This window comes from Lathamus discolor, chromosome 6, assembly GCF_037157495.1.
Source record: "Lathamus discolor isolate bLatDis1 chromosome 6, bLatDis1.hap1, whole genome shotgun sequence".
In the NCBI taxonomy this organism is placed as follows: Eukaryota; Metazoa; Chordata; class Aves; order Psittaciformes; family Psittacidae; genus Lathamus; species Lathamus discolor.
Genome location: NC_088889.1, coordinates 86,594,022 through 86,649,776, shown reverse-complemented (window position 1 = coordinate 86,649,776; position 55,755 = coordinate 86,594,022). Strand labels below are relative to the sequence as shown.

The 55,755-nt window shown below is 50.5% G+C and overlaps 1 protein-coding gene and 2 long non-coding RNA genes across 7 annotated transcripts; all 3 read left to right on the top strand.

Annotated features, from left to right (window-relative positions):
* The first annotated feature begins 674 nt into the window (after positions 1-674).
* MICALL2 (MICAL like 2) lies at positions 675-25,462 on the top strand. Of its 3 annotated transcripts, XM_065684477.1 has the most exons (17): positions 675-934; positions 7,388-7,436; positions 10,964-11,105; positions 13,979-14,139; positions 14,768-14,889; positions 15,255-15,923; positions 16,131-16,309; positions 16,798-16,873; positions 17,189-17,304; positions 17,805-17,954; positions 20,690-20,745; positions 21,142-21,265; positions 21,850-21,940; positions 22,315-22,388; positions 22,721-22,835; positions 23,788-23,834; positions 23,932-25,462. In XM_065684477.1, exons 1-17 carry the CDS (start codon positions 792-794, stop codon positions 24,024-24,026), a joined length of 2,409 nt encoding a protein of 802 aa, XP_065540549.1. In that variant the 5' UTR covers positions 675-791; the 3' UTR covers positions 24,027-25,462. The 3 variants fall into 3 exon arrangements, with proteins under 3 accessions (XP_065540549.1, XP_065540550.1, XP_065540551.1); XM_065684478.1 differs by lacking the exon at positions 22,721-22,835 and having other exon boundaries at positions 23,932-24,020; XM_065684479.1 differs by lacking the exons at positions 675-934; positions 7,388-7,436; positions 14,768-14,889 and having other exon boundaries at positions 10,971-11,105.
* A 9,911-nt stretch (positions 25,463-35,373) lies between these two features.
* Positions 35,374-40,200, top strand: LOC136016811 (uncharacterized). The gene is made up of 3 exons (XR_010613717.1): positions 35,374-37,097; positions 39,110-39,268; positions 39,398-40,200. It is a non-coding gene; the product is annotated as an uncharacterized LOC136016811 (long non-coding RNA).
* Positions 40,201-44,090: 3,890 nt separating this feature from the next.
* On the top strand, positions 44,091-51,519 carry LOC136016810 (uncharacterized). 3 transcript variants are annotated; one of them, XR_010613716.1, is made up of 5 exons: positions 44,091-46,783; positions 47,603-48,315; positions 48,413-48,466; positions 48,862-49,012; positions 49,570-51,519. It is a non-coding gene; the product is annotated as an uncharacterized LOC136016810 (long non-coding RNA). The 3 variants fall into 3 exon arrangements; XR_010613715.1 differs by having other exon boundaries at positions 44,091-48,155; positions 48,264-48,315; XR_010613714.1 differs by having other exon boundaries at positions 44,091-48,315.
* The last annotated feature ends 4,236 nt before the right edge of the window (positions 51,520-55,755 follow it).

Genomic DNA, 55,755 nt, shown 5'->3' with positions numbered 1-55,755 from the left:
AAATGGGAGCACACTGAATTATTTGTGAGGTATTTATATATTAATGTATATTATCCATATCATGTCATAGAAACACCATTAATATATGTATTATTAATTATTTTAACCTAATTTATAGGCAGCTCTTCAAGCGTTATCTTGTCTCTTCTGCCGTTTTGTCAGCCGCATGAGGCCGGGTGAGTTACGGTGTGTGATGTGCATGTCATGGGGCAGCCGTTGTGTGTTGCTGATGGTGATGCTGGCCATGGCCAGGACAGCACCAAGGCAGGTGGTTGCCTCACCCACCATCCCCATCCATCCCCTTCTGCAGGGACAGGGGCTGAAGGTGGCCGCAGGTGAGGGTAACAGCCCCTGGCCGGCTCCCCTCCTTCCTTAGCCACGACGAGAAGGGCAGCCGTGCTTCATCCTCCCTCCTCCTCCTCCTCACACCTCCCTGACGGACACTTGGTTCGCTGTGTGTGGCTGTGGAGAAACCCTCCATTGTCCTCACGGCAGACGCCCAACGTGCGGGACCCCCGTGTCGCGACAGGACCCCCCGTGTCGCGACGGGACCCCCGCGTCGGGGGCTGCGGCCGCACTACCGCTCTCCGCCGCTTCTCCCCCGGCTCCGCAAGCTCGGCCCCGCGGCGAGGCCCTGCGGGGCCGCCGCTGCCCGCCCCTCGCCCGCCCCTTCCCCGCCTCCTGCGCGGCGCGGCGCGGCCGGGCGCCGCTCACCGTCGGGCTGCGGGCGGGCTGGGCACGGCGAGGGGCTCCCTGAGCGCTGCCGCCGGCTCCCCCGGCCCGTCGAGGCCATGGCGGCCATCCAGAACCTGCAGCTGTGGTGCAAGCAGCAGTGCGAGGGCTACCGCGATGTGAGCATCACCAACATGACCACCTCCTTCCGCGACGGCCTCGCCTTCTGCGCCATCCTCCACCGGCACCGGCCCGACCTCATGTGAGTACCCGCGATGAGCATCGAGGACAAGGCCTGGGCTGCCGGCTCGCCGGGGCTGGGACCCTCGATGGGCTGCCGTCGAGCCGCGGACCAGAGCCCACCGTGGGCCCTCGCCTTCCCTCAGCGCAGCCGAGATGCCAGCTCCTCATGGGCAGATGCTGTGGGCTGGCGGCTGGCGCCAGGAGCTCTGCTACAGCACCCACGCTGAGGCTCTCCCAAGTGGAGAGCCGTGCGCTCACTACCCACACGCATTCCTCCCCTCCCCAGGATTTTCCCCTTTTCCTTCCCTCCGTGGCTGGATTATGCGTGCTTTAAAAGCGTCTTTTTCCATTGCAAAACAAGTTCAGGCATTGGTTTTGGGGGAAGCGTTTCCTCCTTTGCTGTTGGTGTTTGCTTAGGCTGGGCTTTCCTCGCGCAACCCGGTGGCAAGCTCAGCTGTGAGTGGGGAGGCGAGGGCTATTTAACCAAAATACAGTGGAAAGGCATGGCTCAGATTCCTGCACATCACTCCATTTTCCCCTCTGTTGCTCCGTCTGTGGGAGGCAAAATGTTTTCCTCCCCTTGCCGGTGCCATTGCTGGCGCCCTGCGGGTTTTGACCTGTTGCTGCCTAGGTGTTAACATCTGGGAAGGTGAAGAGCCAAAGGGAGATGTAGATCCTGCTTCCTGGTTGGTTTGGGTTTGGTTTGTTTTGTTACTTCTGGGCTCTTTGGACTTTGAGTTGGGGGAGCTGAGAGGGGAGGTCAAGGCAAGGGAGCTGCACAAAGATTGCCCAGGATTATCGATTTCAGCTCAGGTCTCTCCCACAAGGCAGAGGACCACATTGGGTTGTCTGTCCTGCGGTTTTCCTCCTATTCCTTGAATTCCACCTTTTTCCTTGTGCTCCCGGAACAGCCAGACAGGTGAGTTAGTGTGTAGAGATCTCTTACAGGTCTGTTGCTTCTGGTGGACTCCCAAGAAGAACATCTCCTCTTGCTCTTCTCTCCTCTTGAAACTTGGAAGTGGCACTTAAGGCACACCTTCTGTAGTCCCAGTGCTTGGGCAGTCACCATGGTGTCGCTGTGTATGGCTTCCTGCCATGCCGTCATGTCCACATGACTCCAGATATTTCCTTTCCTTCCTTTGATTCACAGTCCCAAAGATACAGAACACCAGAGCAGAAAGGTTGGTGTGACCAGGAGGTGCTCCTAGAGGGATGGTGACAGCTTCCTGGCCAACTCTGCAGCTGGTCTATCCGGAGCAGGGGCTCAGCAGCTGAAGAGCTGGAGTAATCCTGTTGATCAGTTTAGTGCGTTGTTTATAATCCTTGCACTGTGGATACACATATCTTAAATAAACCCTCCTGTGCTGAAGAGGGGAGATGTTCCTTGTGGCGTCTTCCTGTTCCCATTCATTTTCTTTTACAATGGCAGTTCTGCCTGGCTTCATTCAGGACCTTACAGAAGCGCTTCTGACTCGGGCCAGCTCAGCAAAGGCTGCCTGGAGGTTAAAGTAAGAGAAGCTTTTATCAGCGGCCTCCCTCATCAGTGTCAGTGGCGTAATGCAGGAAAACACCCGGTGTATCCTTGGCTGGGCAAAGTCCTGCTGGAAGGAAATCATGCTTTCAAGTGGCTGGGGCCGCCGGTGTCATGTGTTGGATCCTGGGACTGGATACTTGTGCCATTCTCCGTCTAGCTGTAAAGGCTTCTCAGTGTCGATAGTAGAGGAGCCACAGGCAGAGAAGTGCAGCTGGGTGCACATGTGGCTGTGACCCCCGCTTCCTAAGGGCTTCCTGAGCTTCTCCCCTTTGCTTCTAGTAAAGATCCTGGTTGAAGATTGAAAGCATTGTACTGCAAATAAAACTAGGAAAGGATAAGCTGGTGTTTGCAGCAGCTCTGCTGTATTAATCACTTGCAGGACATGATTCGGTCACGGCAGCAGAGTTTTGCAACAGTGCGTTTTCCGTCGTGGTTTACACAAATGCCATTCGTGAGCTGAGGAGCGCAGGGGATTTCTCCTTGCAGAAATTCCCAGGAAAACTTCGAGCAATTACAAAACGTGGTCATAATCACAGGCTTCTCTTGTGCGGTATGGGGCTGCTGGGGGTCTCTCCTCCCCCTCCCTGTTTTCTTGCTGGAAAACACATGGAAAATATGCTAACTTCCCTCAGGCTTGCCTGATGTTGGTTTGTATGCTACCAGTGAGCAGGGCAGGCTGTGTAAAATCAGCAATGCATTTCCCACTCTCTTCCCACTCACCTAAGGATGCTGTGGGGGAGTGAAGATGAACGTTGAATTGCCATGGAAATTCATTTCTCTTTTGTCCCAGCTAAAGAGCGCTCCAGAGCCAGCCCCAGCCGGGCCCGCACGTGTGTCAGGCAGGTCCCAGCCCATTCGCTGGGGTGACTGCAGAGCCCTGAGGCTCCTCTCATCAGAGGGACGTGCAGCCTCGCAGCGGCGTGGTGGGAGGCTGAGATCAGAGCATGTGATGGCTGTGGCTGTGCGAGTTGTAGTGGCCTTGGCTGATCCGTGGGTTGGAAGCAGCTGGGGAGCTGTGCGCCCTCACGCCAGTATTAATGCCAGATGTCAAGGAAAGGTTTCGATTAAGCTGCTTCTCCCTGGGATCTTGCTCTTTCCCAGCCTGGGGGCTGGTGTTCAGCTCCACGTTCTGGGAATGGACTGGTTGTGAAATCCCCCTTGGCAGCTCAGCAGCCGGGGGTGCTTATTCCAGCAGCGGTTCCTGGGCTGCTGTCAGCTCAGCGGGGCAGGATGAGGCTGGCAGTCATCAATACAGACAGGAAGGGCCCTGGCTGTGCTGGGTTGCACTCTCCATCCCCTTAGGAAAAGGCTGGGGTGGAGCAGAGGTGCTTGGCCTCCATGGGGTTGTGGGTTGTGTGACGGGCATAGATGAGAGGAGGATGGAGCTGGGGTCGGTTGTTAGTTACCCCCAGCAGCACACTGAACAGACCAGAGCAGTGCGGAGCAGGCGCTGCTGAGAGGAGGATGAGCGCCCTGGGGCATGTTCCCATTGGGATTCCCGGCTCTGTCCTCTCTGCACAGGTTGTTTGCGCCTCCAGGAAGAGCGTAGCTGAAAGGTCCTATTCCCAGCAGAACACTCTGGGTTTGAACCCTCTGTTCCAGAACTGGGAGCTGGCAAAGGGTGTTTCACTCTTTCTCAGTGAAATATCTTCTTATTTAGAGAGAAGATAATACAAAAGTGCAGAAGCTTTTGGTACCATCACGGCTCTGGAATTTCCATAACCCCCCCCCCCCCAGGTCTGCTCCAAGGCCAAGTTTACAACCAAGTTAGTACATGCAGTAGCAGCAGCGATTCCTCCTGTGGAAGCACATGTGCTTTGTGAGCACGGGGTCTCTGCAGCTGGAGCTGTGGGTGGTCAAGGAGATTTGTGGTCATGAGAAGCACTGGACCACTTCTTTTTGCTAAGAGGAGGGTTATTTTGGGAGCTAAAAGCTTCACTTGTATTTCTTTGCTGGTGAACTCCACTCTGATTTGTTTCCAGCACTGGAGGCCCTCTCTTGGGTCAGATTATATTTCTCACCTCTTCCAATTAATTCAGTTGCCTGTGTTTTCTCAGCGGAGAACTCCTTCTCCGTTTGTATTATCTTTGCTTTCTTAGGATTACATTGGTCCAGAGAGCTTTGATATTCCAAGATAGGAGTTGCACCAGCAAGATCAATTTCCAAGAGATATTATATGCAAGCAGTTCACCTGACTAGCCAGGGAAGAAGGGATGCTGAGCGGGCAGGAGGCTCTTGAAATGACCAAGTAACCTGGTTGTTTGCACTCTCCTTTGGGGTTTTAGACATTCACCATCAAGAGGTTCGGGTTTTAGGTCTCTTGCATGCCGTGCAGTGTGAAGCTGCATGCGCACCAGCAGAGCAAACAGCATTCAGCGTGGCTGAAGGCCACTGACCAACAGTGAGTAGTATATTATGTCTTAAGTGTCAGCATGACCGAGTGACCTGGAGCTCCCCTTTGCTCTTGTAGGTGTTTTCCTGCGTATCCCTGCTACAGAGATTATTTGGGAGCAGAACCAGGAGTGAGGCCGAGTGCTGCAATCATTCAGCTGGCTCTTAAAGAAAGCTGATTTTCTTCTCTGACACAACCAGGATGATTGTATTGTACCACTGAAACTTTCTGTGATTGTTTCTGTTGCTCTTTTTTATCCATTGTCCCAGGGAAGGGAAATATCCGGGCAGGAGCACTGCTTGAAGGAAAAGCTCTGCAAGTCCCATTGATTTTGCACAGGAAAGAGTATATGGTTTAGAAGTGGGATGTGCCTTGTCTTTATGTGCTTCTCGGGGGAGTTTGACCTTTGGGTCTTATCTGTCATTCATTCTCTCCTTATCCCACATAGCAATTCCAGATGCAGGAAGCAGGGAGGAGGCACAGGCTGTGGTGTGATGGACAAACCTGGTTGAAGGCGCCTCTCTTATGTATAATGTAATGCTCCACTTTCTGTAGTAAGTAGATAAAGGACCTGGCTTGCTCCTTGCTGATACAAGTCATGGAAAAAGTTCCCCTGCTGTGCTCCAGATCATGTGTTTGTCTCATGAATAGGTTGCTGTGGGCCAGCTTTGCCCTGGCTTTCACACTGTTATCCTGGCTCCTCTTAGAGCTGAGGGGCTGGCTAACAAGGGTAGGTCCACGTGGGTTATAAAGGTGCTACATTCGAAAATGCAAAGTTGGTCTCTAGCCTTTCTGCTTATCAGTGAGAATTTCCTCTCTGATACCAGCTCCGTGCTAGTAGGTACAAGGATTGTAAAGTGAAACTGGGTTATCAGAAAGGAATTGACCCTGCCTGCTTGCCTGGGCAGAAGGAAGCGGTGTTGGAGAGCAGGGCTGGCAGCCAACAGGCAGTTTTGTATTCCCAATTTAGCAAGTGGCAGTCACTTTAAAACAAAGCTGACGGTGGCTGTTTCCTAGGCGAGGGACATGCTCTGCTATGGGTGGGAAAGCACATTGTGTTGTGGCTCTACTTCCAATAGCACAAACTCATTCTTCCCAGTGCTTTCTTGCCTATCTTGCCAGGTACTCACTTTAGAATCATAGAATCATAGAACAGTTAGGGTTGGAAAGGACCTTAAGATCATCCAGTTCCAACCCCCCTGCCATGGGCAGGGACACCTCACAGTAAACCATGCCACCCAAGGCTCTGTCCAGCCTGGCCTTGAACACTGCCAGGGATGGAGCACTCACAACCTCCCTGGGCAACCCATTCCAGTGCCTCACCACCCTAACAGGAAAGAATTTCCTCCTTATATCCAATCTAAACTTCCCCTGTTTAAGTTTTAACCCATTACCCCTTGTCCTGTCACTGCAGTCCCTGATGAAGAGTCCCTCCCCAGCATCCCTATAGGCCCCCTTCAGGTACTGGAAGGCTGCTATGAGGTCTCCTCACAGCCTTCTCTTCTCCAGGCTGAACAGCCCCAACTTCCTCATCCTGTCTTCATATGGGAGGTGCTCCAGTCCCCTCATCATCCTCGTGGCCTCCTCTGGACTTGTTCCAGCAGTTCCATGTCCTTTTTATGCTGAGGACACCAGAACTGCACACAATGCTCCAGGTTTCTGAGTTCCCAGCACAGCGCAGAGAGAGGTGGCATCTGGGTTGGACCAGAGAGGGAGAGAGCAAATCTGTGACAGGGGAGGAGGGAGGTGATGTCCAGGGACAGCAGAAAGGAAGAAGGACTGTTGACTTTGGCTTGTAACTTGCCAACAGTAATTGTCTCTTCCTTTTCAGTTACTGGCTCTGATTACAAATCAAAGGAGACAGCCCTAGGGAAAGAAGAATAACATTTCTACAGGCAATTTTGGTGTTATCAGCCCACGGTGTTGTGCTGTGGGCTGAGGTATTTCCCAGGCATGTTCCTAGTGCTGGTTTTGTGGAGCTCTGCCAGAGGACAAAAGAGGATTTGAAACCAGAACTTAGAGCTCTCCGTCTATGGAGACGACTTGCAAGATGGGAAAAGAGCATGGATGTGACGGTTTGGAAAGTATTTCCGGGGAGATAGTGTTGCAAATCTGGCTGGCAGGCACTAGTGTACCTTTTTGAGGTGGGAGAGGAGCTAGGCTTTCCATGAGTTAGAGGTTGCTCCTGTCTGTCTCAGCAAAAGCTCTGAATTTGCATGGGATGTCTTGGCATCAGCACGTCCTGACTGCGGGAGGCAGCCCTGCAAGGGTAGATGTGCCAGAAATGTGTTGTGCTGCCTGTGGGCAGATGGCTGTGCCTGCTGAGTCTCTTGCACCTCTCTGTCCTGGGAGGTGCAGCGGGTCTGTGAGTGTCTTGGACGGGATCTGACACACTGCTCCCTCCAGAGCATCTCTGAGAAGGCAGGGTGGGAGGAGGTGCTCTGTCCCCTGGACCAGTGAGGCTCGGAGAGGCTTGAGAAGCTGGAAGCGAAGCAGCTTGCTCTGCATCACCACCCTGAGATTTTTCTCTTGTTCCTGTATTTCAGAAACTTCGACTCCCTCAGTAAAGAAAATGTGTATGAGAACAACAAGTTGGTAAGTGACTTTTAATATTTTACTTGTGGTCTAGTCCATGACCTGCACCTTGCTTATGTGCTTTAGCAGATGCAGTGTGCTGAGTGTGCTAGACTCAAATCCTTTGCCTTATTCTGCATGTTTACAGCCTTCTGATTTAGATGGCAATGTCTAGGCTTGCTGGCTGCTTGGAAGCACCGTGAGACCGTTCACACTTCTTCTTCACTGGCCTCACAGTGATTCCTGTGTCCGGTGTGTCCTGTGATAGCAGGGACGCAGAAATTCTGGAGCACACGATGCTCCTGAGGGATGAAGCAGGAGCTGGGAGGTAGCTGGTGTGAGAGGGGAAGTGCCAGGAGTCTTCTGTCACTTCTCATTGCCAGTGCAGGGGATGAAAGCTGCTAGAAGGTGGAGACATCCTAAAACCTCATCCTTCTTGGATGCTTCACTCCAGGATGGGATTTGAGTTTCTCTTGTTCTCTTCACAAAGAAAGTAGCAGTTGAGCAGGCCAACCCCTCTCCTGCACTGGATGCAAGCATGGGCTTAGTGCTCCGAGGAAGGATTTTTTTCCTCCCTCTCTCCCTCACAAAGAGAAAGGCAGTGCAGTAAAATGCTTGTCTTCCCTTGGCATTGCTCCACACAGCTTCGTGGCTGCTTGGCAGGAGCTTGGGATGTGAATGAACCACGGCAGCTTACTCTTGTCTGGACTGGAGGAATGACATCCTCTGACGCAGTGAACTGTCTGAGGTGGTCCTTGCCTCTGGGAGAGCTAAACTCACCCTCCACATTCCTTAGCTTCCACTCCCCTTCAGCCCCAGCCATGCTCACGGTGCCTGTGGCAGACCCCTCTCTCCGCAGCCTGGGGCTGCAGGCTGTGAGCAGTTATTCGCACCCTCTGGGGTTCAGCCCTTTGTGTTCCTCTCCTCTAGGTGAGAGTCAGACCACGCGTTTTTGCCCTTGAGGTTTGGTATTCGGCAGGCATCGGGGCCTCTTTGCCATGGATGGTCATCCCGGCCAGAGTGCTGTGGAGCCCGGAGTGTTCCTCCTTCCCCAGCTGGGCTGATGGTGTCTCCTCTGCTGGCAGCTTCGCTTGTCTCTGGGAAATGAGCTGTATGAGCTGCCTCCAGTGCTTTTATTAATGAAAAGCTGCTTTGTGCCTCTCGTATAAAGAGTTGCCGCCTCCTTTGTTGCAGCCTGTGTTTCCCTCACCCCTTCATTTCTTAGTTTTTTCTATGTCCTTTATTTTGCTCTCTCTTATTCCCCCTGCTTTAAGATGACTTGTCTGTGTTACCCTGTCACTGCTGATAATCCTGCTAGCTTGGCTTTTGCCCCTCCATCTCCCTGTGGGCTCCTGGGCTGGTCTTCTCTCTCAGACTCATCTCCATCCTAGCTCTTACACTTGCTCTGGCTGCTCTTGGGATATGACTGGGTCTGGTTTCTCCCAGTGCTATTCCTCTGCTATTGTTCAGGCCCTCCTTGATGCCTCACTATTCAATAACTTCTTAGAAGCTGCATTATTCAACTGAAAACTCTTGTTTGAGCTGCAGTTTGCCATATAAGGTCTTCTGCTGAGGAGGAATTCGTCACTTCTTGAGTGCCAAAAAACCAACCCACAAGCCCTAGAAAACTTGCAGTTGGTGGCATTTTCTTGCCTACGATTTCAAATACGTATAAAGAGGAGAAAGGCTTCTAGCAGCCTTAGGTCCAGTTTTTTCAGTGCTAATGGGTGGTGGCATGGTGCAGCAGAGACAGTGGTGATCTGTGTCAGAGGATGCTGTGCCTGGCAGACTCAAATGGCCTCGAGCGTATCACTTTGCCTCCCCTATGCACAATGGAAGCAGTGGCATTTACCTCCTTGTAAAGCACTTGGAGCTGCAGTGGTGAAAAACGCTATGCAGAAATAACATGTTGCTGCTTTAAAGGCCAGCCCGGGCAGGCAGGTAGAGGAGAAGGGCAACAGGGCCATATTAGGTGGTGATCTTGGATCTCCAGGCAAGAGCAGTTCCCCGGAGCACGAGGATGCTGTAGGCACAGGGGACACTACATGTAATACTGCTCTCTGCAGTGCTCACCTGGTTCTGGCCAAACCAGTTGTATGCATGGAGCATCCTCCTCTTTGAGATCCCAGGCAGCCCTCACACTCGTTCTGTGCCCCTTGCACTGTCTCACCCATGGCACTGTGTGGCAGGAGGTGGCGTGGTCTGTGTTGCTGCTAGACTGCACACTGGGAATGTCCAGCAGGAAAACTGCACTGGTCAGACCAGTTGTGCAGCTAGTGCAGGGGGGAACACTCCAAAGAATATATGGAGTACCAGGTTATGAGGCAGGCAAGTGCCAGGCTGGGCTGGCAGCACAACACAACCAGAGCTAACTGGCTGGAAGCATTTTTAATGTCAGCTCAGTTACATTTTTACTGGGCTACCCAATGGAAAAAAATGGTAATTATCTTGCTGTAAAAGAGTGGCTGTTTGTTTCTTCTAAGCAGGAATGGTTGGCTTGTGCACCAACACTGTGGTGTGTCTGTGCCAGAGGTCAGATGCGGAGGGTTTCAATATGTTCAAGTCTTTCTTTAACCCTTTCACTGTGGGCTTCAGCAGCAGCCATCCTCTGGTTCTGTAAGGGCTGTTTTCCTTTGTTGTGTTGGCATTTCAAACAGGATGCTCCAAAGGGGGATGGAAGGGATTTTTTACCTATAAGCTAGGAAGGAAGAGGGCTGGAGAAAGTCCCTAATAAAGCCCTGCAGTGATTTGAGCAAGGGCAAAGCTGAGTTATGGATGTTGCAGTATTTTTTTGTCCTCTAGTAAAGGCTCTTGCTCAGAGGCAAAAAGGAAATAGCTTTTACCTCCTTTATCTGACTTTGATCCTGCAGTTTCAAAGCAGAGGGCGACACAAAGAGGAATATTGGCCCCAAATATTGGCAGTGTGGAGACGGTTAAGCTGGAAGGGAGATAAGTATCAGGAATTCTGCATTATTCCTCTCTTCCCCCTCTCTACAGTCTGGGAGAGAGGGCTCCTCGCTGCAGCCCAAGAGTCCTCCTTTGTTAGATGGGGAAGAGCAGGCAGTAGTAGGCAGGAAGCTTTAACCTTTGCACAGCACATGGAGGTAGAGAGCTGCCTGCAAACACCTACCAGCGCACCACTAACTGGGGAGCGCTCCAGGTTGGGCTGGAAGCCTGGAAGCGAGTCTGCCAGCCTGGACTGACACATCCCCTTCTGCCAGGCCCCGCTCTCGGCAGCTGTGCATACCCAGCTAGAGGCAGGCTGGAGGCAAGCAGGGGAAGCCCAGGTGAGTTCCTGTGCAGTGAGCTATGGCCAGCTTGCCAGGCCAGATTTTTGGCTCCCTGCCTGAGTTTCTCAATGCAGTGGCTGGAAGCCATGACTCCGCTGGTTCCTGCATGATGTAGGAGTTAAACTGGTGCAGCTGTTCCCCAGTAGAGTTATTATTGAAGTGGGGCTGTTTGCAGTGATGTTTTCCTGCTTCTGATGAGGACCGGTTCTGTTGCCTGGGCTGGACAAGACCCCTTTTGTTTTCTCCTTCCTTCTCTAGGCATTTCGAGTGGCAGAGGAGGAGCTGGGGATCCCAGCCTTACTGGATGCAGAGGATATGGTTGCTCTGAGGGTGCCAGACAGGCTGAGCATCCTCACCTATGTTTCCCAGTATTATAACTACTTCCACGGACGGTCTCCTAGTAAGTACCATATTCCCTGGAGGGGTGGGAAGGATCCGGGCTTAATCCTGTGCTTTCCTTTGCCTCTTAACAGCTTGAAAAAACAAATTAGACTGCACAGCGGCCTTTTGGTACCACAACTGTTTCACTGGGGGATCTGAACTCTTTATACACCAGACTACAATCGCACCAGCAGAAGGACACAGGGCCATGCAGTGTCTTTAAACTAGTGCCTTAAAACATACAATACAATCTAAAACTTCTTATGGTCCAGCCAGTTGGGAACACTGAAGGCTTCCCTCCATGTTCCCTATCTCAGCATTCCTTTTTTGAGCACCTCCATCCCTGCTTCAGTTTTTGCCACACCAGAGGGCTGGTGAGAACCGAGTCTAACAAGGCTGAGCTTGTCTGTGAGGTTACCCCAATGGGACAGCATCAGTGGTAGGGCTTGTACAACAAAAGCAATAATGATAGAAGGAAGTAGAAGAAAATTGCTCCTTGCCAAGCTGGGGTAGATGGCTCTATGTCAATGACCAGCTGAGTGCATGGAGCTGGTCCTGGGGATGGGTGAGGAACCAACTGAGAGCTTATGGGTCAGGATTAAAGGGAGGACATGAACAGGTGACATTATAGTGGGGGTCTGCTACAGGTCTCCTGACCTTAGGGCAGCTTCCAGTGCCTAAAGGGGCTGACAAGATAAAAAGCGCCTCTCCAGTTATAAGGGCCTGTAGTGACAGGACAAGGGGCAATGGCTTTAAACTGGCAGAGGGGAGACTGAGATGAGCTCTTAGGCAGAAGCTCTTCCCTGTGAGGGTGCTGAGGCGCTGGCACAGGGTACCCAGAGAAGCTGTGGCTGCCCCATCGCTGGCAGTGTTCAAGGCCAGGCTGGACAGGGCTTGGAGCAGACTGGTCTAGTGGAAGGTGTCCCTGCCTGTGGCAGGAGGTTGGAACTGGATGAGCTTTAAGGTCCCTTCCAGCCCAAACCAGTCTGTGATGATTCTCTGATTAACTGGTATAATTGTGATAACAATTCTTTCAAACATGAAACAGAGCTGTCAAGGCATTATACTCGCGTACTGCTGAGTTTATGTGGGCTCACAGGAGCGTTGTTATAGACTTGGTTTGTATTTGGCTCTAAGCTCATACAAAATGAAATAATATGATAAGCCAATTTCACAGGTTCCTCCGGAGGAAACTGTAGAAAGTGGGCCATGAATGACTTAACTGGTTTAAGGTGAATCTCGATGGAGAACACAGATATGTATTGAAAATGTCCTATATCTTGGAAAAAAAAGCACAATTCACTCTGAGAGCTGCTTTCAATGTCTAAACTCTTCCCCCTTCTCCGCCTCTTTACACATTTGAGCATGCCTTTTCCTTCACAACCTCTTCCCTCCCCCTCTTCATTACTTTTGTTTCTTGTCTTAAACCCATCTGATTGAAGTCAAACAAATTCCATCGTGTTTGTGCCAAGTGGTGAGAATCTGGGTCAGCTTGAGGTCTTTACCCCTTTCCCTTTAGCATCTTACATACCATGTCATCAAGCACAGCGCATTTTTATACTCTCTAGTGTCCCACAAAACACTCTGCTTGCATTCCTGTTGCTGGGGTGAATGTACGTGTCTGAAAATGAGCCCAGCCAGCAATGTGCCCTCTGACACTAAGCAGAGTCCTAATATCATAGTCATGCCCTTTGAATGGGCTCCAGCAGGACCATGAAATAAGCAGGACACAGGAGGCCAGCAAGGGTGAGCAGCCAATATTTTGTTGCGGTCGTGCATTTATGGAAGAGTAGAGCTGAAGGCACCAATCTTTGTGCTGGGCTTTGGGAATTCAGTGAACGGCACATGTGGGAAGCGAGGAGGCAGCACGAGACTAAACCCTTTGCTGGGTTGGCTGTCACCAGCCCTCCGGTTGCTGCTGTAAGAGAGCCTTGGGTGTTTATTTGGATAGCTGCCTTTCTTGAGGGAAGGCTGCTGGGAGCCGGGCTTCCTCTCTGCTCTCTGCCCACACTCTCCCTGTCTCTACTGAGAAGGGTATAAATCTGGTTTTGGATGAGTGGTCATTTAATTGGACACTCTCAAAGTGAAGCTGTGACTCAGATATCCCACAAGGAAAACAGACATCTCATTCAGAATAAAAAGTGGAGCAAAAATAACATCCCCATAAGAGAGATGAGGGGTCTTGTCTGTGAAAGCTGTGCCTGAAGCCTTATTTCCCAGGGAAATCTCCCTGCCCTTTCCAGGGCCCAGGGTGTCATTCCTAGCTCGACTGAAGTGTGTTGGAGGTTCTCTTTTCTTCGCTTTGTGTGAATTTAGAGGGTTTTCTCTTTCACCTGCAAAGAAAACGGGATTGTGTGGAATTACCCATTTTTGGTGGTCATTTCTGTATTTAACCTGTTTGCTCCACAAGAGTCCCAGCTGGGGTGCGGGATGGACATCCACAGCAGTGAAGGCTCAGGGTATGTAGGAAGTCTGGAGCACAGTAACTTAAAACAAGCTCTCCATGCTTCAGTTCCTCAGCTGTTAATACCCAACAGCAGTGCCTGTTTCAGCGGTAATCAGTTCCAGCCAAACTGTAGTCGAGGTACAAACCCCAGGTGTTGTCCGCACCGTTGATGGATGGTGTTTTGTATTTTTCCACTTTCTAAATCCCCCCCCATGGAATTCCCTGAGAAATAAAAAATCAGCAGTTTCAGCTGAACGTTGCTAAAATTCACTTGTTGCCTCTTGTCCCTCACTCCACAACAGAACTGCTTGTGAAGGAAGCCTGTGTCTCCTTGTATGCTTTGCTTGTTGCCCATCAGGCACCTCTGGATCTCCTTATATTGTAAGTTACATCTAAGCCCATGGGTTTTCCTTATGTTCCCTTCCAATCTTTCTTCTTCCTTCTAGTTGGAGGCATGGCTGGCATCAAGCGTCCTTCCTCTGAACCTCAGGAGCAGCCTCTTGGGAAGAAAGCTATTTCAGAACCTCCTAAGCCAGTGCCACCAAAGCTGCCTCCTGCCCACCCACCAGCCAGAGCTAAGCCAAAAGAAACCTCCCCAGTCACCACGGTAAGAAATGTGTTTCGGGGTGTTCTTTGTACCTTAAGTCTGCTCAGTGAGCTAGTAGGGTATTGGGTTAGTTCAGTGCTCCTAGTGGTAAGGACTTGATCTCTTACATTTTCTGCTCGCTATGGGGGATTTAATCCAGAGACCTGGTTACTGCACAGATTCAGGTGGGAGTCACTGGAAAACCCATCAGAGAGCTGGGATTCATCTCAGGGTGAACAGGACATGGGTGTCTTAGGACACAGCTGTGCTGGTCCTGCATCTTGGGGATGCAGATTTTTAACAGTGTGTGTTATATTGATTAAATTCTTGAAAGCAGTTTCAAAGCAGAGTAGGGAAGAAGACAGGGTGGAAGAAGGAAATGGTAAGGCCCTTTCCCAGCTAATTCAAATCAGAGACCTCTGCACCCTGGTACTCTGATTTTGTAGGACCCAGTCCCCCTTCCTCCACCTTTTTGAGGGCTGTTCCTCTTCGTATGAGCAAGGGTTTAGTGGGAGCAGGGATTTTCTGGGTATCCCTTCTCTATCCTAGCCAGATGACTATCATGCCAAACATCCGCCTGACTATGGGAGCTCCATAGCTGTATGTAGGGCCACAGTGCTGCCTACTCACCCACTGCTTCTCCCCACAGAAAGGGGTCCTGGCAGACAGCGGGAATATCCCAAGCAGCAGCTGTGGGGTCTGTGGGAGCCATGTACATCTGGTGCAGCGCTGCTTGGTTGATGGGAAGCTCTATCACAGGAACTGCTTCAGGTACAGCTCTTCAGATCTGGGACGTGTTGATCGCAGAGGGGCAGCCTGGTTCCTTTGGGACTGGAGAGAGAGCGGTGTGGGACATTGTGTCAGAGTGGAGGCAAGCTGGACCTGCTCTTGTCCTGTCCATAGGGGAAACCCTTTGCACGGGCCTGTTTTCACCCACACATTTCCCACTTCAGACCTTGCTATCAGCAGCTCCTGGTTTTGGTGCCCGAGGAATGTGCATACGGGGTCTGCTCACTGCCATTGTGGTGCCTTCACCCTCCCTGTGCTGACGGTGGAATCGTGCCTGCGCTCTCAGCTGCATGTCAGTGGCTTCCCAGTGCTCTGGAGGATGTTTGCTGAGATTTTTGTATCCACAGGTGCAGGCAGTGTTGGAACGTGCTTCTTCCTGGAAGCTACAAACCTGGGCCTGAGCCCAACACGTTCATCTGTATCAGCCACCAGCAGCCAGACAGTGTCCAGATCTCTGGTCTCCGCAGCACCAGGAACAAACCTGAGAGTACCCCAGCCCCTTCTGCTGCCAGGGCTTTCCAGAAAGCAGCAGAACCCAAGAAACCAGAGCAGGTGTTGAAGAAACCCAGCCAGGAAGGCCTTGCTAATTCAACCAAGCCATCTGTTTCATCTTCAGGAAGCTCTGGCTTCAAAAGTGTAAATACTCCATGGTCCTCTTCAGCTGTAAATAAATCAGATGACTGCAAAGGTACCCCGTTGGGAAATAAAGCGGATCATCGTGAAGGTGCCCCCCCAAGGCCTCCTTGGACAACCTCCACGACAAAAACTCAGCAAGCCCGAGAACATTTCTTTCAGTCATTGGAGCCTTCCAGCAATAAACCTTCTGACACTAAAACCCAAGTCCCTTCTCATGGCCCTGCTAAAACTGCCTCTGCCAAAACCACTACTGAGGTCCGTCCAGCGAATGCTGCGAAGGATCAGGCACGTAACCATATTATACAGGCTCTGGCTGGATCAAGCACCTCTCCAAACAAGCCAGGAGGACTCAGTTCCACTGGCTTCTCAGCATCCAGCAGGTGAGTACTATGCCTCTTTCCCTTATTACTCCCAAGATGATCGTTGGGATAACTTGGAGAAGTCCCAGTCTTTCTTCCCTTTTCCCTGTCTGCTTTTGTGGCTGAGATTTAAAGACATGTAGAGGAGCTAATCCAAGTCTTTGGAACAGAGGCCAACAAAAAGGTCCATCCTTTCAAAAAGACTGACTAGGTTGTTCTTTCTTGCAGTGGCAAATTTTCTCCCACCAGTTCTCAGTGGCAGAGTCCAGCTCCAAAAGCACAGCCCAGCAAAATAGGGTACACAGCACTAAAACAGGAAAAGATTACAGACCCTCTGCCCAAGAGCCAAGCTGCCAGCAGCAAACCTGTTAACTCTGTGCACAAGCCAGAGTCAAAAGGCATCAAAGGTGAGGATGACTGATTCACATACAGCTCTGTCTGGACGCAGCACACCATCTCTGCGCCTTTCTCCTGGACCAGTACAATGAATGTGTCAGTGACTCTTATACTTTCTATCTGTACCACCACATAAGAGTTTTCTGAGTTCTGGGGTTCCATTTATCCCTGTGCAATTGCTCCCTCTAGCATGGTGAGTTTTTCTACTCTGATGACTTCCAGGTATTTGAATCTGTACTAGCTGTCACCAAACGTTGGGATCATGGTGGATTTCAGAGGCTCAAGTATACTTTTCCACATGGGAGAACTTGATGGAACTTCAGGATGACTCCATGATTGCAGCTAGGGCTCACCCAGCTTCCTTGTCTCTGGTTTGCTGCAGTAACATCAAAGTATCTGCCTCAGTGCATGGCTTACCTCCTAAGATCCTCCTGAGACTTAAATCTCCTTGTTTCTTTTGGTTGGATCTGCTGTTATCTTGCTATGTTCCTTTCTTTAGGAAGCATGGGTGCTGGTGAAGACAAGTCTGAGAGCCCAGCGGACTGGAGATCTCGGCTGAAGCCTGTAGCAAACAAGTGAGTGTCTTTGAGCTGGTGGTTCTCCTGTGACAAGCGAATGGGGATGTCCAGGCTTGCATCTGTGTTTGTTGCTGCAGGTCTGTGTCCACAGAGGAGGAAAGAGCTCCTGTGTTTTAATGCTTCCGTTTCCAGCAATCTGATGGAAAAGGGAAAGGCTTCCATTTCTGGGGGAGGGAAAGCATGTTTCAGATTGCTGGACTCTGATTAGAAAAGTGAGACCAGTTGGAGATCCAGCCTAGGATGTCCAGAACTCTTCCTGTAGACCATTCTGCAAGAGGGATGGTTTCCTACCTGTGTCTTTCTTCTTTGCAGAGACCAAAGTGGCACTAAGAAACCTACTGGTAGCTCCCAGGTGGGAACAGGCAGTCCAGAACACAAGGAGACAAAGCCAAGCCCATTAGTTGTCCCATCAGCAAAGCAGGACTCTGGTATGAAGGATATAAGCTTTGCCTTCATTTTGCTAGTTAGGCAGGGGACAGGCATTGGGTGCTGCAAGGCATAGGTGACATGGTGATTGAAATAGTGCCTTGCTTTCAGGCACGCTTATTCTTTGCACCTCCTTTGGCCCTCTGGTGACTATTTGGAGAGACATGCTTCCCCAAAGAGAGGGACCCTGTCTTCACAGGGTGCCCTTCTTCTAGCAAGATTTCACTTACTGTCTCTTGCATAAATGTGTAATGGTGAGAAAACCCCATGATGGTTCCAAGCCATTTATTCTTCTCCTGCACCCATCTCCTACTCTGGCCTTGTAATTGGTGGTTTCTCCCTGTTTCCTTTGGGCTTGTGCCCCTCGCTGTCATCTAGGGCTCAAAATGAAGGTGGCTAGTGATGAGTGCCAGAGATGCTGGGCAATAAAGGGATTTTGGGGAGATGAGGGTTGAATTTTCTCACCCAAAACCTGTCTGTGCTTCTATGCTTCTTAATCCAGCTTCATCTGGTGGATTCATGAAGAAGAAGTTGATCCCCAGCTCAGATCTTGTTGGGAGCTGTCAGAATTCAAGGCAAGGCTGGGAAGACCCTGGGGGCTCAGCCAAGAAGGAGGAAGAGGGCAACCAGTTGAAGAAAAGCACCACCACAAGTAAGGTCTCTCCTGCCTGCTTGAAGGCACTCTTTCCTTTGCACTGTCAGGGAACAGCCTGACCGGTCAGTACGGGAGATGTATCCCTGAGTTTCCTGTGGCTGTAGTCATGGGGTAAAAATCTGTGTCCTTAATTGTTATTAGCCAGCTTGGCATAAGCAGGAGCCATCCAGGCCAGAGAATTCAGTGGGAAGGAAAGAAATGAAAACAGGGATTTGTCAAGGTCACTGCCCTGTCATTCTTCAGACTCAAAGCTATGAAGAGGACCATCTCCTGATTCGGAGAACTGGGATCTAGTTGATATCTCTTCCCTTCAGTTGAGTGGCTTTGGAAAACGAAAGGAATGCAGGGAACTGTCAGCCAGAGTCTCCAGCTGGTGGGACCATGGTAGCAGCAGCCTTGGCTGCTTTCCTCTTGGATGTTCAAAGATGTCCTGACCGGTTCTGACTAGTTTGTTCCTACCCTTAATCCAGTTTCTTCTGTATGTTCAACCAGAGCTTTACTGTGCACCTCTCCTCCTTTGCCCAGTTGATTTTGCTCCTATGTATCCCTTCACAATGTAAATGAAACTTCCTGGAACTTACCTGATGTTTGCTGCTGTCCTGTTTGCTCAGCTTGTTTGATCTCCCCTTTTCTTACCCCATTTAGCTCTGTTTTATCTGCTTATCAGGGCTCAGCCCTTGCTCAGATGTTTGTCTTGGAGCAAGCAGGATCGGTCCCGGTGGCACCGTGGCCTCAAGCTATAGTATTTGTTAGGTGGTTCCAGCATTGTCCTTAACCTGCTCCTCTGATGGCTACAGAGCATTCAAACTCCAGGTGTGTTGTCTGTTTTAAAAGTTTACCATGGCTTCACTTCCCAAAACTTTCCATCTCCTTTTTCCGCAGACTCAGCCACAAGGATCAGCATTACATCCTTCCCCGGAAGTGAGCTGTTAAGATAAGGGAGGCTGGTTTTATATCCGTCTTTCTAATGCTTACTGATTGCTGCTGGGGAGTGCCTGCTATGGGGAACTTTTCCCAGCAGTCTCCCCCCGTTTTTCCACGTGTGTGCAAGGCTGCCATCCCAAAGGCTGTCACTTGGCAGCCTGTGGATTAAGGACAGACTTGTTGCTCCTTTGCGTAGGTCTTCACCTCAGCGTTCAGAGACGTGCTATGAAAAATCAGCTACCATTCCTGCCCTTAATCCTCTGTGTGTTGTGTGGGGCTGTGGATGGTGAGCATTTCTGGAGGTCACTCATTTTCTTTGGTATAAGTAGAGTTTTCTTTTGAAATAGGGGTTATTTGGAGTCATTTTGCTAGCTGTTCCTCTGCAGTGACCTCGGTCTTCTCGTGATCAGTGGTGCCTTGGTTGGTGGTGCTACAGAGATCACTCAGAAGAAGCCTGGAGATGCAGGGCTGAGCTGGGAGAGGGAGGTGTTGCTCAGGCAGTAGCAGCAGACTGCTCATGGCAGGCCAGGTGCCCCTTGGAGGAACCTTTAGGAGAGGTTAGAAAAGAAACCAGGTTGGACGGGGCTTGGAGCAAGCTGCTCTAGTGGAAGGTGTCCCTGCCCGTGGCAGGCGTTGGAACTGGATGAGCTTTAAGGTCCCTTCCAACCCGAACCATTCTATGATTCTCTAAGTGCAAATCGCAGGTAGCGTACCCGGCAGCAAACCAGGAGCATCCAGAAGGAAGAGTACCCGACAAAGGCCAGCAGTGCAGGGACAGCACAGCTCATTGCCACGTGCAGCAGCATCTCCTTTCGCAGTCTTCCTAAAAAACACAGTAGAGCAAGGCCTGGGCAATTGGAGATGTGTCCTTGAGTGCTTCATCGAGTCAACACCAATTGCCAGAGACTCTCAAGAGGCTTCCCTAGTCTGTCCTGTCTTTCTCCTTGTGTATGCTGAGCCTGCACTGCTGCTGCTTTTCTTACAGCTATGCTCTTTTGGTACTAGAGTTTTCCTTATCACATCATCCACGTATGCCTCTGTTCTCTCTCTGTAGTAATTATCCAGCCCAGCCCCTCGGGTATCCAAATACCTCACACTCTTCTGTAGTTATCCTTGCAGCACAGTTGGGCAGAGGAAGCTGAGGCACAGTGGAACAAATACACATTGCAAAAAGAATTGATTTTAATAGGTGTCCAGGGCCTAAATAATGCTGTGTAGTGGGGCCTTGGGGACTTCTCACCTAGGAAGTGTTTTGTGGAAGGAATTGAACCTTCGTTTCCTGAGACCTATGATAAGGTCCCCTAGACCATCTTTATTTCATGAGTATTTACTGATACTTCTTTTTAAAAGACCACTAGAGGGGTGTTTTCAAGTATATCTTAGTGTTTCCTCTGACAGTAATCCAGTATTCCTGTTCTATCCTTTGGAAGCTTAATAAGGGGTGGCTTTTGCCACAAGAAGTGTCTTTGAGTTCTAACAAGGTAAAGGATGAATGTGGAAGTCAATATCCTTGGGTGGAAGACTAAAAGTCACAGCTGAGTTAGGTGACTGGCTATGCCCTGGGGATGAAAGCAGCACCCTGTGACCAGAGGGTATCTGAGTGTCCAGCCATAAGGAGTAAATCAGGCCGTGCTGTTTCCTGTGGGTGCATCTCCCACCTTAGTCAAGGGTGCTGATGCATGCATGTTATCAGTGGCATGGCAGGGATCTGTTGTGCTCTGGTGGTGTAGGCACTGTCCCACACCACAAAACTGTGTGAAGTATTTTGTGGAATTCTTTGGTTTTGTGGTTTTTTTTTTCCCTTCTAGTTAAACCCTCTGCTCCGAAAAGTACCCAGAGCCCTGAAGCAGTGTCCCCGACCAAGGTATGGCTGGAAACCAGGTGTAAGTGGAACAGGCTGGGGTTGTTGGGTGTCCTGTCAGAGTGCTTGCCCACTTATATCTCAGTTTGTCTTATTGGGACATAATAAGACAGTAAGGCAGCTTGTCTTACTATTTGAATTCCTGAGGAACGGATAACACAGAGCCAAACAAAATTCTGGTAGACATTGTGTCCCCCAGCAAGGGAGGGAGAACGTCTGTGGACTGACAGGCGTGGGTAGATCTTACCCTGTAATGCGTCAGTGGCCACCACGCTGATGACTTGGCCCTCGCAGGACATGGCTCTGCAGTTGGGCTCCTGATGTCATTTCCCATCTCGGCTGGAGCTGTGACCTCAGTGGGGCACTGAGCTGTGTTTGGTGCTACATTTGTTTTTCTAGCTGCACCCAGACTACCTCCCCGAAGAGGAAATCCAGGGCAAGGTGCGTGACATCGAGAAGCAGCTGGATGAGCTGGAATTGAAAGGAGTGGATCTGGAGAAGCAGCTGCGTGGCTGCGAGGGAGGTAAAAGAGACTCTGGGCTAGCTCTGATACAGTGGGGAGGTGTGAAGCTCGTGTCTTACCTCATGGCATTCTTGGCTCCATTTCTAGGAGCTCTTGCTACGTGTGAGACACCAGGTTGCCAAAAGTGCCTGGTATAGCAAGATAAAGCCCTGGGAATTTCAAACCCTGTCTGGCTGTTTCCTAGCCTATTGTTTGAGCAAGGACTTCTGTTTATTTGGCTGAGGATCAGGGAGTTTGAGAGTGGAAGGCTGCTATTGATCTGACTGATCTGATCTCAAGCCAGACTGGTTGTCGTGGCTGGCTCCAGTTTCACAGGGGTTACTGGGTTCATTCAGAATGGCAGAGTTGAGCTGACCACATGGAAGATGAGCTGGATGCGGGGTATCTGTGAGCATCTTCCTTGGATCTGCAGGGAGTGATCTCCATCCTTTCCTTTGTACTCAGGACTACCAAAGCGAACTGTAGCTCATCACTGCCTGTAGCTCATATTAGTCATCCTGGGCTCTCCCTCAAGTATTGTTTGAGCCAAGGAGACTGAGCTGGTGCATCTTCTGAAGGAGTCTTTCCCTTTGTCTCTCTTGCAGATGAGTCTGAGGATGCTCTCATGGTGGATTGGTTCAAACTGATCCATGAGAAACAGCTGCTGCTCAGGCAGGAATCAGAGCTGATGTACAAGTAAGTACAACCAGAAATTCACCCATCTGCTTGTGCGCTTCACCTGGGAGCAGTAAGCAGTGAAAGGAGAAGGAGTGTGGCAGCCCCCAAAAGTAATGTGCCAATTGGTGGGATGAGGGAGACTTGAGGATGTCTTTGGGAGAGCTGCCAGCATCCTGATGGGCCTTTGAACACTGATGAGCACCCAGCGCCTGTGAGGAGCTCATGGGAGGGAGACTTCATAGATGTGATGGAGAAAGATTTCCCCTGACCCACCAGCCCTTGCCCAGGTAGTGGGCAATGCAGGAGGAAGGCTTTAGGCTTTAGCATGGTGAGGAGGGCTCAGCCGTGGGCATGGAGGGGCAATTGCTCACCTCATCTGTGCTTCCTTCCAGGATGAAACAGCAGAAGCTGGAGGAGCAGCAGTGGAACATTGAGATGGAGCTGCGCCACCTCATGAACAAGCCAGGTGAGGACTGGCTGCACTGCAAGTCCTGCTGGCCGCAGGCTGTGTGTAGCCCTCCACTTTGTGTGCCAGCCCTGGGATGCCCTTCAGATCCAAATGACACTGCCAGGGACTGGAGTTTCACTGCAGGGTGTCTCCTGCCTGCGCTGCTGAGCTGTCAGTTGCAGACTCCCTGTCCCATCCAAGCCACCTGCACTGGATGTGAGATGGGCCCATGAGCACGAGGATAATTTGGGCCTGTGAGAGGGACTTGCTGGAGCAGGGTGGAAGCAGGAGCCACAGCAGAGAGGTAGCTAACCTATAGCTGTGAGATGGGCTTTCCTTGTCTTGTGCAGAGGAGCTGAAGACACACAGGGAGAAGGAGCGAGAGAAGGAGCTGCTGGAGTCGTACCTAAACACGGTCAATGATCGGAATAGCATTGTGGAGTGCCTGGATGAGGACAGGCTCAGGTGAGGACCCCCAGATGGTGGGAGATGAGCCAACACCAGAGATGATTTCCACTGTATTTCTTCCACTGCCCAGGCTGCAGGGGTGGAGAAATGGCTATAATCCAGACTTCTGCTCCATGCGAGATGGGCAGTGACCTGTCACCAAGCATCTCATCCTAAATGCTGCTGCCATTGCTTCCTTGGCAGCTGTTAGAAACTGAGATCAGGACCACAGCCATATTGAATGCTCTTTCAAGCTAATGCTGCTTTGAACTGTGAAAAGAAGGCAGAGGAAGAGAGAGCGAGAGGCTAGAGATGGGGAGGATGGAGGCAGTATGGGAGCTGCAGGAGAGCTCTGGGAATATGAAGGCAGGAATGTGTTCGTCTGCTGCAGCAAGTAAAGGAACTGTAGCTGGGAGATGGCTCCTCCCCAAGCTCAAAGAAAGACTGCTGTGTCAAGTAGCTGGATTTGTGCCTCCTGTTGCTGACAGCAACCTCTATTTCTTGACCTCAGGGCACCCACTCCAGCTCGAGCTGAGTAATGCCTCAGCTTTTGGCTCTGGCTTTGCCCAGGCCCGTGGAGATAGCATTGCATTTGTCCCTGGTTGTGATGAGCACCCCTGCGGCACCCCAGGCCACTGGTGTCTCATCTCCTAGGGTGTGGTGTTGCTTCACAAGTGGTGAACTCAGATGATTCATAGGCCAGGAAGGACCTCTCTGCTCCAGTGCTAGATATCCATGGTCTGGAAATCCCCACACAGGCCCTTGCTCTCAAGGGAACCAGATGCAATTTGCTAACATCTAGGACTCCTCTAACTGCTTGTTTGGCTGGTTTTTACCTGCACCCTTCTCAGAGTGTGCTGTGGAGGTTTGCCATTTCTGACTGGGGGAGTTGTCTTTGCATGGGGTTTGGGGTCTACCACCTTGTCATGAAACACAGCAAGTTTTCTAATGCCATGTTGTTCCATTACAGAGAGCAAGAGGAGGACCAGATGTTGGCAGACATGATCCAAAAGTTGGGTAAGGGCCCACTGTACTCTGGAACAGCACTGGGTGGCTCTCTGGGGGTGTCTGCGGTGAGTCTTAACCTGCTCTGTGCCTGCACCCTCTCCTGCAGATGGATCTCTGGCTCCTGGCTCTCGAGAGAAGAAGAGCAAGTTCCGCTTATCCAGAATATGGAAGTCAAAAAGTAAGAGTAAAGCTCAGGAGTGATGTTCCTTTGCCCAGTGGCTCAGCAAGGGCTATCGTAGGTATGTTCCTTCCTCACTGCTGCTTTCCTGGAGTCCTGCAGGACTGTGATGAGGTTATTCTGCTCCCTGACATGGAGACTGCAGGTTTGTCAACCAAAGGGACAGTACGAATCCCCTCTGGCCCTGGTATGGGGGTCAAGGATACCTTTCCCAGAAGGTGGACTTTAAAGAGTGTTTTCCTTCTTTGGATCTAGCTCAGAGCTGGCTTCAGCCCTGTTGTCAGCTCAGGAGGGCAGAGCTCGATTTGCCCATCCACTGCTCAGGTCATTGCATTCCTGAATGCAGGAGCATGGCGCTTCATGTCACCCCACAGTGCCCCACTCGTGTCAGCCAGGGCTGCACTAAGGGCACTGCACTGGTCTGTAAAAGGGCTACACTCCCTCCCTTCCTCTCTGCATGTGCTCTGGCTCCTTGGCCAGGATCAGAGACACAGAGAGGGAGGTGCTGTGGGGTGAGAGAGATTGAGGGTCTTCCCCCTTGTAATCTGGAGCTGCAGGCCCCACAGCTGGGAGGAGGCAGAGAGCAGAAACCCCTCTGTATCTATGGGGTGGAATGTCCTAGAACCAGATTGTTTCAGCAATAACGCTTTTGATTCCAGACCTCCTTTTGGAAGCGTCTGCAGGCTGGTTTCTCAAAGCTCATCGCTGCATTCCCTCTGTGGGGGAGATGTGTAGCTCCCTTATTTCTCTGGCTGCACAGTGACGTTTCACAGGGTTTTCGTTATGGCCCATTCTGCTGAAAATGAACAAAAATCTTCTTTTAATAACCTGGTGCTAACAGAGAGCAGAAGGGTATTAATGGGTTTGCCTCGTCCATGAGTCTTCTGCATGGGACCAATAGAGTTCCTGAGGCTCCGTCCCTGGGCAGCCAGCGCCCTCAAGGGGTGCTGCGGTTCACATCGGTGAGACAAGGCGAGTACGGGCATGTCCTGGGCTTGCTGGCAGTGAGTCTTTCTGCTCTCCCCTCCATCCAGTGACTGCAGCCAGGCACCTGCCTGCTGTGGCAGCATCCTCTCTTCCCAGTCAACCTGGGGAGCAGGGATGGAGACAGGCAGGGAAAGGTCGGATTCATTCATGACGCCTCTAGCTCCGCTACGTGTGGGCTTCCCTCCTCCCTCCCAGCCAGGTACTCTGAGGTTTCTCGGGGTCCTGGTCTCCATCAGGGCCTGGGGTTTTGCACAGAGGGGGTTTGCTGCCCGCTCTGCCCGGTGGCAAAGCAGAGGCGATGCGTCCATTACCCACGAGGTGGCAGTGGGACTCTCTGTCCCAGGAAGCCTGCCCTGGGCTCGGTGAGGTACCAAGTGCCTGAGGGGTTCCTGGTGCCCACACTGTGTGTACGTGTAGTGGGGCACCCTGTACCTGCATATGCTTTTGTCCAATAAAGAACTGCTGGAGCACATCTCTGAGTCCCAGTGTGAGTTTGGCTGTGGGGTGTGGGCTGCCCTGATTGCTGTGAGCACTGACGATCCCTCTCTGGAGCTGTGAGTGGTAGCAGGAGCTTGGCATAGCTGTGATGGAGAGGCTCCCCTGCCCAGAGCTTGCAGCCTAACTGAAGGCCATAGAATCACAGAATCATAGAACAGTTAGGGTTGGAAAGGACCTCAAGATCATCCAGTTCCAACCCCCCTGCCATGGGCAGGGACACCTCACACTAAACCATCCCACACAAGGCTACATCCAACCTGGCCTTGAACACTGCCAGGGATGGAGCACTCCTGGGAGAGCAGCAGTGCTAAGGAGTTTCTCAGTGATTTCAACCCCCCCCAGCTCTCAGGTAAGTACATTTTCCACCTTGCTGCTTTAGCATCACACACGTCCCCAAGCCTTGTGGGATACCAGCAGTCTGGGGGAGAAAATGAGAAGCAAACCCTCTTCTGCCATAGTTATACTGTGGCACTGGTGAACGGCTGAACTGTGGTTTCATCACATAAAACACTTCTGGAAGTGCTGTCACCACACTCTTTTCTCCATGTTCTTCCAAATGGGAAGACGAACTGGTTTTGGGGCACATGCTAACCACAGTGACTGGCATGCTGTGCCTTGCATCCCGACCCGCTTGTCAGGAAACTGTTTCCTGCAACTGTATGCGACCATGAGGGGAGGAAGGATAGAGGGAGACCCCTCTTCCAGACCTGGGCATTAGCAGCAAATCCCCAGAATTAAACATGCCTGTGTGGGCTCTGCCAGCTGAGAGTGATGGAGGTGAAAACACTTCTGCTAAAGGGAGAAATACCCTTCCTAATGAGTGGGTCCCCCTCCTACAGCTGTGCCCACTGTCGTTATTGCTGGGCTTTCATCTTCTCAGGCTTAGATTCTCCAGCCTTGAGAAGTTTAGTTTGTGTGGATTTGGGGGTGGCAGCATCATCCAAACTTATCCAATCCTTCTCTCTCCAGGACACACGGAGCAGTTTAACTCATCTTGAAGGCAGGCAGGAGATGGGTCGGCACAGGAATGTGATCACACGGCGCTTAAACAACCCCCAGGGCTCTGCAGCAGCAGTAAGTGCATGGTTTGATCTGCTGCAGAGTTTGCTTCGTGAGGTCAACTGCTACCAGAAAGCAGGCACTGGTTACACTTGCTAGATATGTGCTTGCTTGCCTCCAAGAAGAGGTTCTGAAGGGAAAGCTGCTGCTTCTCCCATCTGGAGTCTGCTGGAAATGGTAACCCTGGTCTAAGGTATAAGAGGCTCTGCTGGAAATGCTGTGTGGGTCTTCAAAGGTTCTTCTAGATACAGAAATATTGAGAACAGGAGTGGAGACAGGGCCTCAGCTTTCCTCACCATGCCACTGCCAGCAGGAGGTTATGGGCTGGTGTGAAGCTGACTTCAAGACTGACCCCAATTATTTCTATGTCAAAAATGAGCAGATGAATAGTTTAGTAGTGCTCCAAATGCATCCTGCCCACATACCCAAACTCCTGTCCCTACTGATGCAGCACTCTCTGGTCATGGGCAGGGTCTAGCGGTCCCAAGCTCCTTACAGCCTCCTACAGCCCCACAGCTGGTTGCGAACATGAGGACAGCTTGTTCCTCCATCCTCTACCTTGAATTTGGGACTTAAGGGATTTGCATTTCCACCACTCTCCTAATCAAGGCTTGAAACGGGCCCTACACCACTAAGCTGTTGGCTAAGGTGGAGAGAGGGAACGGCTTTTTTCCAGCTGGCTGCTTTCGGCTGAGCCAGTTCTCCCTGCCCGACCCCTGTTTGCTCTCCTGGCACAAGCAGCTTTGCTCACCCTATGGAAGTGTTCCAGGAGGCAAAGCAGGAGGATTTGGCCTAGGGACTGTGTGGGGAGGGAGGTGTTGGGAAACCAGCCTCTCCATTGCAGTCACTCCTGAGTAATTAGGCAATGCAGGCACCCTCCTGTAACCGAGCAGGAGTCGAATTCCTCTCCATCCTCCATGGGCCTGTTTCAGCTCTGCTCCAGCCTCATCAGATGCCAAACCCTGAGGTCAGGCTAGCAGGGGGTTGACAGACAGCGTTGCTGTGTGCTTGTGGGTGTCTGCATTTCGGTGATGACGGAGAGCTTAATTACTCTTCTAGGTCAGCTTCTCCACTTCCAAAAGGGTTTGAAGGGGGCTGAGCTTCCTGCTCATTTCCTGATGGCCGCAGTCGGGTTCATGGCCTCGCCAGCTCTTGGATACCTGGAATGCAGCCACTGCTTTCTTCGTAGCTGAAGAGGAGTGTGGGGGGACTATACAGAGGTTGGGGGCTGCACCCCTGAGCTCTGTTGTTTAGGAGGCTCTTGGGAGTCCTTCTGCAGGCTTGGGGTGATGGGGAGGCTGCTGGCTGCTCCAGCACTTCAAGTCTTGCAGATGAAGCTGCGATTAGGCACTCTGTGTGTGTGTGTCTGTGTCTCTCTTCTGCAGTTTTCTTTAATTACAATCTCGGAGGTAATTTCTGACGCATCATTAACAGTTCTGAGTAAACAAGGGGAATTCTCCAAATTATTCGCCATGAGCACAAAGGGAAATTGGCTTTCATCGTCTCCCTCTTCAGCCAAGGAAGAAGCTGATCTGCAGGAGGCACAGGGAAGGAAGGGAGCATTGAGCTGCCCTCAGATGCCTTGAGTCAACTTGAGGCGGAGCAGCAGCCCCTCCAGTTTATCCAGCTGGCTGCAGGGCCACCTCTGCCTGCAGCGTTTTGTCCCTGCCACTGACCTTAGTGCCTGGGACTCATGGCAGTTGTGACTGTAAATGCAAAGTGCCTCTTGCCTATGTTAGGTGACTGTAAATGCAAAGTGCCTCTTGCCTATGTTAGCTTTGGGTGCTGCTTTTGGGTATTCCGCTCCCGTTTCCTGCTGGGTAAATCGGTACCCATGCTGCTCAGGATACAGGACAGACCAAAAGCATCCTCAGGGCTGTGTCTCAGCGTGGAAGGTGCCACCCTGGTCGTTGGCTGTTGGGGTTAAAGGTAGTGCCTGAGAACAGCTTGGAGTTGGGAAAGGAAGGAATAAGCACTGATATGAAGGGTCTTGGGGCCTGGGAAGCTAGATTTGGTCCAAAGCAAGAACCGAGAGCTGATGCACCCTGTGAGAGCAGCAAATACGCCTGGGGTGTGAGGATGTGACTGGAGAGGACCTTTTTGTTGGGCACCCATGGTAGGGGAAGAGGCTTTGTTTGAGGGGTGGCACATGAAGCTGAGACAAGGCAGTTGCACCCATTGGAGCATCCCCTCCTTCCCCACCCCATGTGCAGTGTTGTCAGCCCCTTCACCTGCATCCCAGCGTAGCGGCAAAGCGTGTGCAGCGGCAAGCGAGGGAGCGCAGGTTCTTTATATTCACGCCGCAGCGCTGCCAGCCATGACTCTGTTATCTGCCATGCATGAATATGACTTGAATACGGAGTTTGTCGTGACTATTCTTCCGTGTGAAACAAGGGATTTGCTGCGGGATGGGAGCCCTCCCTCCGGCTGTCAGTCAGGAGGGGTTTCCTTTTCCTGTCTCGCTGGAAGCCGCGTCCCCAGCAAGGTGAGACAGTGGACACTTTTTCTCTTGTTAATATCCATGTCTAATCTCCTCTCAGAGGGGCCCTTTGTCCTAGACTGTAGCCAAGATGAGTAATTCAGGGATAGATGAGACGCTATAATTGGTTTGTGACAAATTAAAACGTTTTTCCTTGGGAGCTGGGAGCAGGACTGTGGTCTGGAGCTGTCAGGCGTCGCAGGGGAGGGCGATTTTTCGGAGTAAGCGCATTGCAAATTGGCTCCAGATACGCCTTGGAGTCTGAAATTAAACTCCAGCTGGTGCCTGTTCTCAGTTGGGGTTTTGTTTTAGGGGGGGGACACAAAGGGAACATGTGCAGGGAAGGGACAGCCTGATCGATACAGAGAACGTGACTTCTTTTTGCATTATGCAATGAGCTGGGGACCAGGGCGAGCCCGTGGTGGGGATGCTGGGGAGCATCCAGAGGTGTGATGGAGTGAACAGGCCAAGAACTTTGCCTGCTTTTTCTCCGTGCTGCTCTCAATGGTTCCTCTACCATGTCCCAGGCAGGAAGGACCGTGATGGGAAGTTGCAGCTCATCTCTTCCCTTGGTTGTGAGTGGGTGCCAGACACAGAACCTCCTCAGGAGCTGCAGGCTGGTCCTTGTCCTGTCATACTTATTTCCTGGGTTAAGGAGGGTCCTTCACCTCCATCTGGAGAGCAGGGGACCAGCTAAAGGTCAGGAACACAAAGCAAATCAGGACAGACACCTTTGGTGTTTATCAGCTGGTTTTGAGCAAAAGGATGGAGGTGGGAGGAATACAACTTCCTGATGCAACTGCTTGGCACTGCTTAATGGAGAATGCTACAGCAGGAGCATCTCCACCTTGTGATGGAGGTGGATGGAGAATGAAGGGGTGCATAAACAGCAGACTTGGAAAGGATGTGGGTCTATAAAGGGGGGTTAAAAGGGGCAAGGGGAGTCACCACATGGGCTGGTTTTTGTGTAAAAGATGGTAGGGGAAACTCTGAGCTGGGAAGAGTGGACAAAGTCTGCAAGACAGGGGTGTTGGAGCTGGTTCAATATGGGAATGGGTCAGATGAGTGGAAACAAGGCCTTCAACTGTTTCCCCCAAGATTTTGTATCTGATACCAAAGAAAAAGGAGGCCCAAGGAAGGGGTGCCATGAGTCTTCAATGGCTTGTACCTCAAAGCAAAGGAGATGGTCTGGAAAAGAGACTTGGGAAACACAAAGAAACAGGGAAAGTACAAAGGCTGTCAGCAAAGAGTTCCGACCCTGGAGGTGTTGGGTGAGGAAAGGAGTAGGAGATCTGGGCATCTCCTAGATATGAAGAGCATAACTAGCAGGCCACGGTGGCATGGTAGTGATGGGCAGCTGAAGGATGTGGAAGGAAAGATCACAGGATCTAGTTTAGGAATGGAAAGTGCACGGATGCAGCAAATCCTGACCGGCAGGATCAGATGGTGAGCTGTGACTGGTGTCACTGGCATTAAGACGTTAGCTAATCCGGTTTAAGGGGATAAGCCCAGGAAAAACTGTGGAGACCTAAATTGGAGCTTGTCACTCTCCGGTGCAAAGCAGAAGTGTGGAGGAGGAGGAGGAGGATGATTTGCTGAAAGGGGCCCTGGATTGTTGGTCAGAAGCAGAGGGTTGCTGGAGGTCAGGAGGTTCCGGGTGGGAAGGAATGGCACAGGATAGAGAAACTGTTCACTGTGGCAAAGAGAGACCATGGAGTAGCTCTGTGAGGGGTGGCCAGGGCAGAAGATGATCTAGGGGGTATGGGAGGAGCATGCATAGGAGAAATCAGGGCAAACCTTCTTGGACAGAGATGCCTGTGGCTTCGTGCAGGGAAGGGTGTGCTGTATTTCAGAATTCACGCTCGGTTTCACCATCTTTCCTTAGTGTAAGCATGATGTTGCAATGGAATGGCAAAAGGATGGGTCAAGTTCAGTTGTCTTGCTGCTGAGGGTAAAATAAATACTTAGCTGCATGATTTTTATCAGTATTGCTGGATGTATGTCAAAAAGGAGTCGGGGAGGCAGCGAGAGATTGTGACTGGAAATTACAAGGTCTGGAAGAAATCACTGGTCTAGTTTCACTCCATACATAGCTTCCCCTGTTACAGTTTGTCCAGGAGCCTTCTGGGCTGCACAGTCTGTCCTTTAATAGCTGTCCTATAGCCTATATACTGGTGAAACTGGGAAGGTAGCAGCACATCTACAGAAACCCAGTGAGTGTGGTCTGGGGAGCTTATACGATGCATATCAAAGCCAGTGTGTGAATTGCATAAGTGTGGTGTAGGTCTGGCACTAAAGTGATAAGAGTCATATCAAGGGAATAACTTAATTAACTGGTCTTGATCAAAGAATTATATGAATTCAATAGCCCAGTTTTCAGCACTAAATGAAGTTTAGAGACACTGTACTTGACGCAGTTATCAATTTTCCTGTCCGAGGAGCTTTGAAGTGGCATTGAGAAGGGACAGTCTGTTGTTCTGTTTAGGACAGCTTCCTCCCTCCCTCCAGTGATCAGGAGGCAGAGGGGCTCCCTCTTCTTTTCAAGTGCTCGTTTGAAATGGTCTGAAGCATAATAAACAGTGGATGCCAAGGGGAACGGTATCTCGGCTTTCACAAGTTAATTGTTTCAGATGATGTAAATCAGGAACAAAGAGCTGTCCTTTCCATGTCAGCCAGGCAAGAAAGTCCTTAATTTCCCTATAGCTTTCATTTTGCTTGGGAATTTGGGGGGTCCTAGACCTTTTTCCCTCTGGCACATCTGCCTGGCTGCATTCTGCTCAAACAATATGATGGGTATGATAGCAAGACACGAGTCAGGCTGTAGAAATGTTGCTGGAAGTCTTTAAAACACCAAATGCCATGTGTATTTATCCAATTTGGATGCATCCGTATGTTCCACAGTGTTGGTGTCTATCCCATAAGTTGGGTTTCTTTGGTCCGGAGGGAGAGGGAAGTGTTTGACTAGCATGAACCAGAGTGGACAGACTCAAATGGTTTGTGCAGCTGAGTGAGCATCATCTCCTTGGTGGGTTCCTCAGCTGCTGGTACTTCACATCCAGCTGGTGTCCTGGAGACTCACCCTTCTGCTTCAGTAGAGTCAGTATAGGAAATAGTTCCATTCTCTACTGTTGCCTTGGCAGATCTCAATGAGGTCTTCCAGAGGGACAGGCCGATGCGTATATATATGCCTCCTGGAAAATCACACCTAAACTTCATTCTTCCGTCAGTGACAGTGATGGGAGAAAAGCCCTACTGCTTCCAGATGCTGTCACCTGTGGATAGACTTCCCCACTTTTCTTCATCCCCTGGGCACTGTGTCCTTCCCACCCATGAGGACCTCCTTCCCAAGGGGAGGAGAACTGGCTATGTGTCGTGTCAGACAGATACGGTGTGAGGCTGCTGTGACAAGCTGAGAAGCCCCAGAAAAGCCTTTGGGAAGTAGAGGATTAATTCAATTTCCTTATGACTCCGGGCCTTCCAGCTACGGAACACAGATGGACTTTGATTTTGCTCTCTGAAATGAGATGGTTCCTTCTCCTGGGAGAAAGAGGGAATGGTTTCCAAAGACAGCAAGCCCAAGGTCCATTCACTTGGGTCTTCACCAGAGGATGGAGGTGGGATGCTTCACTCTCGGAGCCACAGCACTGGTTTCTCTCTAGGAGATGGAAGCTGGGTGCTGGTAGCTGGGAGGCGAAGCTGCAGCTGTCCATGCTGGCTCTGAGCAGTGAGGGCAATTAGAGATCAGAAGAGCTGGGGTGGCTTCTTCACATTTCCTTGCTGCTGTTCTGGAGGTGATAATATAATTCATATCAGAAGAGTTAGTGGGCTGAAAATGAATTGGAGAAATCAATCCAGAGGGTATAAATGAATTAGCATGTAAATGAGGACACTTGCTCTACATAGTTTAATATTGCCTGCAGCTGTAAATAATTCCAGGGATGGAATCAAAAGCAGCAAACAACTTCATTTTGGTGCTCCTCCTCCGTCCGAGAGCACCTGCAGCTACGACCGACCCACCCTTGCAGAGTCACTGCATTGCAAGGAAATTAAAGGAGGTGAGATGTATATACAGTTCGTATTATTATTTCCCTGATTGGCCATTATTTACGAGGCAGTTCCTGGTTTCTGGCACCACGTCGCTGTTTGTGCATGCACACGGCAGTCCGAGCGGCAGGGAAGGGGTGGCGGGTACCAGCCTGCAGTGAGAGCTCGTGCAGCGTATCGTGAGCTATCCTGGTCACCCTGTGGTGGGTTTATATGTGTGTGAAATAGCAATTTCTCACCAAGACCTGCAGCATGAAGGGCCTTCATTGGGGTGGAGGATTTACCCCTCCTGGGGTGTCTAAAGGTGGGTGCTTGGAGAATAGGAACCAGCCAGGAGGAGCTGCTGGTTAAATAAAGAGGTGCTTGGAGCTATCTGGAGAGATGGCTTTTCCAGGAGAGATGGAAAACTGTTTGCACTAGGTACATGGTGGGACTTTGCTGTGCGCAGTCCGGAAAACTGGAAATGATGCGGAGACAGGTCACCAGAGTGGGGAAGGTGTTGGGAAACCCCTTCATGAGAGGTGACTAAAACAAGCGCAGCTTATTTAGCCTTACACAATGAAGGCTGAGGGGAGATGTGATTGCCCAGGCAGATAAACACAAGGGAGGCAGAGGAGCTAGTTAAGCTAAAGGCCAGTGTTGATACCAGGACGTGCAGATACAAACTAGTCATGAGTAAATTTCAGAGGGAAATGAGACGGAAGTGTCTAAGCACCAGAGCAGAGGCTATGGATGAGTGCTGGAGAGTCCATGCAACCAGGCTGCTCTTGCACTGGCGTTTGACTGTAAAATAGGATTAGGGGAGCAGGTCCCTCAAGATCAGGCAACTGGGTTTTGTGATCCGGGAAGTCCTGCCTGTTGCCAAAGGCCCCTTTAAGATTCTGGCAGGGGAAGGATGCAGATCTGAAGAGGACATATGTCTCGTCAAGTGACTCCAAGAGCAGTTGTTGAGAGCTTTTGGATGGTGCTGATGACAGGAGGTTAAAGATGATCCTCCACAGTCTTTTATCAGTGCTTCCCTCTTGGTTTTGACACTGACGGATCACTGAGTTCCCTCTTTCATCAGGTTGGAGTTTCAGGTTCTACACTAACTAGATCTCCCAGGTGGACTGGGAACACTGATTAAGATGGATAGAGTGAAAGCAAGTCCATTAAATTGTTAATAAAGAATATTACACACATACCTTAATCTGCAGCTAGCCTGACACTTTATAAAAGTACATTAGGATATAATCCAATTGAAGCCACAATATCGAGAACATCTTATCTCATCACAAATTGAAATTATATCATATTCCTCATTTCTTAAATTAAAAAGCTAAAACCTTTTAGTTTGCTCTCATATGCTTGTGTAGAACTTAATCAGTGGTTTTAACAACATTATTTTTCAATATGGGCCATTTCTGCTCTCATTTATTTACAAGAGAGAACTTCCTGGTAGGAGAAGTGATTCAATTTGCAGGAGGATACATCAAGCACTTAAGGATTTTCTAGGGATTGATTGATTATTTATCGTGTTATCTTGCCTGGAGACGTCTGATATGCCTGTGCTTTTGCTATCTCTCATTCCACCTAATGCTCCTCCTTTGCGTCTCGCTCCCCTCCGGTGCTAAGGGCTCTCTTCCCATGTGCATGTGTCTGCACGAGCTTGTTGGAGGAAAAGGGGGTCAGCGAAGGCAAGGCTGAGGCTGTCTCTGTTGGTATGGAGATGCTGGACTGGGCAGATAGGAGAGATTCATTTCACTGGGAGATAGCACAGAGGTAAGAGAGGTGAGAGGGTGGTTTGAAATTCGGCTGGGTTTTAACCGCAGGCTGCTGCACTGCTCAGATGTAGATCTCCAAGTGTGTCAAACGTGTCCTTCCTCAAGAGGAAGGAGCTGTGGCCATCAGCCCTGGCTGGGAGCTGGTTACCTTGAGCTGCTCTTCCCACGGTAGCTTTAAACACCTTCAGGTTGCCCAGTGAAGCTTCCTGGTGCTTCCATGGGACAATGCTTCCCGATCAGCTAAGCTGTCGCAGTGATGCACTGCCAATGGCTTTTCTAAGGCTCTTTGTAAAACCAGCATTGTCACTATGTTTGTGATCAATCCCAGCAAGGCAAGGTTTGGGGTATGGAGAAGAAGGGACCAGTTCCTCATGCTTAAAGAAAACCACTCTGGTAGCAATAGCTTCAAAGGGTGAGGGATGCGAACTGTCTCCCACTGCCTCGCTGCAGCAGAAGGACCCATTGGCAATGGCAAGTCTTCCATGAAGTGTCAAGCCCAAGGCCAAAGTGGAAACATGCAAGGTCTCCACCTGAGGTGGGATGACTTCCAGGAGCCTTGCAAGGGGCTTTGTCTTGAATGTTGGCTTCTCTTTGGTGCTGGCGCATGAGTGAAGGAGGGATGCTGCCCATGGGGGCTCTTGGCCTCACATTCCTGGTGGGGCTTTGGAGCATTGGATATAGGAAGAAAGAAAACTTTAGTTCAAGTTAGAAAACAATGACAGCAGAAACTCCCAGCCAAACCATCAACTGTTTGGACCGTGGTTGTCTTTCTGGCAGGGAGAGGCACTGGGAACAAGGGCATTTGAGGTTTATTCTTTTCACTGCCGCAGATTCTGGCAAATTGCTCTCCTTGCTGTAGTTTTCCCTGAGCAGTCTGAGATCAGCTGGGTTTATTCTTTTATGAGTATTGCAGTGCAGGAATTGGTCTCTTCTGGTGAAAATAAATACAGAAATCCTGAAGCACAACCCCAAAGAGAGACGAACCTGCGAGCAAGCACCACGCTGGGAAAGGGGGCACATTTGGGTTGTCTGGTTTTCCTTGTGGTTTTTTGGCTTGCGTTGTAAGGATTGCACCAAGATGACACACTAGGGAGGTCTGAAAAATGGGAACGCAATCCCCTGGCTCCAGGAGCTCAGACTTAAATATCAGCCAATACCTCAGGATGCACTTGCGAGTGCTGATGGAGCAGCTGACTCAGTGAGCTTGGAGGTGAACAACTCCAGAGCCCCCACAGAGCCCCATGGTCCTGATTTGCTGAACCCAGGGCAATAAATTCCTGTATAGGATGATCCATGTGCCCGTGCTCCTGAAGGATCAGGGCCAACATTGCAAAGTGCTGTGAGATGCTTGGATGAAAGGGACTACAGAAGCGCAAAGTATTACTTTTTCATGATTACTGCAATTGCTATCCTTGGGGCTGTCCAAGTGTTGTTGTTCCAAGTGAAAATATAAAACCCTTTTGGCATGTTTCTTTTTTGCGTTGTGATAAATAGAAATGCAGAGGCGAGAAAAAACACCCCAAATCTCTTCCTAACAGTGAGAGAAGGAAAGCAGCCCCTGTGCAATTTGTTACACATCTCATATGTCTCTGACTGCTAGCAGTAGAGATGTTTAGAAGGGAGTATTTAGCCAACCCAGTGCACAGCCTCTGGAGGACCAGCTTCTGATTTGGTCCATGCTTGGTTGAACCTTTACAGCAGCTTTACGGGTTTTCAACACAGCATTTCAGGAGAGGTTTTGATTCTGGAGGATGCCAACTGCACCCAGTGGGGCTGAGATGATTAATCAGATTATTGGAAGGGTGCTCGCCAGCGCTGGGAAGTGACCGGTCTCTGTCCTAATCTCCGGATTGAGATGTCAAGGCAGCATCCAGCTCAGAGCACTGAGCTCGCCAGGAGGCGGAGGAGGGAAAGAGATCTCCGGCAGCAAACAGCCTGGCAGGGCTGCCCGTGGTGGGGAGGGATGCTGGCCATCAGGGGCCAGGGGTGCTGCTGCGAGGGCTTTGCACATCAGGAAAGCCAGACAAAGCTGCCCCAACTGCTACAGAGCAGGAATAAGGTGATGGTTCCGCCTCAAACTGCCTTCTTCCCACTGTAGGGAGAGAGGGGGAATGGCCAGGATGTGCTGTGCTCCTGACCAGACACCGTGTATGGGCTCCTCTGCTTCCATCCCAGTTTTAGGTCTTTGCCAAGCAGAAGAGAGGAACAAGTGGCCTGGCATGGAAGAGACGCAAGCACAAAGTAGCTTCGAACACCAGTTTAAGGTAATTAGAGGAGCTGGGGCTTTGGTTGAAGTCTTGCAGGGGATGGCTTAGGGTGGATGGCATGGGGCCAGCCTGATAGGGCTGGCAGAGGGCTCCACGAGACAAGAAACATGGTGGGGAGCAGGGACTTAGCTCCAGTGATGCACTTTTCTCTTTGGGGACCAGAGCCGTTCATTGCCCATCTGCTTTTTATTTCCGTGTCTGGATTTATCTACTGTTAAAGATTAAGCCAGAGCACCCAAACAGGAGAAGGCATGTGCTGCAGCAGCACTGCATGGGGCAGCTTGGCCTGGGTTGAACACTGGGGTTAAGAGGGAAGGCAGCCACATGGGGATGAGGGACTCCCTGCTGCCCTGGGGCTTGCAGGCAGATGGGCTTTCCCCAGGGCCAGGGAGAGCACTCGGCACTGCTGTGTAGGGAATTGCACATCTCAACTCTGCTCTCTGGCTGGCTGATGTCCCTCCTTCTATGTAAGCCCAAAGTGTGCTGGGATCCCTTTTGCAGCATGAGCTGGTGGCACCTGAGGTGTTCATGGACCAATGACCTGAGCATCCTCACTAGCTGCCCTCCCCACATAGAATCATTGAATACTTAGGGTTGGAAAGGACCTTAAGATCATCCAGTCCCAACCCCCTGCCATGGGCAGGGACACCTCACACTAAACCATGTTGCCCAAGGCTCTGTCCAACCTGGCCTTGAACACTGCCAAGGATGGAGCATTTACCCCTTCTTTGGGCAACCCATTCCAGTGCCTCAGCACCCTAACGGTAAAGAATTTCTTCCTTATATCTAACCTGAACTTCCCCTGTTTAAGCTTGAACCCATCACCCCTCGTCCTATCGTTACAGTCCCTGATGAAGAGTCCCTCCGCAGCATCCTTGTAGCACCCTTCAGATGCTGCTTCCCTGCCCACCATTCAGTTCTCTCCCCATCTCTCCACTTCTCCTCCAGCCCCAAACAGGGGGCACTGGCCCTCGGCCGGAGCAGCACCAGAGCCGTGTGTATGCAGAGCCCGCAGTTGCCATCTGCACGCTCCCAGCCAGGCCCTGCAGGTCGAGCTGCCCTCAGCCCCCAGCCCTTCGCCCGTGGCACCCATGGCACTGCCATCAGCTGATGGGGAGGATGACTCAGCCGGCAGCTGTCGGGCCCCTAAAATAATGACAAAAACAATTAGCAGTCCAAGCAGTAGCCTCTCCTTAATTATCTCCTCCGAGTTTAATTAACTAGCTAAATTATCAGCAGTAATGTAGGCATTAATTATGTCAAATTACAGTGTAAAAATCACAAAGTGTGGAAAATGTCAATTCAGCTGCGCTCACCTGCCGGGCTGAGACAGCGCTGGGGACAGAGGCTCAGCCCAGCGCAGGGGAAGAGGCTGCTCCTCCTCCCCAGGGGGTGAGACCCACCGCGGCATCCTCAGTGGGACCAGGGGGACGTTGGTGCCGACAGGAACCAGTGGCACCGTTCGGGTTGGGGAGCATTGGGGGCTGTCTGGGTGGGTGCAGGAGCAAGGAGGTGGGAAGCGTTTTGGCTCTGGCAGAGGGAGGGGAAGGAGCGTGGCTCCCCAAACCAGATGGCTTGGATGCTGAATTATTAAATTATGAATATTAATACAAATCAAGACATGGAAGAGGTAATAATTTTGCTGCCCTACAGAAATAATTAACATAATTTTGATAAATTATGTGATAAGAGAATCTCAAAATTGAGGTAGATTTATCTTAATTAATATCTTGGACTTGCTCCGAAAGGTAAATCGTTCTACTGGGGACTGGGAAAGGGTGAAGAAGGGGCCCCTGGTTCTGGGAGCTGGACCGTTTCTGGGGTTGGGGTGGTGGGGAGATGGGGCAGCCCCCCCAGGCTGCACCCCAGCCTTAGTTCAGCCATACAGGGGGAAGCCCCACAGGGACATCAAGTGACTCAGTTCAGGTTGCGTGGGTCAGCGAGTAGAGGTTTGAGCTGGCAAACTCTGCATACCCAGTGCCACCCTCCACATTTTGCTCTCTCCGCAGAGGCAGTGCTGGGCACACACTGAGGTCTGAGCCCATGGGATCAATGGCTTCACCAGAAACTGCTGCCCAAGTGCCCCTTTCCTCTGTCTGCACACATGTACATCATGACACATGCCTGCTGTATTCATCCATCTGTGCCACTCCACGCACACGAGAGTGGTTAGTGGCTTCTTGTTTTCACAGTTCATGCGTGTCTTCTCTTGTCCGTGTCTAGCCAAGGGCTGGGCATGAGAGTAAGACCTCATATGCTTTCTGTGCTCGCACATGCATGGCTTTTATCCTTTCCAGTGCATCTTCAGCATCATCATCCACACGCTGGTGACAAGCAAGCTGCAGAAGCAGGTGAACACTGCTTCCCAGGGCCTGCAGAGCAGCATCCATGCTGCACATCTCTGACAGCATCACTCCAAGGCACCAGGACAGGGCTGCATCCCGAGCGGATGGAGACACACCAAATGGACACGGTGTGTTTGTTTTCTGCAGGTGAACCACCAAGAGCTGTGAGTGTGGGGACAGCCCAGGGTGGTAGTTAGCCTGGTAGGGAAGGGGACATTCAGTTATGATTTGCTTCACCATCCATCATTGTGGTGTTGGGATGCTTTGCACTGCCCCACATTGTTTCCTTTCAGCTTTCATGACTGCAGAGAAGCCTGTGTCCCTCTCTAAGTGTCTGTGACATGAACAGGCAGTGCCCTTCCCCTTCCTCAAGCCGTGGTTATCGCCATGGTCTTTGTCTTGGTGGTGCTGCTGATCATCAGCTCAGCCTGAAAAGGTGCAAATCTGCCCTTAAAAGGGTGTACAGGCGGGGTGTATAAGTTGCTTTATGTTGCATAAAGTCTTGTATTTGAATCCTGAAGACATAACCTCACACCTTCAGCAGAGGTGCAGCCCAGCAGCCACTGAAGCAGCAGACATCCCCCACGCACAGGCAGTGCATATACTGGTACGGGTATACACACAGAGATCATCAATAGCTTGTGGCATCAAAGCTCCAACTCAAATTACAGGGCTAATTGCAAAATTAAAGGAAATAATGCTTTATTATGACATTTCTGCAATACCAGCTCAAGCAGTCGAGGAGAAAACATTATCTGCACATTAATGGTGTCCGTTTATATGTCCAGAGCGGTAGCTCTGCTGCAGTTCTGTCTGTAGCCTAGTTACGTTTCAAGTGTGTGTCTGCCTATAGCTTAGTTACTCGACGTGTTTCTGACACGGGTGGGCAGGAGGAGTGCGAGGAGCAGCCAGGAGAGGCTGTTCTCCGGAGGCTCCGGTCTTGGTCTCGAGCTCGAGAGGTTTTTAGATTCACATCCATGCGTTTGGCAGCTTAATTGGCACAAGTTTTAACTTTTCAGAAGGGTTGCTCTGTTCCCACTGGCAGGATTTAAAGCCTCAAACACTTTCCTTTTTCAAAGGGCTGTACAAATGGTAACTAACACAGCCCCCGTTCAGTGTAATCTCTAGATGGGGAAACAGAGTCACACGCTGCACGAGTCCCTTAGCCTGCTCGGGGGAGTTGCTGGGTCCCCCATCCCATGCTCCATCTAGAAGGCACTGTCGTCTCTTCCAAGCCTTCCCCGCTCTGCCCCACTGCTGTAAAACCAATGTGTATTTTGTGTTATTTGGCTGGGCAGAAAATAATGGGAATTAAAAACCCAAAGCCAATGACTGCCATGATGCCAAGGCATAGGCTGGAAGCAGGCTTGTGATGTGGCAGCCTTGTTTCCTCCAGGTGAGACCAGTTATGGTGCTTGGGATATTAAGGGGTATTCCTGGGCACAAGGAGCAGTAGGAACCAGTACTGGGAATATCATTCATGGAAAAAACCACAACGGGAGAGCCTTTGCCTTGCTTTCTGGTGTTGCAGGAATACCCCATGCGCATCGTGCTGCACAGTCCCAGGAGCATTTTGCAGGAGGCAAGCCTCATGCTGTGTGTAGATATATGCATGCACACACACAAACAGATGGATGGACAGGCACCAACGCTGCCCACTGCATCCAACAATTCAATTTGAGTCCAGCCTTAACCCCTTCACCACTGCAGGAGGCATGTTCTGCGGCTTGGTCCCATCAGGAGAGGGGATGTGCTGCTGGTGGTACTTTGATGGAGCTGTTGAGATGGGGAGGATGTGGCTGGCCTTGGGGGGACCAAATTGTTCAGCTGTGTTTGATGTAGGGAATGGAGAAATGGAACTGAAGCCCAGTGTAATATGGGGCACAAAGGAGGGATATTAGGAGGTCTGGGTGGAAGGAGGGTTGGATGGAGAGTGGTACTGGCAGTACTCCCCCATTTGGGCAGCAAACCCCAAGCGGTAGGAGGAAAGTGGGGGCAAATGAGGCAGGGAAACACATACAGAGAGGGGTATTATTAGTGTGACTGCCCTGCTTCTGCAGAACAAGCATGGGGTGTGAGGACGAGGGACATTTGTTTGGGGTGAAGGAAACCAACCTAAGACAGCAGGAGAGCACAGGAGCCACCCCTATGTGTGCGCACACATGGGTATGAGCAAGACATTCCCAACTGGGAGAGCACATCCATGATGTGGAGCTGGTGGAAACCTCATCCTTCCCCTCCCCTCGCAACCTCCCCTCTGCTGGGGCTGAAGGTGGGGAGACTGGCTCTGCTCCTGCCTTTTGTGGTTGCTACTTCCACTTTGTTCCAGGTCTCTCCTCTGTTGGGACTTTGGGCCTTCCCGTTCCTCAGTAATTGTATAATTACTTCACAACATGCTTCAGGAATAGTCGGGGAGACAGCTACAGCCTAGCACAACAATGGTGACAAGTAAAACATTAATTTCTGGAGTTCTTTTAATTAATTCATCAGGAATCGTGCTGTGCGGGATGATTACGTTAAAGTGTTTAATTACAAATTTATATGTAATGATGCACTTTAATTACTTTGGACTGGTACAATATTATTGGGCCCTTTTCCCAAGATTCCTGGCACTGGGTTTGGGCTGCACAGAAGCAGTGCCATGGATGCTTGTGCCTCTAAATTATTTACATGGCATGGGAGAAATCTGGTCCTGATGGATGAGGGCAAATCCTCCCCTTAGCTGAATGGGAGCGAGGGCAGTGGGGAATGAGGAGAAGGCAGGTCAGCGTGGCGTGTGCGTGTCGGGCTCAGCATCAGGGTGGGTTTTGTTGGAAGAATAGGGGTTAATCTGGTGGAAACTGGAGTGATAGAGAGCCAGGAGTGACAAATATTTATCAAAGGGACTGGTGTCAGGATTCTGGTTCACTGACATGGATCCGTCCCGGATGGATCTCACGAAGCAGCGTGAGATGCTGCTGCAAACAGCCCTCGCCAAGCATGTAGGATGCTTTTCTCCTGCTCCTTTTGCTTGTCCTGCTTTCCTTTGTCTTGCCTGTCTTTGTGTGCATGTGTGCACACGCTCATTTTCTTTCCCTTTAGGCTCCCATTCTCCCCTCATCCCATCTCTATTTGCCTCTGTGCACGGGGAGCATCTGTCATTCTTCTTTCTCCTTTGTCAGCATCCCCCCTGGCTCCCAGACCCCAAAGGGCCAGCCACACTGTTATAAAGCCCTGTGAGCTGAAGTGCTTCAAGTTAAGTTTGAGGTTGGCCTGTCTTTAAGATGCTCTATGTGCAAAATAACCAGTTATGGTGAAGATGATATATATAAATACATGTATCTGTGCTGCACAGAGTAATCTGCAGGGCATGCACTGCCTTGCTGTTGTGGACTCGCACTGTCTGGCACACGAGGGTCTGACAGAACTTGTTTTGTTTTACTTGAGTCTGGAGATCATGCTCTGGAAAGGAAGAAATCCAACAATAACCTCTTCGAGAGCAAGGGAAAGAGAAATCAGCTTTGGTTTGTTAGGGTCATAGATCCCCACAGATGCACCACCGAGGCTTGGAGTGGTGTCACCAACACTTGGCTTGCCATAGGCAGCCCAGGTTTGGGCTGGTTACTCTGGGGAGCTGCCATAGGAGGAAGAATGTCAGGACATGGACCAGGAGCAGCCAACAGCAGAACAGGAGGGGATTTAACAGAGGGGATCAGACCCACCATCTGGTCATCTCTGGACCCAAAACACCTCATCTGCAGAAACTGAGTGATCTTTGGGTGATCTCTGGGTGGCTGCCTGGAGGATGTAGCTCAGGTGATGCCCACTGACAGCCCCAGATATATTAGTTGCAATTCGGTCTATGGCCATGGAGGGCTTCATAAGGAAAGAACAACACAGCTCCTGCAGGGCTTAGATGGGCAGGAGAGCCCATGGCCAGGGTGGCTGGGATAAAACCAAATGGGGAATGGTACGAGCTCCTGGCAGTCACTGCTTATTGAAGATAGAAAGGGGCACGATGACTGTATCCTTCAAGAAGACAGAACACAGGGCACATTACTGCTGAGTGAGAGATGTCCTGGTAAAGCAAGGCCATTCACATGGGTAAGTAAGTGAGAGGGAGACCCTTTGGGAGCCAAACTATGCATCACCCTGCTGACTCCCAGCAGCTGCTGCTCCTGATGATGCTGTAGCTGAGGTGAGGAAGGAAAACCCCTTTACTTCCACGGGAAGTCAGGGTGTTTGCAAGTCCAGAAAGCCTTGTCTCCTGATGGTCAGGTTTCGCAGAGGCTGTCCCAGCAGATGGAAATGGTCCCTCTTTGCATGTGGAGGGCAGTGAAGAACTTCTTCCCCCCCAGGCTTCCCCTGCCCCTTTCCTTTGCCTACGTGTTGAGAAGATGCAAGTGCGCTTTGGCAGGGAGCGGGGAGCGCTGGACATCTCAGTGAGTGCAGAAGTGCTTCTGGCTGTAGCTTGGGTGTTTCCAAGCCAGAGCTGATCCCAGTGTTTGGCACTGCACATGCTGGGTCACGCAAGCCTTTTCCTGGCAGTCTTCAGAGGGGAGGGGTTTGCAAGCAATGCGGGAGCAGGGCTTTCCTGAAGGGTGGGTGGGAGGGGGGGGGCTGCAATCAAAGTACAGACAGAAGGTGTGGGCATCAGGCAGATCAACCCAATCAATTCACGTTCAACCTGAAATCCCAGAGTAGGACATATCCTGCACGTGTTTGTAGTAGCAGTAGTCTCTGCCTGATGCAGTTGGCTGGACTGCTGCACAGGCTTCAGATGTCTTCTTTTTCTGTTCACTTTGACATTACTCCAGACATCCAGAAGTGGTTTTAGTGCTGGTACTCACTGTGGAGGAGGAGATGGGCTGATGCACGCATAGCCCTGTCTCCGAGGTGCGCCGCATGGGTCAGAGGCACAGAGCAGCTCTCCAGGACAGACCCATCCTGAGCAGGGATTCATTCTGCCACAGGTAATTCCTGGTTGTGGCTTTTTTCCTGCCTGCATCGGGCTGATTCGGGTGCTGGAAGTGGTACCTCACCGTGATGACTTGGAGCCTTGCACGCCATGCTAGGGAGGGCTCCACGTGGTGCTGAGGAGCCTCCTGGTGCCATCTCCCCACTGCCTGCTGCTCCTGGGGGATCATGGAGATAATAACGTAGCTGAAGGTTGCCGAAGGCTCCCATTTTCATGGGGGGATGAAGGCAGGAACCCCCCTTACCCCAAGTCCCTTCTCCAAGCCCTATTCCCAGCGGCATCGCGGCACCTTGGCCGTGCCGAGCGTGGCTGGCACCGTCCATGTCCGTGCTGCCGGCGCAGGGCCGGCCCGGCGGGCAGCAGCCCTGCCAAGGCCAGATGGTGTTTGTGAGCAGCGCCAGGTCCCAGCTGAGCGCTGCCCGGCGAGACGCACGCGGGAGCCGCCGGCGCTGCCAAGCCCACGGCATATGCTGCGCTCTGCCCTACACCTGCCCGTGGGCAGCCTCGCGTGGCGCCGGCGTGGAGGAAGAGGGAGAAACCTCATCCCCATCCGGAAGGAATCGAGCGGATCAACGAGGGCGGCGAGACCCGAGAATGCGAGCGTGCAATAAGAGATGGTGCAGGGGGAGATGCAGCAGCCCCGGTAAGGTCATGGGGTGTATGGGAACGGGGTGGCCGGCACATGTCCCCTTTGCATGGGGACCCCCATCTGCACCACAATCCCCCTTTGGGGGGTGGACCAGGTGATATTTAAAGGTCCTTTCCAACTCAAACCATTCTGCACGGCTCTGCCACATCCCCACCAGCCCCAGCAGAAGGTGCTGGGAAACTGCTAGGGGATATTTAACTTCTCAGGAGCAAACCCCAAGCGATCATGAGAAAAATGGACGGGGGAGTATACTTGCTGCCTGTTTTGAATTTACTTTGGTAAACTGTATGCAACAGGGGCTTGGGTCTATAATTTATTGAAAGGAACCAGACTGGAAACCAGCTTCATACTGTGAGTAATTTCTAGCATCACTGTAATCTATCACTGGGAGACAGGGCACTTTGTTCCTCTGAAAAATTGTTTTTTATAGTTGGCTTAGTAACAACAATTATCGTTATTAATATTAATAACTCCTTGTGTAAGGCCTTTCTTGTGTGGTTTAGAAAGCATTGTGTACATGGGTCAATAGGAGTTAAGGGGCATCTCGTGGGAAGGGAAACCGAGGCACAGGTTTGGCCGCTGCCTTGCTTAGACTCACGCTGGCACGCAGCATCCTTACTCTCAGCATACGGCTTGGTCCACGAGATGCTGCTGCCCTTTGCGTATATCTGAAATATCTGAGGATTTAGTAGTGATGAAGGAGCAGATCAGGGCATCAGTTTGTTTTAAATTTGGGTCTGCTTAGATTAAAAAAGTTATTAAGAAAACTCCGGAAAGAAATAGCCCTCGCCATGCCATGGTAGCTGGAGCTGGTGTGCAGATTGTCCCCCACGTGCTGCAGCTCATCCCCTGGGAGAGCACACAAACAGGCACATCTGGTCTCAGAAACAGTGGCTCAAGCATTTCCTCCATTTAGTTTTAATGTAAGGGAAGTAGGAAGGTCTAGAAGCCTTTGATTTTCCCCCTGACTGGCTCCCTGGCGTCTGCCCTGTGGCCATGGGACACCCCTCCTTAACTCCGTGCTGCCAAGCCCACCAGCGTGGCTCACTGGATAACACAGTGTCACCTCACAGGGATCTCCCCAGTCTCACTTCCCAGAGTGGAAAAATGTCATTTCTGCATAGAAATCAGCAAAGACCGGCTGCTGAAAGCACTCTGGGTGCTGGGGACGGGGGGACAGCTCCAGCCTGGCTCTGGTGGCAGACAGGTATGGATGGGGACACCTCAACATCATCCTCTCCACCGCTTAGGCCATATGCAAACTAAATGTGACTGTTCTGGACATGTGTGACTTTACCGTAATTTAGGGAGTGAAACTACCCCAGGTGATAATTGCATTCTTCTATGGAACTGGTGTAAACTTTCTGTCCATACATTGTTCAAGATGCTATTTTATGTGTAACGAGAGAGTTCCTAAGCTGAACTTTATCCCTGTCTCTTTTCACTTCTTGCTTTGTAGCAATAACAGTATTTAAACTTTATAGAGCATTTTACATCTCCGAAGTCCATTTGCAGGTATTAACTAACATATCCTTGGGTCACTCCCATGAGGTGGAGGAGCACAACAGTGTTATCTGCACTTGCAGGTGGAAAAGTCAAGGCAACAGGAGGGAGGACAGGATCAGGACTGAAGCACAGGCTTCCTGGCTGGCCTCAGGCAGCATCCCTCAATGCCTTTTTGTGGCCTACCATCGCTGGGTTCGCTTGCAAATGTTCACTTCCAGTAAGAGAAGTGGGTAAAAAAAAGTAAGCAAATTAGAAGAAATACTTTTTTTTAATTAGGAATTTTAGCTTTCTTTTGGCATTTCTCTGTATTTCTTTAATGCAATGAAGAACGCTCAGAGCAGAGCCGTGTTCCTTAATCCTGTACAGCAGTAATATAATCTGCATTTGTTCAGAGCCATTCAGCCTAAATCATCCCTGAGCACTGAAGCTGATGTGCACGCAATGCATGGTGATAAATCCAGCCTCCACCTCAATGGAGGCACTTCAGTTAAAACACAGTGAGACAGCCCTGGCACCAGTGAGGCCGGAGAGGACACTCATTCCCTTACCCAGCAGCACATGGAACTGAAGCCTTTGCAGAAGATGCCCATTTCTGCTCAGTTTGCTGTGCTGGAGTCAGATGTGTAGGTCCATGTGCAGGTCCATGATCCCTGGACATGTGCTGCCGGTGCTGTCCATCTGTCCAGGGTTTGTGGACGTTGGCAGTTCCATCAGGGTCATGCAACATCTGCATATCCCTGGAAAATCCCCCTTTTCCACCTGGATAAGAAGGTGTGTTGGAAGAGACGCAGCGTGTGGTGGTGGTAGTTAATTATCCAGCATCCCAATGGGACTGAGCTGTCACTGTCACCGCTAAGGCTGGGGAAGCAGAACCATGGGGAGGGCAGCACCACGGCCCCCCTCACATGCAACGCCAAGCATCAGATGGAAAAGCAAAGTGTTTACGCTGCCAGACCCATCATCTCTGCCTGCAGAACCTAGAGAGGAGGCCAGGCAGCAGCCTGGGGGAACCCGGGGCACACGTAATGGTTTTCTCCCCCCCCAGTTTTCTCCTGTTTCCCAGGCCTTTCGAGGGTTTCGCTCCATCGCGGGTGAGGAAGCCAACAGATGGCACTGTGCTGTTTCTGGAGGAGCTCAGCCTTGCTGGAGGCCAGGCAGGGATTCCAGAACGCTGGAAAAGCATTGCACTTCAGGGAAGTTTCCCCGTGCAGAGGCACAGGAAAAGTCTCCCCATGGTCCTGCCTCCAGCCACCCTGAGCCGCTGCTTTGGTTCAAACCATGATGCAAAGCATGTTTGTACGCAACCCCAGGGCATTATCTGTTAACTGGAAATAGGATGCAAAACCGTTCTGCAGACCAGGTCAGTGTCAGAAAAGCTCAAACTCCCATTAAGAACATTCTTCTCCCTGCATCCCCAGATGTAAGCACCCCAAAACACCGTGCTGATACCCGGCCGAGGAAATCAGCTGCAAGAAGCTGATTGTTTTGGCAGGAGCCACAGGGCTCCCCGGGAGCGTGGATGTGTCACCCGGTGGCCCTCATCTGGAGTTTGACTTTAGCCCCAGGGGCTGCTGCTCTTTGGGACCGGCAGAGTGGAGGTGAGGGATGGGGTGATGCTGGGGTTGGTTCCTGGCAGGCAAACCCTGCCTGTTCTTCCATCAAGCCTCCCCTGTGCCAGAGCACCCTTTGTTTCACATGTCCTGCAGGTTTGCACTCATTGCTCTAGAAGCAGAGACACATTGATGGCTCCAGGCATAGGTTTGTGCCTTGTAGCAGTGTTGGGTGGGTGGTTTGGGGTGAGCTATCCCCACTGCTCCAAATGTGCCTGTTTCCAAGCTGAATCTCTCTTTTCCAGACCAGTTTTGGGAAGTCCTACGGAGCCGTTCCCCAGTGTTCCCACTTCTACCTGGTGGGTATCGCTGTCATCACTGACACGTTGTTTCCACCTCCTTAAGAAGCTTCTATACCCTGAGATCTTGCTGTATTGATACCGCATCCTCCAGCCTGTGATGGGGAAAGCTGGGCTCCAAACCCAGCATCAGGAACTGCTCTAACCTGGTAGCTACATCTGAGCAGACACAGATGTCAATGTGGGGGTAATTCAGACATACAGCCCTATTTTTTTGCCTGCAAGACCTTTTCTAGCGAGCAGGACCAGCAGTGAGTGCACAGCACAGCTCCGCACCCTGCCGTGCCGTCTCTCCGCCTTCTTCCTACAATTTGCCATTCTTCCTTTCCTCCCTCCCTCTTCTAAAAGCCCTCTCAAGGTCCAATCCAGCGGAGGTAAACAGTGTTTTCTGCCAGGTCCTGAGCATCCCTGTCTCTCATGGAGCCCCTGCACACCCTCCAAGGACGTGTTCAGCATCACTGTTGTACCCAGCCACCCCCTGCACGTGATGGGCTTGACCCCACTGCCGTCCGATGCCGCCTTTCAAATCGCTGAAGCCAAATTAGGGTAAGTAGTTATATTAGGCTGACCTACGCCTTGTCAATCTTTACATCATTCAAAGGCAATTTAGCCTATTCATTCATAACAAGAGGCTATTGATTGAATAATCTCTGTTATTAGCGTTTGGGTAGAACTTGCTCTTGGTTTTATTTTATTATTAGCTTGGTGTGTTTAGCTTAAACCCGTTTCTCTTTTGCCCTGCTGTAACTGCAATTACTGTAAAGAGTGTGAGCAGATACTTGATTAAGCTTTGCAGAGATTATTACAAAGCAAGGCCTCTATCCTAATGCACATATTTCAGGAGAAATAGCATAAAGAAGAAGCATGCATGTGTGAATTCCTAGAATCTGCAAGCAGCATTTATCCTTGCAGGTCAATAGCTCATATTGTCTGCGCTGCGAAATTGTTCAAACATATACAATGCTCTCAAAACATTGCTTAATTAGATTCTAGAGAACATTGACACACAAACAAAAGATATTAATATCAAGGATTTCAGCATCAAATGTAGTTTACACAGATCAAAGAACGTTTTTGGTCCAAAGAGGTTATGAATGTGACAGGTTGTTACTCCACAAGTGAAGAATATGACAAGAGGGGAAAGCAGTGATCAGAGAGTGGAGCACAAAGAGGAACGAGTATGGGCTCGTGAGAGACGTGGGGAAGATGAAGCTGCAGAAACATTAAAAGGAAGATTACTGGAGATGCAGGGAAAACACCCTACAGAAAACAGCGACAGATTCTGTGGCAATGCCCCCTAAAATGGGCATGATGCTTTTGGGGGGTATAGGGTTGTGAATTGCTTGTTGCAGGGCAGAATAAGACTTGTCCTCTTTCATAGGGATGGCATATTAAGAGTAATATCCAAAACTCAAAAATGTGTTTCTGGACAAAATCTGTCTCAAAATTGATGGCTAAGGTCTGAATGGAGACTTGGTCCTTAGCTGGGAGCCTGTTATTGCTTAGCCATTTGATGTGGTCGGTGTTGCTTGAAACTAGAATGAGGCAGTGAAGAGGGGAAGGAAGGGGATGTGGAGTTGAGCTGGAAGAGCCATGAAGTGACAGGTATAAGTCAGAGGTGAGTTATCAGAAGATGCGCAGTCCTAGCCAGGCCTGGGATCTTGGGTAGCAATAAGATAGGAAAGGGGAGAAATAGAGCTAAAAGTTGTCTGTCCTGGGTTTTACAAATGCTGCTGAGAACAAGCAACGTATCTGCATATGCCCAGCATGGGGGAGACTGATGATCTCCTTGGGATGTGGGTATCCTGTCCCCACCACCTTGAAATAGCTGCAGGGCCTGGGAGCAGCTTCCTGGAGCCTTGGTGATCCTGGGACAAGCAGGACTGCCCCAGACTTGCAGCCTGAACTGGGAAAATGTTCAGTCTGGTCAATGGGATCTTAATTCAGCTCAGCCACCACACCTGGAACAGGAAATTACTCTCCGGTAGCTACCTGAAACAGAAGCAAGGACCTGGAATGCAAACAGAGGAAATGGATGTAAAGGCAGGCACAGAGTAGTTGTCCAGGAACACATGCAAGCAGCTAAAAGAGCAAGCCAAGGGAAATCAATGAAATTGACTTAAAATACATATGACTGAGAAAAAAAATTAATAAGCCAAAGCTGTATTTAATGTCAATATTGTTGTAGTAGTCTGAGGAATCATGAATAAATAAAAACAGATGGTGGATTGATCATACACCACCAAGAAAGGCACTTGTGAAGAGTATTTTCTTCTCAAGGCACACAGACTCATATGTGCGTTTCTCGTTTACTTTAATGGGAGTCGTGTTTGCAAACTCCGGTGTTTTGAGAAACTGGAAAACCTCAGTGGTTAAGGCTTGTTTTGACACCACCGTTTCCTTGTTCCCCTGGAAAGTATGAATTCCTGTTTCAGAAGTGTTCCACCTGCATATTGCACTATCCATCACAGCGACCTGCCAAACCCAAAAATACACTGACAAAACAAGGACTGGCATTTTAAAACATCGGTAACTTGCAGCATTACTGATGAGCACCCTCTCCCTTCAGCTTTTACTAACAAGCCCTAAAAGCAAACCGTCCCTATTGCTTCTGACAAAGGCATTGCCCTCATCCGAATGCTGGCAGAGCTACTGGGACCTACATCTTGGTCCTAAGAGTGCTCTCAGAGCCAACCACATTGAAGAAGCTCAGCTCCTTGCCCGACTGCATCTTTTGATTTTTCTATGTATGTGGATAGCGCATCATGGCATCCCACTTCAAAATTTGGGAAGAGAAAATCTGCACAGTGATGAGCTACATATTCCTGGCACAGAGGGCACACTACTAGGCCCTATTCCAGAAGATCATTTAAGCATGCATTTCCTGAACAATCTTATTTTTAATAGGCTTTTTCATTAGGTAGGTCCTTAGCAATACTGTGGGTACAGAGACAGGCAATTTGTCTATCACTAGTTCCCATTGCTGTGGTATGTAGCCTTCAGAGACTGAAATAACAGCCTTAATGTCCCCATGAAAATGAATTATTTGTCTTAAAATGTATATCCTATTATTGAAATCAAAGTGGGAGCAATAAAGAAGTGGCCAAATTCAAAATCATCCGAGTATGTTCAATTATGTGCCATTTTTATCCCAACTTCAGCTCACGTCATCAACAGGAAACGTAAAAACTTCTTGTTTCTTCTCAGAGAGCACATGGGCTGACATGTTCCATCTCTCTGGAGCAGTGGCAGGACGTGTCATCCGTGCCATGCTTTAGCACAACTGTATGTTCAAGAGGAAACAGCCTCAAGTTGCTCCAGGGGAGGTTTAGGTTGGAAATAAGGAAACATTTCTTCACCTGAAGGGTCGTCAGGCATTGGAACAGGCTGCCCAGGGAAGTGATGGAGTCACCATCCCTGGAGGTATTTAAAAGATGTGCAGATGTGCGTCAGGGACTGCAGTGACAGGACAAGGGGTAACGGGTTAAAACTTAAACAGGGGAAGTTTAGATTGGATATAAAGAGGAAATTCTTTCCTGTGAGGGTGCTGAGGCACTGGAATGGGTTGCCCAGGGAGGTTGTGAATGCTCCATCCCTGGCGGTGTTCAAGGCCAGGTTGGACAGAGCCTTGTGTGGGATGGTTTAGTGTGAGGTGTCCCTGTCCATGGCAGGGGGTTGGAACTGGATGATCTTAAGGTCCTTTCCAACCCTAACTATTCTATGGTTCTAGGATTCTATGATTCTATGTGGTGCTTAAGGACATGGTTTAGTGATGGACTTGGCAATGCTGGGTTAATGGCTGGACTGGATGATCTTCAAAGTGTTCTCCAACTGAAATTATCTATGAATCAGAATGCTGCTAAATGTTGTCTGTCCATGGTTATGAGCATCCTGAGCTGGGGAGCATCAGCAGAGTAGGGACAGGAGATTCTTGTGTTCAATCAACAGGTAAGGAGATCCAGTCTTCCAGTGAAAAAGGCGGACCAGTCGCTTCTGAGGAGGTGCAGACACAAAACAAGGGCAGGGAATGGCACTGCCTGCCAGGCAGAGGTGGAAAAGACTGGGGGTTATTTGGCTGAGGGCTGCAAAATCCTAAAGGCAATTTATAAGCCAAATGGTCATCTACCAAATCCTGTAATAGTAGAACGGGGGCACTCAGTTGAAAACAGTAAGAGATTAAGTTTGAGATAGATAAAAGAAAGCACTTCTGGACTCGGCAGGTAGTGAACTTTGGGAACTTGCTGCCGCAGGAGGAAAAGGGGATTAGACAAACTCATGGAAACAGCTTTATAAGTGACATCTAACATGGGCAGGGACACCTCAGGGAGCTGGGAAGCACAACAGGGGTGGAAAGTGTCCCAGGTAACAGTCTCGCCTGAAATACCATCTCCTGCTGTGCCCATCAGAGACAGTATGCCAGGCTGGATATCCTGCTGGATGGATCCCATTCACTCAGCTTTCTGGTGAGCATTTCTGCTGCAGTACATGCCAGATTGCACGGGACCGGCGTTCTTCTCATGCCAGGTGTGCAAAGGAGATCACCCCACGGCATATTCTGCATCTAGGAGCAAAGCTGGTGGTGGTGGAATTCACCCCCCATCCTTGGGGTAGGGGCTCTGCTGTCCCCCTGCTCTCCGTCCTTCCCATACTGAGCCTAAGCGATGGCAGCTGCCCGTAGAGTACCTTGCTGCTACAACATAAGACACATGGATCAATTAACTCAGTTGCTGGGTTTCACTTTTGAATCAATTAACTGGAACTGAAATTAACTAAAAATATCCTTTGCTTATTAACAGACTGAGCTAATTGCAATAAAAGGTGGGGGAAAAAATAGAAACACAGAGATGCTATCTGTCACTGTGAATCTCTGCCCTCATCTTTATTGCAAATATCCCTCATTTACTGGACAGACTAATGACTCTACAACCTCCAAATTGGTCGTGTCATCCCATGATGAGGCAGCTGTGCTTCCCACCATCCCCAGCACATCCTGGCTCTGCAGGGCTGCGATGGGACCTGACCAGGACCTGCTCTCATCTCCACCAACCCTCCTGCCCTGTCTGCTCCACGGGGCCTGGCAGCGTTCATCCCTCTTTGTCTCGCCTTCCTTCCCTTTGTTTCTGGCTCCAGTTCTTTGTTTGCCTGGTTTTTCCCTTTTTTGCTGTTTGCATCCATCAGTCCTCTGTTGGCTTCTCCCTTCTCTTTCCTTCTTCATGCATGCCCCAACCCTGTCCCAGGGATTTCCATTCCCCAGCCCTTTCCTTCTCCCCTCTTTCCCTTCCCTCTATCCATAGTGCTATCCACTCCTTCCCTCTGTCTTCCCAGCTGCAATTAGAGCTAATCAGATACCTGAGCAGCTCTGCAAAGCTATTAGTGGCTTCCCACTCATCCCAGGGGAGGGGAGCAGAGCTGGACAATTAGGCTTTTCTATGCAGCCCCCAGTCTGATAAACACAATAAACAACACAAGGTGATGGGCACATCTCTGCCACCAAGGGGACAGCACTGGCGAGCATCCCTGGCCAAGCTGGTTGTCCCATGGTGCAACCCAGCATTTGGGATGCTCGCGGGGAGCACACGCAGACACCCTGCTCCTGCCCTCACCCCGGACCACCCCATTAAAAGAACCCAAGGGGTGATTTTGGTGGGGGACACGGCCTCTCCTTGCAGGGCTGATGCGTGGTGTTTGTTGCAGAGAATCTCCCCGCTCGCTCCGCAGCTCAGCACACCCCTCCTGCTGCTGGATCTATGAGCTGTGTGTGTGTTTTGTAATTAAGCAGTTAATTGCACTGGAGTTCTTGATTAGCTTTGGGGGATGGTAATGTTCTAGCAGGATGAGATGTTGTGTACAGTTCAGAATCATTTACAGAAATTGGAGCTAATTTTGCTGTCTGTGCTTATTACTGCATTAATTTAATTTGGGTTGCTTTTAGCTCATTAACACATCTAATTAATTCGTTGACATCACTATTAAGATGTCTCTTTGAAATTGGCGTCTCCAGATAATCAGGATGGAAGAGGCTGACAGATCAGGCGCGAAGCTGACTGGGAAAATGGGGAAGGGAGGGAAAAAAAGGGGGACGACTAATGAATTTTCCATCAGAATCGCACAGTTTGTCAGAGTTGGTATCGGAGAGGCAGAGACGGAGCTAGTGAGACGGAGAAAGGGCGTGAGAGAGACAGCAGTGGTAAAGGAAGACTAGTTCCTTCAAAAACATTATATTTGTTAGGAGAGCAAGCAAGACATGAGAGGGCAATAAATATTCTTTAGCAAATTGACATCAAGGCTGCATATTTCTTAGTTAATTTTCCTCTCTCCCTGGTTTTCCGTTGTGGCCTTTTGGCTGATTTCATTTTTTTTCCATGCCACAAATGATTTTGTAATACCCGTGCTGTGGGTTTTGATGGACGGAGTGTGATGCCCCTTCTGATGCTGTGGGTCCTGCTCTGCTACGGATGGGGAAAGGCTACAGGGATGGGAGACCATCCGTATCCCGTGCTGCTGTGAGTGCCAAGTCCAGGGGATGGACAGACAATTGCAAGCAATTAAATTATGGTTGTTTAATGAGTTAGCACATATCAGCAGAGCCTCGGTGTCTGGCTGTGTGCTGGCCTGCCTGCATTTAGGAAGGAAAACAGCTTAGCTTAAGCCTGCCTTCACAGCTAGCAGAAGATGTCTTACAGGTTTGTGACCCACTGGATTGGGTGGAAAGTCGCAGCAAGACCATGCACTGGTCCAGGAGCTGCTGGTCCCATATGTGGGCAGAAGACCCAAAGCTGGAAAATAATCTGCATGGGAGCAAATAGGAGCAAACCCAGCAAAATGAGGCTGGCAGCAAAGAGGCAAATAACACCTTCCATCAGGCAAGGGTTGGTGCTTTTGTCCAGGGCATAAACTCACAGCCCATTTTCGGGTACAGCCATGAAGATGATGCTGTGTCCTGAGGCTGGGTAGTAGAATGGCTCAAGAATTGTCCTTTGGCAGGGGTTGAAGTTAGGTGTGCTTCTAGATAGCAGGCAGAGAAGAGAAGATGACATGGCCCCTACTCCATGACATAGGTTGATAAGAATACAGTACATGCTTAAAATGACCCCAAAGAGCTGCTTTTCTGGCTCCAGGACCCAAATTTGGAGGGCTGATGTGCTCCCCAAGGGCAAGCACTAATTTAGAGCACAGCTGGATAAAGAAGTACAAGAGCGGTGGAGGATTTGCACAAAGGGCAGAAATATTACAGGCAGAATAAAAGCAGAAGGGCACAGGGGGGTTCTTGTGGGAGAGGTGGGAACTGG

Coding starts and splice junctions, on each gene's coding strand:
- MICALL2 (XM_065684477.1), top strand. CDS start 792: ATGGCGGCCATCCAGAACCTGCAGCTGTGGTGCAAGCAGCAGTGCGAG. Junction 17,305..17,804: donor ATCAGCAAAGCAGGACTCTG/GTATGAAGGATA, acceptor TTCTTAATCCAG/CTTCATCTGGTGGATTCATG. Junction 20,746..21,141: donor AAGCAGTGTCCCCGACCAAG/GTATGGCTGGAA, acceptor TTGTTTTTCTAG/CTGCACCCAGACTACCTCCC.